Genomic DNA, 72,089 nt, shown 5'->3' with positions numbered 1-72,089 from the left:
GAAAGAAGTCTTGAACTAAAAAGAAGTCAATGGAAATAAAAGTGACATTGATGTCTATTGTAAATAAGAATATTTCCAAAAATAAATAAATATCTTCAATTTCATTTGAAATGGGTTTTAGTAGGAAAATAATGATATAATATGTTAGGAGAAGATCAATTATTGATGACAGTACTATGGAAGGCAATTGGGAAATCGTGTGTAGAGGACCTCTTTTTGATAGGATTGATGAGGGATTTAAAAATTTAGTCATATCATTTTGGATTGATAAAACTCATTCTTTATCAAATATTTGAGATGTGATCAAGCATAGGATTGCATTTGGTCAATATGAAAATCACACAAAACATTGGTCAATATGTGTTTTTTTTAGTGAACATCCTAATGTAAAAATTGGGAAAAAATTGTTTGAAAGATTGAAGCCATAATTTGTGAGGTCAAACAAATTCTTTGAAATATGTTGTTGTTGTCATCATATTGAATTTGATCTCCACTATAAGTTATTTCAAAAGTTTATAGAAGACACATATGATTTTCACGTAGCTCCTCCTAGTAGGCGAAGTGAGTTTATATCATCTATGTGAAAAAAATAGATGATCCAATTGTTCAAATAAATTGGATCAAAGGATTATGTAAAAAATGTGATGAATTGACTCTATTTCCTTTTAAAATTGAATATATTGATGTACTAAAAATGGTGAATTGCAAAAGTTACAAGTATGTGAAGAATGAAATAAAGTTGGGGAGATAGATAGAGGTTGGAATATGTTGAAGAGGAGTTACCTATTGTAACATTTATGGATAGATTTAAGAATTTTATTTAACTTATATTCGTCACACATTTTTTGCAAAGTGGAAAGCACAATAATTTCAAACTTTAAGAGTTAATTTCCCACTTGGAGTGATTTTATCAGTCATTGATTTTGTAGGGAATTACTCCTCTATTCATAAAAAAGAAATTCAACTAGATTATTTGTTTTTAAAGTAGATCACTATTATGGCACATGTTTTCTATGGAGATGCACAATTAGATTTTGATGGTGTTGAGAGTACACTTGAAGAACGAGTCATTAAAAAGGAGTAGATCACTTTTGTATAAGTGATAATAAAGAGCATGACATTCACTATGTAGAACATTGCTTCAATATGTTTTTTTCCTATTTGAAAGAAAAAGACATGAATATTGATAAACGTTATGTTTGGTCTAAGGGTTATGTTGCACAGTTCGAATTATCTTAGACTATTTTATGCATTATGTAGATATCATCATAATGAGAATATAAAATACATATGGAATTTCTTCAAGAGTGGGCTTGGAAAAGGTGAACATGATGGTGTTGGAGCTTGCATCAAATGTACTCTATGAAGTATCAAATTAGTTATCAAGGACTCCATATAAATAATGAAGATTGCATTGTTGAATGGTTTAAGACACATTTTGCATCAAATGAGTTTGGGACATCATCAAGAACAAGTCGATAGGTACCATATAGATTCTTTTTGGAGATAACAGGTATTGATGTGTAAATTTATTTAAATTTTGTGAAATTAAATTTTAAAATTAAATTTTTAGATTTTATCTTTATTCGTTGAAGTTTAAATTTAATTTATCTATAATTTTGTAATGAAATTTTAGGTATTAATAGAAAATACATGCATGGTTGCAAGAGGATAGAAAAGACATGTTCCTTACATTTTATCATGAGTAGAGCTAATCACAATTGGAAATTGAAGAGAACAAAAAAGTGATATTTTTGTGATAGTTTCACTAAATAAGCCTTAAAGAATGCATCAACTAAACACACAGATATACATGTGTGTGATTTTTATTAACACTTGATATTACTGATACGTTTAATAAAGATGATAAATATTGTGATGGTATTCCATTGATTTCTGATGATTATAATCATATCTCTGGATTGCTAAAAGTGCTTAAGTATCATAAAAAATAATCTTAACTTGTTATTTAATTATCAATGAATTGTCTTATATAATGTGTATACACATGTATGTAAACTTGTTCTACAAGAGGTGTCTTTGTAGTGATTGATGAGCCTAGAAATCATGAAGGTTTTAGTTATTATTTATTGTGATCTACTACAGAGAGGACAAAGTTATATGAACCTGAAGAAAATGATTAAATGTTGTTCCCCATAGGTATTATAAATAAATGAATTTATATATATCTAGGTAACTTTATATCTACCAAATTTTAAGATATTTGAATTTGTGGTGTAGCAACTATTGTGATACAGGGAACATATTTGAAGCAAAACCAAATAGTCCAACATGGAATACACTTTGTTGATTATCAATCTAACAACAAATTTTTACAATACAACCATCTAGTTGTGCCATTGGGTTTTACGTACATCTAGTCAAATTTAAGCATTTACATTGCAAGTGAGGAGTAGACAATGAAGATCATAAGAAGATATTACATGTTATAATTGTACATCATAGTTGAACTGGGCCTTAAGATGGTCTAATTTAATTTAAATCAAATTTTAGGACCTTTAATTGTTGAAATTATGTTAATATTCATTGATTGAACAATTAGAAGGGATGTATGTTATATTAATCTAATAATATTGTCTTACATATTAGTTCTTCTTAAGATATATTTTATAAAAATTTGTATTAATTTAAAATTGAACTTGGCTTGATATATAAAATTTTAGGACCTTTAAATGTATACATTATAATAATATTAGTTACCATGGATGAAGGTTTTTAAGAATATTATATTTTCTTTAAAAAATTTAAAATAATGAATTGGCTTGCCTACTCTTCGGTATGGGGTGTGATGTACTACAAGGCTTTCTCACAAGGACTATTCCTTCTTATGACTTCCAAAGGTCAAATTCAAGACCTTGCTATTTTATTTTTTCTTCTTCCACTTTGGGTCCAGCTAAGATCTAACTCCTTCACCCTGGTACATCAACTTTACAAAGAAAAACGAGAACAAGTGCTATTATGAGACTTTACTACACATTCGGCTTACCAAGTCCACGTGAAATTTTGGAAATGAAAGAAATATTAAAGGCTTCCATCAGCATTAGAACATTGATATGTATGAGTTTGGATCAACCAACAATTCTAAAATGACTAAAAATTAATATCTCAAACAAATTTCAACTAGATGTTGTTATTAGCACATTAAAATCACAATCATACCAATGTCATTTCACACCTTATATAGGTGTTTCTAAACTTTTATGGTCATGCTCAAACCCCTAACTAACTCTTTGCCCTCATTTTCAACTTTGCAAGAAAAAGTTGCAAAAGTTGCAAAATTACAATTTTGCAACTCTTGTGATTTTGAGCAATTTTTGCTATAACTTAAAATTTTTAATTATATGAGTTCGCCAAACTTGGTAAGGGGTCATCTTAGGTTGATTTATATAGTCCAAGATGGTTTTTGACCCTTGGTTAACTTTTCTGCCACTTTGGTCAACCTAACCCTTATTAAGCAACTCATAGGTATAATAGCAACTTAGGAGAAAAAACCCACTTAGAAACTAAGTTAACCTTACCTAAGGACCTAATATGTCTTAATAAACCATTAGTGATGTGGCTAGAATAATTACAAGAAAAAATGACAAGAAAGAAGCATTAGGTACAAAGTAGACTACCTAGTGTTAGAATTATTTAGAATAACTGAGAGGGGGGAGTGAATCAGTCATTCAAGGTCCAATGATGTCCAATAAAACTTTTTCTAAAAATCCTTAATGGCACATAACTGAAATTATCATGAATTCAATTAAACATTAAACAACCATAAAAATTAAATATGCATCACGCCATAACAGTAAGGATTTGATAACCTAGAAACCCTCCAAGAATAAGAAGGTAAAACTAGAGTGGGGATGATACCTAGAAAATAACTGTGCAATTGATTTCAACCACTTCTGATGGTCTTCATTGTTAAAGGCTACAACACATTGTTAAATGTGACCTTGTTAAAGTATTTAAGAACATTCAACTTGGAATGTCACCCTATTAAAGGATTTACATAAAGTTGTTAGGCTCACCCAAGTCCATGGGATTTTCAGTCACCTTCTCAAAAGAATCTTTCATCCCTCTCTAAAGATCTCCTATCCTCCTCCTAAGGATCTCTTATCCTTCTCCTGGGGATCTTCTATTATTTTTCTGAGGCTTATCCACATAGCTGTTAAGCTAACCTAGCAATGTAGGGTTTTCAATATCTAATACAATGGTAAGAAAGTATTAGAAGGGTTTTGACCTGATACAGATTGCAACCCTAACTATGCAGATTTCATATCACTCTTCAATTCTTCTCTATGCTTGGCTTCTCTTCCTTGCAGTGTTGATAGCTTGTTCACCCTTCAAGATCTGTCTCCTTGAGTTCTTCCACTCATTATGCCAATACAATCTCTTGTCACTTGATCAACTCAGAGTCTTGATGCTCTGTTCTTACTCTTCTTGGCTTCTTCACATGATCAAACTTAGAACCAATTCCCTCTCTTGCATGTGCACTTGATCTCTGACCTATAACTCCTTATAAAGAAGTTTTTTTCTTCATTTCCCACTCAAATCTTAATTTTCTCTTGAGAAAACAGTATTGTTTTTCCCTCCAAATTGTTTCTTCTAGAAACTTCATGATAAATCCATTAGCATTTTCCTTGGATTGGTTTGCATGGATAACATAGAATTCTGTGACATCTACTCATCATTCATAACTTCCAACTACTTCACAAAATTTGATGTAACAACCTTATCGCTGTTGATCTGGCGAATCTTGTCTTTAACAAATAATGCAACAAATCAACATTATTGGTTTACTGATGCTCGACACCTTCTATGTTACTCGGCTTCTTAATGTTATTTACTGGCACTCGGCACTTGAAGCTTTTTGGCTTTGCTCGGCACTTGAAAACTTACTTGGCATCCATTATCTTTTTCTACTACTTGGCACTTGAAGGATTTTGGCTTTGCTCGACACTTGAAAACTTACTAAGCATCCATTATCTTTTTCTACTAGTCAACAACTGAAGGATTCTATGTTACTTGACATCTGAGTAATCACTCAGCTTATACTGAAGTGGAACTTGCTCCTCTTGAACTAAGAATCTATTCAGCTCTTAACTAGCTTGCTTGGTTCTTTCCAATGAACTTAGTTAATCCTTACATCTTTGATGTATCTCAGTGTGTCCATCCTCTTAGAGTATGTCATTAATACATCATTTTATCAATGGCTTAGCTGATCCTTATACTTCATTACATCATCATAACTTCAACCTTTCTCTAGGTACTCTAGTTACATCTTATTGATTGCCACCTCTTTGTCAATCAACCAATTAATAGTATTTGGATCATTAAAGCAATTGTCATTCCTGCAAGTAGCAAGTTTGACATCAATGAAAAAAAAATGATTGAAAACATTCTTTACCAGTTCCATTATCCTTCATTCATGATCTTTTCAATCATTTCCAACAATCTCCCTCTTTGGCATTGATGGAAAACCAAACTGATCAAATGATTAAGCTGATCAACTTAGTTACCACCAAAATTACATACGTTTCCTACTTGGTATATAACTGATACAAATTGAATCCTTTGTTCTGCTTCTCCTTCTGTACTACTGCATCCTTACCCTGTATTCCTGATCTTTCATCTATATCTCCATATATATTCCCTCTTAATTTGTATTGATCGATATATATCTCCCCCTTACGTGATATTGATCTAATCGGTTTCTCATATATCTTCCTCTTTGACATAAATGCCAAAGATGTAGCATCTTTAACATGCTAAATAGAGACTTTGCATCTTCATATTTTTCTCCCTCTATCACCGTGCTTGTGACTGATCTGGTATTTTTGCTCCTATTGTCATCCTCTGCATCATACTTCTTATATTTCAATGATCTACTCCTGTTGATGCAGGGTAGCTTCTATGTTGCTTTAGACTACTTGAGTTAGGGGCATTACGCGCAAATCGCCTCTAAGATATTCATATGCATCCTTGAGCAATGGTTTGGTGAAGATATCTGCAGTTTTTTCCTTTGTGTGAATGTACTCCATCTTCACTTGTTTGTCTTCCACCATATCTCTAACATAGTGATACTTGATTGCAATATGCTTGGTTTTTGCATGCATTACTGGATTCTTTAGCACTTGTATTATTACAATACAGTGTCACAGTTTTAGTTACCTCTTCTTTCATTCCTTTCAATAGATGTTTAAGCCACACAATTTTTATGCAATTGACTGCTATTGCAATGTATTCTACTTCTATAGAGGACTGAGATGTGCATGTTTGTTTGTTACTAGTCCAAGTAACTAGCCTTTTTCCTAAGAATAATGCTCCTCCACTTGTCCTTTTTCTGTCATCAATGTTTCCTCCCCAATCTACGTCTATGTATGCATTGAGCTCAAAATTTTCATTCTTTTTGTAATATAAGCCAAAATCATCAATTCCTTTGAGATACCTCATTATCCTCTTTACTGCCATGAGATGATTTTCTCTAGGATTGGCAGAGAATCTAGCCACTGTACCAACTGCTAGTGCTATGTCTGGTCTGCTATGTACAACATATTGTAGTTTTCCAATCATGGATCTTTACATTGTTTCATTGACTTTAGCTAATTCATCATTTTTAGATAGCTTATGTCCTATTGCCATTAGTGTGCTGACTGGTTTGGAGTCTTCCACTCTAAACTTCTTGAGTACCTCCTTGATGTATTTTGATTATGTCACAAATATACCATGTTTTAGTTGATGTACTTGCAATCCTACAAAGAGTTTGATTTTTCCAAACATAGACATTTCAAACTCATGTTTCATTTTGTCAGCAAAACTTTTGCACAGTACTTCCTTTCCTCCAAAAACTATATCATCCAAAAATATTTGAGATACAAGAATATCGTTACCTTCTTCTAATTTGATGTACATGTTGCTTTTATCATTAGTTCTTTCAAATCCTATTTGCACCAAATACTTGTGAAGTCTCTCATACCAAGCTCTAGGGGCTTGCTTCAATCCATATAGAGCCTTATGCAGTTTACATACCTTATTTTTGTTCTTTTCATCAACAAAACCTTTTGGTTGCTCTATGTAGACTTCCTCTTCAAGTATACCATTCAGAAATGTGGACTTTGCATCCATCTGATAGACTTTAAATCCTTTCAAGGCTACATATGCTAGTAAGGCCCTTACTCGTTCCATTCTAGCAACTGGAGCAAAATTTTCTCCATAATCTAGACCTTCTTCTTGTGCATATGCTTTGCAAACTAATCTTTCCTTGTTTCTTGTGATTTCACCATTCTTATCTAACTTTTTTCTGAACACCCACTTGGTTCCAATCACATTCTTGTCAGCTGGTCTTGAGACTAAGGGCCATGTCTTGTTCTTCTCAAATTGTTCTATTTCTTCTTTCATATCATTTTACCAATCATCATCTATTATGGCTTCACTTACTGCTTTTGGTTCCATTTTCCTGAGCATACATGTTTCATTTCTGAGTCTATTCCTTGTCATTGGTCTTGTCTCTTTATTTCCAATAATTTGACCTACAAGATGATTTCTTCATACATACTTTGACAATACTGGTTCTTTCCTTGTTTGCATATTGTCTCTTTTAGAATTTGAACCTTCATGCATATTTTCATCAGGTATTTGTTCATTTTCTTCATGTTGGTTGTTCTCAAAGTCTGACTGGACATTTTCTGTATTCTGTGGCTTGGCTTCTGAATGTGTCTATTGTTCAACATTTATTGTCTATGACTTGACAGATACTAGATTATGTTGCTGATTGTCATTCTAGGTTGCAACTTCACCATTATTAGGTATACATTCATAAAAGTATACAAAGGTCTTGTATTCCTCTGCTTTCTTGGTTTTTTCAATATTTTGAACTTCTGCAAGCTCATCAAAATTTACATTTGTGCTTTCTACTACTTTGTTAGTGTTAACATTCAAGCTCTTATAAGCTTTTCTTCTAGTAGAATAACCAAGAAATTTGCCTTCCTCACTCTTTGCATCAAACTTTCCATTTCTAGACTCTTTATATATATAGCATTTACCTCCAAATATTTTGAATTTTTTTACATTAGGAGAATGCCCATACCATAATTCAAAAGGTGTTGCATTTGTACCTTTCTTGACTTGAACTCTATTGAGTGTGTAGACTATAGTACTTACAGCTTCTCTCCAATACTTGAGTGCAACATTTTTCTCCATCATTAAGGTCCGAGCACAGTCAATAACTGATCTATTCCTTCTCTCTACTATACCATTCTTAGGTGGAGTCTTAGGTGCTGATGTCTGCCTTTTGATTCCTCTTTCATTGCCGCACTCTTCAAATTCTCTTGATTTGAATTCACCTCCTCTATCAGATTTGAGACATTTTAGGCTCTTTCCACTTTCTTTCACAACTCTAGCCACGTACCATTTGAACATTTGGAATGCATCTAATTTTTTTTTCAAGCACATGACTATCATCATCCTCGAATAGTCATCTACAAATAGCATTATGTATCTGTCACCTTTGTAGCTTTGTACTTCTATAGGACCACACAAGTCAGTATGAACTAGCTTTAATACTTCATTAGAAGTATAAGTCTTACTTTTGAAAGTTGACTTGGTCATCTTCCCTAGTTGGCATTGTTTGCACATGATGTTATCAGGTTTCTTCAACTCTGGTAGTCCTCTGACTTTCTTCATTTTGCTGATGCTTATCAGATTGTCAAAATTTACATGACATAGCCTCTCGTGCCATAACCATACATCATAAATTTGAACAATAAGACAAGAAGAATCTTCCATGTCAAGGTAAAACAAATTACTCCTAGTCTGATCACCTTTTCCTATTAGACTTCCTTGAGATTCATAAATCTTAGCAATTCCTTTTTCAAATTCAACCTTACATCCTATGTTGCCTAACTATGAGACACTTAAAAAGTTATAATTTAGTCCTTAAACATAGTATGCATTATCACATGATATCTTTTTAGTAAGCTTGATACTACCTTTCCCTTTGATCTCACATGGTGCATTGTTACCAAATCTAACACTATTTCCTTCATATTGAATAGAGGAAATGAACTTACTTTTGTCTCCAGCGATGTGATGAGAGCATCTGTTGTCTATGATCCATCTATCATTCTTGTTCATGTAGGTTACAAGGGCAGTTGCTTCTTCTTCATCTGATTCATCCCTCATAGCCACATAGACTACTTCATCATCATTTTTGTCAAAGTCTTCTTCAACAATGTAGCATCTTTTGGCTTTACCATTGTAGTCCTTGTTTTCCTCTTTCTTGTTCTTGAAGTTGCCTCCATCCTTGTAATTTTTCTTTTGTGTGCATCTAGCTACAATGTCACCAACTTCATTACAATTGAAGCAAATGATTGGTAGCTTACCTTTGAATTTGCCTCTTACTCTGTGAAATCTTCTTTCTAGTAATGCCTCCAATTGGTTTACATCATATTCATCAGTGTTGTTGTCATTAGATACATACTTTTCTTTTCCATTCTTTTTCCTTGTTTGCACCTCATCATTGTCTTTTATTGTCATCTTAGCTTTGAATGTAGATTCAAAGTTTTTTAGCTTGTAGTTGTCAAAGTTGGATAACTCAAAGGTAGCGAGTCTTCCAATTATTCCTTCAAATGTCACTTTCTTGCCTGGTACACACCTTAGCTCTTGGATGGTTGATACTCTTATAGCATAGATGGGAAGCAAAGTTCTCAAGTACTTTCTACATACTATTTCTTCTGCTAACTATCCTCCTAGGCTTCTTATGGCACTGACTACTTCCTTCATCCTTGCACTGTATTCAGCAACATTCTCTCCTTCTTCCATTTTCATATCATCAAATTTTCCTCTTAGGCTTTCTCTTTTGGCTCTCTTGAAATTGTCATATCCTCCATAGATTCATGATCATGTATTCCACATCTAATGTGAAGTATCACATCCTTTGATGTCATCATACTCGACATAGCTTAGTGCTGAAGCAATATCTAACATTTCTTGATTGTGCTCCTTCTTCTTGCTCATATCATCTATAGTGAGGGGTCCTGTAGGGTCTACATGATCAACTATAATTGAAGTTAGTGCATAGTCACCTATTGATCTGAGGTGTAGCTTCATCATACTTTGCCATGCAACAAATTTGTCTTTGTTTAGCTTGAGAACTTCTCTCTTGGACATCTTGATCTTCCTGCTACTAGTACCTTGAAACAAATCAGTAGTGAGCTCTGATACTAATTCTTAGAATTATTTAGAATAAGTGAGAGGGGGGGGGGGTGTGAATCAGTTATTCAAGGTCTAATGATGTCCAATAAAACTTTTTCTACAAATCCTTAATGGCACATAACTAAAATTATCATGCATGCAATTAAACATTAAATAACCATGAAAAGTAAACATGCATCACACCATAACACTAAGGATTTGATAACCTAGAAACCATCCAAGAATAAGAAGGTAAAACTGAAGTTGGGATGATACCCACAAAATAACTGGGCAATTGATTTCAACAACTTCTGATGGTCTACCCTGTTAAAGGCTACAACACATTGTTAAACGTGACCTTATTAAAGGATTTAAGAACATTCAACTTGGAATGTCACCCTATTAAAGGATTTACATAAAGTTGTTAGGCTCACCCAAGTCCATGGGATTTTCAATCACCTTCTCAAAAGAATCTTTCATCCCTCTCTAAGGATCTCCTATCCTCCTCCTTCTCTTGGGGATCTTTTATTCTTTTCCTGAGGCTTATCCACCTAGCTGTTAAGCTAACCTAGCAATGTAGGGTTTTCAATATCTAATACAATGTAAGAAAGTATTAGAAGGGTTTTGACTTGATACAGATTGCAACCCTAATTGCATAGATTTCAGATCACTCTTCAATTCCTTTCTTTTTTTGGCTTCTCTTCCTTGAAGTGCTGACAGCTTGTTCACCCTTAAAGATCTATCTCCCTGAGTTCTTCCACTTGTTATGCCAATGCAATCTCTGGTCACTTGATCAACTTAGATTCTTGATGCTCTATTCTTACTTCTCTTGGCTTCTTCGCATGATCACACTTATGACCAATTCCCTCTCTTGCATGTGCACTTGATCTTTGACCTGTAACTCCTTATAAAGAAGTTTTGTTCTTCATTTCCTACTCAAATCTTAATTTTCTCTTGAGAAAATGGTATTTTTTTTCCCTCCAAATTATTTCTTCAAGAAATTTCATGATAAATCCATTAGAATTCACCTTGGATTGGTTTTCATGGATTACATAGATTTTGTGACATCTACTCATCATTCATGACTTCCAACTACTTCACAAAATTTGATGTAACAACCTTATCACTGCTGATCTGGCGAATCTTGTCTTTAACAAATAATGTAGCAACTCGACATTATTTGTTTACTGATGCTCAATACCTTTTGTGTTACTCAACTTCTTAATGTTATTTACTGGGACTCGGCACCTAAAGCATTTTGGCTTTGCTCAGCACTTGGAAACTTACTCGACATCCAGTATCTTTTTCTACTACTTGGCACCTGAAGGATTTTTGCTTTGCTCAGCACTTGAAAACTTACTCGACATCTGAAGGATTCTATGTTACTCAACATCTAAGTAATCACTCGGCTTATGCTAAAGTTGAGCTTTCTCAACTTCAACTGAGAATCTGTTTGGCTCTTAACTAGCTTGTTCGGCTCTTTCTAATGAACTTAGTTAATCCTTACATCTTTGATGTATCTTAGTGTGTCCATCCTCTTAGAGTATTTCATTAATATATGATTTTACTGATGGCTTAGCCGATCCTTATACTTCATTACATCATCATAACTTCAACCTTTCTCTAGGTACTCTAGTTACATCTTATTGATTTCCACCTCCTTGTCAATTAACCAATTAATAGTATTTGGATCACTAAAGCAATTGTCATTCCTAGAAGTAGCAAGTTTGACATCAATGAAAAAACAATGATTGAAGACATTCTTTACCAATTCCATTATCCTTCATTCATGATCTTTTCAATCATTTCCAACACCTAGGTGCTCCTTCACTAGGGTAGCTACGAATGATGGAGGCTCTCTGCGGCTGGAACAAGGGTGTCAGTAGGGTTCACCTACCCATCCAAAGATAATGGTGCTGATGATTTGATGCCAAGAATAGTAATTTCAAATTCATGCTATGATGCACCTATGAACTAAGGCACACTGCGTGTTTTGATAGCAAGCGAGATCGTTGTGCCGAATCTAGATGGAATGTGATCTCTCAAAAATGAGATAGGTTATTTTAAGCTTTGGCATGAAAATCATGTAGTATTCAATATTTTATCAATAGGCCCCATGAGCTTTGAGTTATGACCCTTAGAATATTGACCTCGATACACACTTAGAGCACCTTGGAGACTCTTTAGTATGAGGTGGATGTAGATGATGGAGGCTCTCTATGACTAGAACAAGGGTGCCATTAGAGTTTACCTGCCCACTTAGAGATAATAACACTAATGATTTGATTCCAAGATCAGTAGTGTCAAAGTACCATTGTGATGCACCTATGAGTTGAGGCAAACTATGAGTTTTAGCATCCAGCGAGATCGCTATGTCAAATCTAAATGGAATGTGATCTGTTAAAAATGAGATAAGTTATTTTAGGTCTCAGCATGACCATCATGTAGCATTGATCATTTTATTGATAGCCCTCATGAACTCTGAGGTACAACCCTCAGAAGATTGACCTTGACATGCACTTAGAGCACCTTGGAGACTCTTTAGTAGGTGGTGACTGCAGAAGATGGAGGCTCTCTGCAACCAAGACAATAGCTTGACTAGGTTTCACTCACCCATCTATAGCTAATGGCACTAATGATTCAATGCCAAGATCAGAAGTTTCAAAGTTATTTTATGATGCACCTATGAACTGAGGCACATTGTGAGTTTTGGAATCGAGCAAGATTGTTATGTCGAATCCAAACTGAATGTGATCTCTCAAAAATGAGATAGGTTATTTTATGCCTCAAGATGGTTGTTCTATATCATTGTAAATTTCATTGATAGCCCCTACATGCTCCAAGTTAAGGCCCTTAGAAGATTGACCTCAATACACACTTAGAGCACCTTGGAGACTCTTTGGTATGGGGTGTTCGTGGATGATGGAAGCTCTCTATAGCCAAAAAAATGGTGTCACTAGAGTTCACCCACCCATCTAAAGCTAATGGCACTGACGATTCAATTCCAAGATTAGAGGTTTCAAAGTTACAATGTGATGCACCTATGAACTAAGGCACACTATGAGATCTAGCATCGAGCAAGATCATTGTGTTGAATCCAAATAGAATGTGATCTCTCAAAAATAAGATAGATTATTTTAGGCCTTGGCATGACCATCTTGTAGCATTCAATTTTTCATCAATATCTCCCACGAGCTTTGAGTTATGACCCTTGGAATATCAACCTCGACATGCACTTAGAGAACCTTGGAGACTCTTTAGTATAGGGTGGCCGCAAATGATGGATGATTTACATGGCTAGAAAAAGTGTGTCACTAGGGTTCACCTACCCATTTAGAGCTAATGAAGCTAAGGATTTGATGCCAAGATCAGTGGTTTTGAAAGTTATGTTGTGATGCACCTATGAACTGAGGCACACTACAAGTTTTGGCATCAAACAAGATTGTTGTGCTAAATCTAAATGGAATGTGATCTCTCAAAAATGAGCTAGTTTATTTTAGGGCTCAATATGACCATCATGTAGAATTTAACATTTCATCAATAGCCCCTATGAGCTCTGAGTTATGACCCTCAAAATATTGACCTCAACAGGCACTTAGAGCACCTTGGAGACTCTTCAGTATAGCGTGGCCGTGAATGGTGGACTTTAATGTCCCGCCAAGGGATCCAAAGAATTAACCTAAAGTTTCTCTAAGTTTGGTAGCATTTTTTTTTTTAAACATGAAAGTTAAACCATTCACAACATACATATAGTAATGGAAGAAATAACAAGCATTCCATTGAAATTAATGTAATAATCATAATGCATGCATGAAATGTAGAGTCTAAATAATCACATCATAAATCAACTAAATCCATAGCACAAAATCTGATAGTCTCAAAATAATGCTACTAACCATCAACATATAACTAGTCTAATAGAGTTCAGCCATGATAGCAAAAATGTGACCTAGGGGTAGGCACTACATCCACCCCCCCTAGAATTAGGCTTACTCCTGGAAGCCTACATGAATGATAATACTAAAGAACTCACTGTGTAGGTCCCATTGAACCCTTTCTCCCTGTAGGGGAATATGATTCCACTAGTGACACTACAACACACTTAGAGCAATATGATTCTGGTTTAATAATAAACTGAAAACCATATTGATCCAACATTCATTCTTCTAACAACTACTAAAATAGATCCTCTAATACATTCTAAATAAGAGCAACATAATGCTCACAAAGATAATCAAAGGCATACTACTTTAAAATATAGATAAAAGATACATGTTTTGAAAACAGAATAAGTTTCAATTTTCAGTTTTACTGATGTTTAGGTTTTTAGTATAATTTCAGGTTTGAAACCTAAGTGTTGAAGTATGAAAAATTTGTAAATAATAGTTGAAGTTTTGTTTCAAAATACCCAAAGCTCCCAATGTAGAAACTCAGGCTCTAATACCAAATGTAATGCCTCACCAAGGGATCCAAAGAATTAACCTAAAGTTTCTCTACTAAGTTTGGTAGCATTTTTATTTATTTTTAAACATGAAAGTTAAACCATTCACAACATACATATAGTAATAGAAGCAATAACAAGCATTCCACTAAAAGTAATGTAATAATCATCATGCATACATGAAATGTCGAGTCTAAGTAATCACATCATATATCAACTGAACCCATAGCACAAAATCAGATAGTCTCAAAACAATGCTACTAACCATCAACATATAATTAGTTTAACAGAGTTCAGCCATGATAAAAAAAATGTGACCTAGGGCTAGGCACTACATGGAGGCTTTGGATGGCAAGAATAAGGGTGTCACTAGGATTCACCCACCCATCTAGAGCTAATGGCACTGATGATTTGATGCCAAGATTAGTAGTTTCAAAGTTACATTATAATGCACCTATCAACTGAGGTACGCTGCTAGTTTTGGCATCGAGTGAGATCGTTGTACTGAATCCAAACAGAATGTGATCTCTTGAAATGAGATAGTTTATTTTTAAGTTTCAACATGACCATCTGATAGAATTTAATGTTTCATTGATAACCCCCATTAGCTTTGAGTTAAGACCCTCAAAAAATTGACCTTGACACACACTTAGAGCACCTTTGAGACTCTTTGGTACAAGGTGGCCGTGAATGATGGGTGCTCTGCATAGTCCAAACAAGGGTGTCACTAGTATTTACCTACCCATCTAGAGATAATAGAACTGATGATTTGATGCCAAGATCAATGGTTTCAGAGTTATACTATGATGTACCTATGAACTAAGGCACATTGTGAGTTTTGGCATCGAGTGAGATTGTTGTGCCTAATCCAAATGGAATGTGATCTCTTAAAAATGAGATACATTATTTTAGGGCTCGACATGAGCATCTTGTAGCATTCAACATTTCATAAATATCTTGCACAAGCTCCAAGTTAAGACCCTCAAAAGACCAACCTTGACACACCCATAGAGTACCTTGGAGACTCTTTAGTACGGGGTTGCAGTGGATGATGGAGGCTCTCTGTGACTGGAACAAGGGTGTCACTAGGGTTAGTATCAAGAAAAAACATTTTTTTTTATCTCTCTCAAGTTTTTGGCATTGGGTGCAATGCAAGTTTGGTGTTAGTATGTATTAAAATCATCATTTTTTAGGTCCCTCCACATAAATTGCATTAAGTAAAATCATCTTTTTTTCTTACATTAAATCAACAAGTTTATATTTACAATATATCAAGTGTTTCATCATTATTAAATCAATACACAACTACCAAAAATTGTAGTGTCAAAAATAGAATAGAATTTTCATCGTTCTGCTCCTTATTTAGTTTTTATCTTCATGCATGGCTATTCTTCATGATATACCTACATTCCAATATAATAAAAAAGATTAGTAAATTATTTTATTAAACAAGATAATCATCGGTTCATCAAATAATTATGAATAAAATAACATAAGAATTAAATATACCTAGTCAAGTATTCTAGTAGGATCCTTTCTCTGTCTTAGGGTTTCCAACATGGCTTCATGATTAGCATTAGTAATAGTAAAAAGTTCTTTTAATTTTGGTCTTCCTTGTTGCTTCAACAAATTTACATTTTTTACTATAATAAGATGTGAATCTATGAGAATTTTTTTGTGCTTTTGATAGTCTTCGAATGCAGGAATTCCATTCCTTCTAAGCATGTATGTTTGTAGCCATGTTCCAGCTGTTGAGATAATGGGTGTTGCACGCATTGCATAATATTGTTATTTTATTATTTTATTTTATTATGTAATGTTGCATCTAGATGGACATGCAACATGTAAATATTCCCATGAAACATTCTTGATGAGTTGTATTGTAACATTGTGATAATATTTTATGTAATTATTTAATATTGGAGAAAAGAATTAAATGCCCAATATTAAATGGGGGGTCAGTGGGTTAGGTAGCACATGGTTTTAGCACATGGTTTATGTAATATGCTTAAAATTTTTGTGGGACTTGCTACTATATAAGTAGCCACAAGGGTAGTTGTTGTAGAGTAAGAGTGAGAAAGACAGGTTAGCCAAGGGAGCATTTGTGAAGGTTGAAAGCATGGCATGGGATGTGTGGATTCATGCTTGTTCACATAGTTTTCTCGGTTGTGGCTATGGCCATGAAGGCTTCCATGGTTGTATTACAATGGTATTTTTTGCTGAATAATACATGGTGATGGATGCTTTTGGAGGCTAGATTTTTCCCTCAATGAGGGTTTTCTAGGGTATATCATGTGTCACAATGTTGTGGGTATGTTGTCTATTCTCTTGCATGTGGATTTTAATTCCCTATTTATTTCAAATCTATTGTGGGTTATGTGGAAATGATTATATTCTTTGTTGCCAAGTTTCCTTACAAGTGGTATCAGAGCTATGGTTTTATTGTTTGTAACCCTAGATTGAATCCATGGGAATGGATGAGAGGATAAAAGAAAAGGACAAGATATATGAATGATTTATTGCAGATCTAAGAGTTTTGGGTTTGCTATTATGATGCAATGTTAAAAGATTTGAGAATGTGAAATTGTTGGACAAAAGGATTTTTGGATGTTTAAATTGAAGGAGAGTTTTGGGGTGTAGCATGTAGAAATGATATCCTGGGGAAAAATAGACCTCACCATTGGATCCAGATTGACATTTCCATAAATTATGATATATAATATGCCCTAGTTTGGCCATGTTCAGAGGAAATGAAAGAGTTTTTCAGTTTCAGCCCGTGATGGCCATCAAATTTAATCCGGTCAAAATTTTTGTCACAAAAAAATAAAATAAATAAAATAAAATATCGCAGTGAAAATGGTAAAAAGATTGTCTTAGTAAAACGGCCATAACTTTCTCTCAAGATATCAGATTTCGTAGTTCTTATAGGCGTTGGAAAGCTAATTCAGAGCACTACAACATGATCTAGGTTTGGTTCTATGTTTTTGAAATTTTGGTAGGTTTTAAGAGCCCTAAACTTATATGTTATTTATTTTGTGCACAAATTAGGGCATAACCTGGGCATACAGAGTCAAATTTTGGACTTCAAGTAGTCAACGGAAATCTCTTAGAGAGCTCTACACATTGGTTTAGATCTGGTGCAAGTTTGGCATGATTTATTTGTTGATATATTTATCTGAATAGTTTATGGTATATTTTGACTATGGTAACATTGCGAGTTTATGGCATTGGAGATTTAAGTATTAATGTCATTGTATATTCAAGTTTGGTCTCATGATGATATGGTTATCAATGCTTGATTTGGATATGTATGATGACTTTTTGGATCTACAAGTTGTATAGTGATCCCAATCACATTAAAAATAACTAGGACAAAATCAAGCTAGTTGTCATATCCAAATGGTCCATGTACTAGAATCAAAGCTCTAAAATGAATGCTTTTTTGATGAGTCTCTCACTGTAGTATAATATGATCTATCACCTATGGAGCCTTGCTCAACCAACCAAAAGAACCTATCTACTATTGAATCAAGAGTCCCCGCATGATAATGTTGAACTACACAAATCAACAATGCTATGCGCATCAAGAAGCTATGATCCTAAAATCTTCAATTGCTCCTTAACTAGAGCTCTCTTCACACATGTCCTTGCTCCATCATGTTCCCCTTTCCCATGGCCAAACTCAAAAAACTCTAAATATGAGGCACCCCCCTCTCTATGTGCATCCTAGACACAACCAATAAAATATGCAAGAATTCTTGAATTGACCTATACAATTATCTTACCAAATGATGTATTTATCTATAGCAATTGCATGGTCCTGTAAGAAATAAAAATAATTCTCAAAACAATGTTGTACAAACTCATGAGAGTGAGATCTATCATCACCCATATAAAAATGGTACTCTCTAATAATCTTCTAGTTATCTTCCACACTATCAAGGGAATGTCTATACATTATATGGACAAAAATAGCAACATGAATGGAGTTGTAATAATGAGATTATGTCTTATTTTGAGGCTGCAATATGAAGTTTTCAGCAAAGTAAACAACTAACATAATAGTGCCAATGGGAAAAGTCTTCGTACACATTCTAAATTGTTGATCCAACCACTGAGACCTATGACTATACATTGCATACTTGTAGAAAGGATCATCTTTAAATCTGAAATAAAACTAGCGAAACTAATTTTTTTGCAACCAATTCACATCTAGATCCCTCAACCCCACTCTTCAATGTGTATTGCACCATTTCATATACCATTTTTTTTACTACTTTCTTCCCAAGATCTTGTTTGCACCACTCATGAAAACATGTGGCAAACTTGGATAAGCCACCACATTCTAAACACTTCTCATTTAAGCAAGCATTTCTATAAGAGAAACAAACATCAACTCAATGACATAAAAATTGATTTAGCAAGTCTCTTGATGATTTTGGTAGAGCACTAGCACCAAAGTTCTCCAACATTTCTTTACTATCAAAGTAGAATGGATAGCATAACAAATGATTATAGAAAACTCGAAATGACATTTGCAACATGTATTCCAAATTTTAGGTGGCACACAATAAAATGGCTTCAAATATTCAAAAGCCCTTTGTAACATATGTAATCTTTGATGACTCTCTCTAAATTGTTTGAACAACATAGTTTGACTTACCTCCAAATAATGTTTAAGATGTGGTGTCAAGTCTCTGATGCCAATTATCAATCTTAACATGTCTTTAGCATTGGGTGATACTCTTGAGCTAGAGCACCAAAATTGTGTAATTTCTTCCTTCCCATCATTGGATAGCTTCTTTTCAAAACGTGGAAGTCTCCCACCAAAAGCCCATGTTTCATTTTGAAGAGGATCATCAATTCTCTCTAATCAATACAAGTCTATCTCATATATGTACCCTTTCTCAAATGATGACTTACCAAAGAGGTTGTAATAACCCTTCAAGTAGTTCTCTTATCCTTCTCCCTACCATTTTTCCCAATGCTATTGAGAGCACGAAAATGATTCTTCACAATAATGGCATTTCTTTCCAATTTTTTATTGACATGAATCTTCAATTTGAAAAGCATAGGTCTCATATTTTGCATCTTTAATAAGTGTATTAAAAGTTAAAATTGTTCCATGACTGTCTTCTTGTTGAAAAACAACTTATATAGTCTTGAAGCCCATAACCAAATGGTTCTTTCTAAATTTGTCCCTTCCAAATTGGTAATAATCATTTCACCAATTTCAATTATCCATTTTTGTATTCTAGAACCTTCATGTCAATTATAATTAGGAGATATGTAATGTTTGTGTGCATTGCCATTTTCGACATGGTCAATCATAAAATTTACATTATGACCTAGTAGCATTTCATTCTCCAAATTTTCATTCTCTAAATTTTCAATCCTGGCATTATCATCATCAATTCATACATTTTCATTCCCCAACTACACATATTCATTATCCAACTCCATGATTTCACCTTTAATCAATACATCATCAACTTGACTCTTATTTAACATACTTTGTCTCTTCCTTCAATGATTTAGCTTGTCCCTTTCCCTATATGTTACAATGTCTTCATTCGATACCTTCATTTTGGGTTTAGCCTTACGATGACTACTTCTCCCCATTCAAAAAACAATATTGAACACCTAATCATACATTATAGAACCTTTTTCTATCGTATGGGCCGCAAAAATCTAGTTTTCTCGAAATCCATGAAAATGGCCAACAAAAAATGTGATTTGTAGTTCTGCAGTGACATGGAATATGATGGGAAAAGCATGCCAGTATTTTGGGTACCTGATCTCATATCAAGTATCTGATCTAAAATGGAATACCCAAGATGATATCAGGTACTCAAAATGGATGCCCAAATTTTGGAGGGCAGTCAAAATTTTGAAACTGTGGGCAATGTCAACAAATTTGATTATTATATATGATTACTATATTATATTTTTATGATTTTGCCTATTATAATTAAATATAGTATAGTAATATATATTATTATTGTTATTATTATTATTAACTATAAATATAATATATTAATATATATATATATATATGATTAGTATATTATATTACTATGATATTTACTATTATTATTAAATATAATATAGTAATATATGTTGTTATTGTTACTATTATTAATATGACCTCTAAATTTATATATATTAATATATATATATGATTATTATATTATATTATTATGATATTTACTATTATTATTAAATATAATATAGTAATATATGTTGTTATTGTTATTATTATTAATATGACCTCTAAATTTATAATATATATATATATATATATATACGTATTATCGCCACACTTTTTCACTATTTTAAAGGTGAAGCAATGGATAAGAGTTATGAAGATGATGACTCTTCCTATGGAGATTTTGAAGATCTTGAGATGGAAGAGAAATATGGAGATGAAGCTAATGATAGCCTGGAGGATAGTAAAAATTTGAAGTCTATAGAAGAACAATGAAGATTGAAAAAGCTTGCACTTCGTGCCAAATTTTATTGTCAATATCCTTTTGGCTATTTTTTTTTCCAGTCACGCAATGCCTACTTTTAAAGATATTTAGTTTCCATGGTTCATAACATTGTGAAAAGTGTTCTTGGATAGCACTGTGTATGAGATCCATTCTTAGGATATGATGCAAGATTAGAAGTCCAGAGTTTCCCTTGCATGGGTGACTGCATTGCAAGAGTTGGGAAAGTCTATTTCTAAAGAATTAATAGTAAATAGGTACACAACCACCCGGGCACAATAAATATGAGTGGGAAGAGCTAAATGATTGTCTACTTTAATGTTGGGAATTGGGATAGATAAATGGAATACTCGTATTAGTAGTAAATAAATTTAAACCAAAAAAGATTATGAATTTAGCTAGAACTTAATATTATGTGCAAGAGACAACACAATATTGTTCACTGGTTTCTCTTATTTAATACTTTTGGCACAAGAAGTCTATAAATTGTAAATAACAAATATAATTGTATGAATTGAAAATATTATTTATTGGTAAGTCTAATTTGGTATGTTTTGCAGCATCTCATTGTCACCTAACTCAAATGGATAGTCACGGCTTAACTCATATTTGCATCTTCTAACTAGATTTTCTTTAGCTTTGTGAATAAAGTGTCATATGGCAACCTCATTTGGTGCTGAATTTGATCATGTCACCGTGAAGATGTTAGAAGCCTATTCATCATGATATCATAACTTTAACCTGTTAGATAACTATTACTAACCTGGAAATCCGATTGTAAAACTCCTTGCTAAATTTATGTTGGTGGATGTGATCTCTGCAAGTGAGGACTTCAACTTTGTGTAGAATTGTTACTTCAATTTACTAGGGCATTGGATGAGTCTTGGAAGCACTTTACCTATATTTGCAACTCTTTCTTGTAGATTTAAGGCGACGTATTTGGATTGGATCTGGTTTAGGTCCTTGTTTATGCGTTTTGTACCCAAATTTGGGTCTTATTTCATGTGGCTAAGGCCTATATGTTTCATCTTCTAGGTTGAGGCCCACATGTTACCCTTTTGAGGTTAGATCTGTCTGTAACTTAGCCTAGTATATGTTCCCAAATTCACACCCTATATGCTAAAGCCCTAGCCACTTGGATCTAGGCCTAATTAGGCATGTATGTCAGCTATTGGGGCCTAATCAAGCCCATTCTACATTGAATTATGGCCTTTTCTAATTAGATCAGGTCTGTTCATTAGACCCAGAGGCTATTTAAATAATTTTTAGGCTCCAATCTCAAGTTTTGAGCTTCATGTTTCATCGTAGGCTTGATTATAGGCATCATTATATATAGTTTAAGCTTGATTTGGTCATATAAGGCCCACGTGTTTCATTACAAAGGGCTTGCTAATTGTTTGATATTATATGGGTCTTTAGTACACATGGGTCTTTAGGATATTATATGGGTCTTTAGCATACATGGCCTTAGCTTTGGTGATTAAATTGGATTCTTATTTAACCTAGCCACATTAAAATTTTTTTTGTTATACAATATAGAAGAGGGCTATTTCGTCAAAAAGAAGTTGTAGCCAATTTAATACACATTTTGTAACTTTTAACCCCACTAGTTTCCATTCCAATGATTGTTGTATATATTGTAATCTACCAAAAGTCTTGCAGGCATAAAATTAATTGGCACTGATGTTGTTTAGGGAACAAACCATGGATAGGCTCTTCAAGTTCCATGAGACACATCCTTCCATTGTGTTGCTTATGTAGAAGCCAAGGTCTTGTTTGATTATATCCTCCTTGTTGAACTCCCTAGGTATCGTTAGATTATACAATAGTTTGATAGGATCAACATTGGTCAACAGTAGTCATATTATTGATTGATACTGTAGTATTATTAATTAAATATATTTGAGTAATATTATTGAGTAATATTATTTTTTATTAGTAGTAGTACTATTGATTAATATTAATTTCTTGATTAATTTTATAATATTATTAATTTAAATTTATTGATCTCATTAATATTATTGACTAATATTATATATATATATATATATATATATATATATATGAAATTAATACTTATATGATGAACACATACAATAGTTATACTATATTGTCTATTCATGGTTCATGGACCAAGGGGCAAATATATGTTGTCAAAATTAGACAAATAATCTTCGCAACATCATCCCTCTCACTACTAGATTAGGCTCACTTTATACTTTGCATGAGGAATTTGAAAAGAGTCAAACTTCAATATGATGGTTTGGCAAAATTTGAAATACAAAAATCTAATAGCTATATGCATGTATATATACATATGTGTATGTGTGTGAATCGTCTTGGATTTCACCTCTTACCTCCTCTATATTATATGGGAATTCTTCTACTAAATAATGCATCACAATTTTGCAAGTTAATGCTCTCTTTTCTATATACCATGACAGAAGTTGTGATTAATATCATTAAGGCTCTATGAGAAAATATGAAAAACAATCCCATGCAAATATATAACAACTTTTCTCATATTTTCTCAGAGAGTCTTAATTGACAGTAAAACATTTGTGGCAGTAAATAAAAAAGGGAAAATCAACTTGAACCACTCTTATACACCATTTAGTAGTAGAGTTTACGTATCATAATATAGGGGGGGTTTGAATTGGAGGACAAGATGTTATGGGCTCAAAAGGAGTTTAGTCACTCTAGAGCAATAGATCTTAAATACCAAATCTAATTCTTATATAGATATTAGATGTCTAAATGTTAATTCATCAGAAGAAAGTGTAAGAGGAAATTTAATATCATGGATTTGGGTGCTATTATTGAAAAATAGGATTGAGGTAAAATAGATGCAAACTTAAAGCCAGTTGGAGAATAGCTTGTTTATTTTATCAAGGGATCAGTAGCCCTAGAATAATTTAGTGGGAAAACTTCATTAGTGGCATATTACATTGAAAACTCAAGCTAATGCTTGTGAACATTAGACCTCTAAGCTCTAATTTTATAAGAGAGTGATACAAGAAATTTCTTAACACTGTGATACAAGAAATTTCTTAACATTGATTTGAGTGTTATTTATTAATAAATATGATTGAAGTGAGAAACATGGGGGACATAAAAATGATATAAAAAGAGATCCAAACACAGCTTTGGTTTAAAGTCAATTTGGTGAATAGCTTTTTATTTGATCATAGCTATAGAAGAATTAGGTGGGAAAATCCTAGGCACATTATAGTAGATGCAGTAGTTTGTATATGAACCCTTTGGAAATCAGAGGAGCGTTTCCAGATTAAAAAATTGAAGTGGTCTGGAGGGATTTGCACAGTTTGTGACAAGACAGAGTGGATAGGATGCTATCTAACTTTGGATTAAGAAAATTATAAAATGAGTTGCATTTTATGGATGTTAAGACAATAAATAATCTTATAACTTGTGAAGTGTGAAGATTATTCAAAACCCATATTAATATTACAATAAAGCTAGATAAATTTTAAAATTTGAATCGTCATAATCCAACATCTGAAATCTGCTAGTATAGTTGAATATGGTAATGTGATATTTCTAAACAAAGAGAGAAAGCTCGAGAAATGGATCTCTAAGTTTCAAAAAATGAGAAATGATGTTTTGGATCACTTCCTATTCTTTTCTTGGTTTAAAATATCTATTCAAAATATTAGTTTCATAATAGGTGTTTTACTGTAATAATGAGAAATTTAAAATTGGATAGATTTCAATATAACAAAAAATGCTTTGAGATAAGCAAACACAATTTTTTTTGCATAAGATATATAATATTTTCTTAGTGGCTAAATGTCATTATTATGCATGATCTACATTTATGAAGAGATGGAGTGTTTCTAGACATGAACTTCGAGATTCACATATTTTTCTATAAGAATTTGATCATTAATTTCATTGGAAGGGAGATTTAAGGGTTTAGATTGTAGATAATGTTTCTGGTAACCATGTTCCCAAGTTTTTGTTTGCTGGTTAGAGGTGTGCATCCTGTGCTAGAATGTTTCCATTACATTTTTTTTGTTTGCTTGGTTGACCCCTTCCTTATGAACCTTAGGGTTCCACAATCAATGCCAGAACTTCAGGAAAAAGCTGTATTTTTTTTTGCAACACACACACACACACACACACAGCTTGATCCCTAATTGTTCAAACTTGAATTTGTGGTTGTTGAATGTTTCTAGGAATTTAACATGAGTGATGTGAATCTAAGAGGTAAAACTGGACTTGACCATTCTTCAAGAAGTCAACATGCACATTCAAATGCATCCTGTCTATGATGAATTAGAATATCTTGGTCATATGAGTGTTAATGGCTCTGTTGGTAACCCAAACATAAGACTATTTTCAATACATTTACTATTGATTCATATATAATCAATTAGGCCATTTTACTATAGAACCTTCTCCACATCCTCTTCTGGAATTGTTTGGACAGGTGATATGAATATCTTGCTCTAATACTATTTTAGGGCAATTGTTTATATATATCTTGTATCTAGATCCCAATTTTTTTGAAGTGTACTTTGTCTATGACCTATGTACATCGTGTTGCTCTAATTTTTTTGGCCCTTTTTTCAGCATCTCTCTTATTGTAATTTCGTTATTAGTCAACCAAAGCAAGCCATTATCCCAGATGTTTAGATTCAATTTGGCAACTAATTCGTGCTATATGTCAAATTTTCATGTAATGCCAAAGCCGCACCACAGGTTACCTTTCTGGTTGAGTTTTTTGATTAAGAGGTTTCTCAAGACTAATTAAAGGGCTCCATTGTAACAAATAAAGCTTGAGTTGAGTAAACTACACTAGCCCTTGTATTTGTATTTCTATGCTAGTTCCTTCCTTGCTAAGGGGAACTTCTTATTTATGCAGCATGAATGGCTTGTGATGAAGCACCAACAACACCAGGCATAGTTGGAGGAATAGCTATTCTTGGAAACATCTTCCACTGAGGAGACTATTGTCCCTGCTTCATATTTTGCCTTTGATAGGGCATAGATGTTGGAAACTTTCTGAAATTGGAGTTCGGTGGTGTTCGATCTCCTCCATAACTAGGCATTGCGATATGTGTTGAAGTTACCAATGGTAGTACATTTGGCCTAGACATGGATTTTATGTGGCTTGCAGCTTGCTTTGTATTTTTTTTCAACTGTTGAGTAGAGGAAAGCATGTTCTGTTCTGTTGTGCTAGAGAAATGAATCAATTTTCATCAAGTTTTCAATTAAAAGCTCCTTCCCAAATGGAAGGCATCAACTCCCTATGGAAGGAATCAAATCCCAATTTTTTTGAAGTGTACTTTGTCTATGACCTATGTACATCGTGTTGCTCTAATTTTTTTTGCCCCTTTTTTGGCATCTCTCTTATTGTAATTTAATTATTAGTCAACCAGAGCAAGCCGTTATCCCAGATGTTTAGATTCAATTTGGCAACTAATTCGTGTTGTATTTCAAATTTTCATGTAACACCAAAGCCCCACCATAGGTTACCTTTCTGGTTGAGTTTTTCAATTAAGAGGTTGCTCAAGACTAATTAAAGGGCTTCATTGTAACAAATGAAGCTTGAGTTGAGAAAACTGCACTAGCCCCTGTATTTGTATTGCTATGCTAGCTCCTTCCTTGGTGAGGGGAACTTCTTATTTCTGCAGCATGAATGGCTTGTGATGAAGCACCAATAGCACCAGGCATAGTTGGAGGAATAGATATTCTTGGAGACATCTTCCACTGAGGAGACTGTTGTCCTTGCTTCATATTTTGCCTTTGATAGGGCATAGATGCTGGAAACTTGCTGAAATTGGAGGTCGGCAGTGTTCGATCTCTTCCATAACTAGGCATTGCGATATGTGTTGAAGTTACCAATGGTAGTACATTTGGGCTAGACATAGATTTTATGTGGCTTGCAACTTGCTTTGTATTTTGGTTCAATTGTTGAGTAGAGGAAAGCTTGTTTTGCTCTGTTGTGCTAGAGAAATGAATCAATTTTCATCAAGTTTTTAATTAAAAGCTCCTTCCCAAATGGAAGGCATCAACTCCCTATGGAAGGAATCAAATCCTTATGGAAATTTCCTTTTAGGTGCCTACCAAAAATGGTATGATTCTTCATAATGATGGGGCTCCTGCACAAGTAGCATATTTATTTCTTTATGGGTTATATTAGATTTTTCCCAAAAATAACAAGTCCCACAACACAAGTTATTTATAAATAGTATTCTATATATAAAATACGTAATTGCAATTCAATTTAGAGAAAATTGTATCAAGGATTTATGATCATAATAAAAATGATATTGAAAATAGAACACCCTAAATTCACTTATATCCATTTCACTGCATACTTCTAATAGCTGACCATATTGGGAATTCGGTGGAAAAGCTTGATAGGATGCTGGGAGAGTTGAGACTGTCCTCCTCAACTAAACTCAAGGGCACATAATGAGTGTCCAAGTCATATGGCCCCTTGGATCATGAGAATGGTAGGATGTCTATCATCTTGTAGTTGTCGTATTTAATGACTTGGAGGGGTGACTTGGTGAGCTGACTCAATGAGCCAACAAGGCAAGCAGACTTGGTGAGCAAACTTAAAGAGTCAACTTCATGAGGCGACTTGGTGAGCATACTTGAACAGTTGACTTGGTGAGTCAACTTTGGGAATAGACCTAGCAAGCTGACATTATGAGCAGCCATAAAGAGGCGACTTGGTGGGGCAGATTGGCGAGCCTACATAGAGAGCCCCACTTGGTGAGACGAGATGGTGAGTCAACTTGGTGAGATGACTTGGAGAGCTAACTTGGTGAGAAAAATTAAGGAGTCAACTCAGCGAGGTGACTTGATGAGAAAACTCAGAGTCAACTTGGTGAGCATACTTGAGCAATCGACTTGTTGACATGACTTGGTGGGGTGACTTGGCGAGCCCACCTGGTCAGCATACTTGAAAAATTGACTTGGTGAGTCGAACAAGTGAGCTGACATGGTGAGTGGGCTTAGAGAAGCAACTCAGTGGGGCAACTTGGCAAGCACACATAATGGGCTAACTTGCCGAGGTAAGGTGGTAAAACCATTGGGTGAGTCGACTTGGTGAGCTGACTTAAAGAGTTGACTCATTGAGGAGACTGGGTGAGGGTGACTTGGTGAGCTGACTTAGGGGGTAGACTTAGTGAGCGAACATAAAGAGTCGACTTGGTGAGCATACTTGAATTGTTGGCTTGGTGAGCTGACTAGGGGAGTCGGCTTGGTGAGCTAACATGGAAAGTCGACTTGAAGTTGTGAGTTGGTGGGGCAAGTTTGGGTGACTTGGCGAGCTGACCTGGAGAGTTGGCCTAGGGGGAAAACTTGGTGATCGAAGTTAGAGAGTCGACTTGGTGAGCATACTTCAATTGTCAGCTTGGCAAGCTGACTTGGGGGGCTGACCTAATGATCTAACATGGTGAGTGGGCTTAAAGTGGCAACTGGGTGGGGCAAGTTGGCAAGCTGACGTAGCAAGGCCACTTAGAGATGCGACATGGTGAGTTGACTTGGTAAGCAAGATTGATGAGCAGACCTAAAGATTGACCTTGATGAGGCACTTTGGTGTGCTGACTTGATGAGCATACTTGAATAGTTGACTTCGAGGGGCAAGATGGCGAGCTAACTTAGCGAGTCTGCTTGGTGAGGCAAGATGGTGAGTCGACTTGTTGTGGTGACTTGGCGAGCTAACTTGGTGAGTAGACCTAAAGATTGACCTTGATGAGGTGCTTTGGTGGGGTGACTTGATGAGTGAACTTCAAGAGTCAACGTTGTGAGCATACTTGAACAATCAACTTGTTGCCATGACTTGGTGAGCTAACTGAAAGAGTCAACTCATTGAGGTGACTAGGTGGGAGTGACTTGGTGAGCTGACCTGGAGAGTTGACCTGGAGAGTTGACTTGGTTACTTGGTGGTACATGTGGGTGAGGCAACTTGGTGAGGTGACTTGGCAAGCTGACATGTCAAAGCTGCAAAATCAAATTTTATTATCAGAAAGTTTGTCATTTTGATGCATGCATTAGTTTGTAGTTAATAAATTCTTTCTTAAATTTATTCTTTTTAAAACCCCATTCTAACTATTTAAAGAAGAGAACTATGTGTATTTTGACCAACCATCCATCATATGGAACTCATAAAAAGTCTTATAACTTGCAACTGACATGTCTTTACTTCTACCACTACCATTATTAATTAGTACAAGCCAAATTATCATTCTCTAATGTTGCCTACTAGTTAGACCATTGCAATATAGTGCAACAATCATATAAAGATAATTTTGAGGAAAAAATTCCAGTTCAATACCAAAATTGTTCGCTCATATCCATATGTTCCTAACAGTCCCATAATGGTTGCCTTAAAGTCCCCAATTCTTGGCTTCTGTTATCTAAAGAAGCTTGCTCGTTATGGCTGGTTCATATTGCCCTAGGCCATGGCCAAGAAGATTTTTTGACTGGCATGAAATATAGCTTCTAGTACTATATCCTAGATCGAAATCTAGCCAAACTTTTGATGGATGCCTATGGCTTATCCCAAAGCTCTCATTCGGTAGTTATGAGATGATCAATCAAGAGGAAACATTTGAGAGCTTAGAGTGACACAATTTTTAGATGATCATATGAAATGAAATGGGTGTGCGAGTAGAAAGAAACTAGAAAGACATTGTGTACAGATGAAGGCATGAAATGGATTGTTTTTGGAGCACTCAATGTAGACACTCAACATTCAGTACATATCATCATTCGAGATGAAATGGGTGTATGGGATTATATGCATAGTGAATAATAAAGGGGGAAATTGAACCCTCCCTAAGGCTCATAGTTATTGAGGTCCACTTCAGCAATGGCCCTTCTTGGGAAATTTTTGTCTAAAAACTTTCTAATGAGATAATGTGTTATGAGCTCTTCATCGGTGGGATGGAACATGAATCTAGGAGGTAGTTGTGCATCACCCATATCATGAACCTCTTCGATCAAACTCTTTATGGTGTCACTCAGAAATAACTTGTTTTTGATGCTTAGCTAACATTAAGTTTCTCGGCATGAACTAAGTCTTCACTGAGATATTAGTCCCATTCATTTGATGCTTGACACATAGTATATTTTATTGGTTCTCAGCATAGTCTATTAAACCACCCAAAAAATAGTTTGTTCCAAAAAAATTCGCATGTTACACAGTAAAGAGACTGTTAAATTGATGTGGAAAAACAAAGTTTGTTATGTGTTCTTATCAATTGGCCTTTTCCTTCCTACTTTGTGTTAAAAAAACAAATAACCTCAAGTAAAAAATGGCTGTAGCCAATAAAAAAGTTAGATTTGAAACAATAGTAAATAAAACAATCAGAGAGGACCACCACTCGACTATTGGAAACAATCATCTTCTCTTCGTCATCTTCTCTTTAGTTCAGAATTGGAAACAATCAGTCAACTGAAATCAAAAAAGGAAATAAAACAATTAGCTCCATCGTTCACTCCAAAAGCAATCAATTAACTCCTTAAATTAAGGAAACTCTCTAGTTGAACTGAACTCTCCTCTAATTTGAACCATTCATTTTCTTCAATATCAACCGTCGATTGGTTTTGGATTCTATAAAAGAGATCTTCTACCTCTCATTTTGGGAGGATGTAATTGATGAGTATTGAAACGTTGTCAATTTGAGAGCTCAACATTGTGCTTTCGTAAAACTTTCTTTATTGCATTTTTCTTTGAATACTATGATTTCTAAGATTAATTTGCAACCATGTTAGATTAATCTCTCATCTTATTTCTAGATTAAATTCATTATAATTTGCATAGAAAATCTCAAAAACATAGTGTAATTGCATTTACATTCTAGCTTAGTCTTGCATTCATCTAGATTAGATCCTTCATTCTAGTTGGTCTAGTTATTGAACTCTTGATTTTGAGAGTGCATAGTAAGAGCCCATATGGACATAAGGTAACAAATTGCCTTGTGCAAAAATTTAGGATGTACAATCTCTTGTTCATTCTTGGATGTACATGTGACAAATAATGATCATGTTGAAGTGTGTCGTTAAATCAAAGGCCCATATTTAGCACTCACAATTTGTTCCTATCTAGTTGAACATCAACGTACATGATAACAAATGTAGGTTGGTTATCATTAATAAATTTAGATGTCAAATCTATCTAGTCAATAATATTTTTAAGGGCCTAAGGCTTCCTCTAGTTTTATTATGTGTTCAATGCTCAAGGTCCATAAAATTTACTCAACTAACAATAGGCCTTAGCATTTTCATGTTCAATAGGTTATTTGACATGAACCAAACTTATAGCTTAGTATAAGATAGATATGCAAGATGGAATTAATAGCCACATTATTATAGATTTTGATAAAGATTAACCTAGATTTTTTTTGTGCGACTTTGTCAATAGCTATAATATTCCTAAATAAGTTAGAAACTCCTTTGAAAACACTAAATTTATAACATTCTTAGGGAATCCCAAAAATATGGATCTAGGTAAGAGCTACAAAAGCAAGTTTGATAGGAGGGTCAAATCTTTGTTTCATTTATACATGTAAACAATATTTCAAAATTATTAGTATTGGTTCAAGGACCTCCAATAAGAACCTTTATAAGGTCTTCATCATTAACAAAGCTACAAAGAAACAACTCATTAGCAATAATTATGGTACTACACTTTATAATTTATTTTTGGACCCAATCAATATTAGGCATGAAGGACAAAAGCTTACCTACTAAGGAGTGTGTTAACTAAAAAATGGCTACATTCATCATATCATCTGGCATATCCCACCTAAAGACCATTCACATCACATGAAGTTTTAAACTCTACCAATAAAATCTCATGATCCATTTGAGCATATATGTCACCTAATAGTTTGTCTACAAAGATAGAAAACCATTCCTTTGATAAAATGGATCCCATATTATACGAGAAAAATAAAGGAAATAACAAAAAATTTCTAAAAACCAACTATTTGTGGAAATATTTGACAAGAAACCTGCAAGATCCCTCCACTCGTTATTTTAATTGACAACCTACACTAAAAAAATAGGAGACACATACAATAACACAAAAAAACCTTAAACCTTAGTAGGGGGATACATTAATTGTTACCCAAAATACAAATATGTTGAATTTGATTGAAGTTAGGTTTTTGCATAATTTCAATCTAAGGTCATGAGGGATAGATTGGGACTTTAAAATGGAAATCTTAAGAACACTGGATATCTTTCTTATCAATCAATTAGTTAATATGATAGTTTCTCATAAATTTTCTCTTACATATATATTTAAATTTTCCTAGATCATATTTGAAAGGTTGGAGGGTCTATACAATACGGATAGAAATGCAGATAGAGGTGGTTGTGTTCATGGAAATTTTTACTTTGTATCCAGATGATCTTGATTTTGGTTAAGTGTGGAAGGCTTGCACAGAACTTGTTACACTTGACAAGACAAAGTGGTTGGATTTCATGATACAAGATAGTATGTTGTTTAAAGGAAGCCAGTTGTGCATTCCTAGAAGTTCAATGAGAGAGAATCTTATCAAGAAGAAGCATAGTGGAGGATTGGCTAGACATTTTAGCAAAGATACAACCATAGCTTTGGTTGTTGAGAATTATTATTGGCTACAGTTGTAGCAAGATGTGAAGAAGTTTGTATAGAGTTGCAAAGTATATCAAATTATGAAAGGAGTGAAGTAGAATACAAGGTTGTATCAACCATTACCTATACCAGAGAAGTCATGGGAGGAAGTCAGCATGGATTTTGTTCTTTGATTACCAAGGATGCAATATGGGCATGATTCTATTCTTGTGGTGGTTGATAGGTTTTCAAAGATGGAAAATTTTATTCCTTGCAAGAAGACTAGTGATGTTGTTCATGTGACAAAGTTTTTTTTCAGAGAAGTGGTAAGATTGCATGGTTTTCCAAAGAGTATAGTTTTAGATCAATATAACAATTTTGTTGGGTATTTCTAGCATACATTGTGGAAGAAGTTGAAGAAAATTTTGAAATTTAGTTCATCACATCATCCACAAACTTATGGACTGAGAGAAGTTGTGAATCACAGTTTGGGAAACTTACTGAGATTTTTGGTTGGAGACAAGCCAAAAGAATGGTATCTGATTTTACCACATGCATAATTTGCGTATAATAATTTTATGAATAGGACTAGATTGTATAAGTGAGTGGTCCCAGAAATCCTTTTGAATTGAGGTAGTTGGATAAAGGAGAGATAAGTAGTGTTGAAGAAAAAGAATTTGTTGAACATTTGAAGAACATCAATGAGGAGGTGAAGAAACACCTCATAAAGATGAATACATAGTATAAATGTAATGTAGATGTGAAAAGGAGGTATCAGGAATTTCATATTGGAAATGAAGTCATGGTTCATTTGAGAAAAAGAGTTTTTTCTTGTAGGTACATATAATAAGTTGAAGGTGAAGAAGTTTGGACCGTGCAAGATAATGAAATGGTATAATTTTGGAAATGCTTCTAAAGTGAAGTTGCCTGCTGAATTTAATATTTCACTAGTATTTAATATTTTAGATTTGACAAAGTATTATGAATGAGGTGATGGAGATGAATTTTCAAAATCACAGTGGAGTATTCTAGTAGCTAGTTCGACTACAAAGGAGATTGAGGGGATACTAAATAGTCGTGTTGGAAAAAGTAAAAGAAACAAAACTTATGAGGAATACCTGGTCAAATGGAAAGGGATGCTAGTAAAGGATTCATCATGGCTAATAAGGGAGGAGTTTTACCATCTTGGTTTTCCTCTAAACACCTAAGATGTGACAAAGTCACTTCTCAAATTACCCTGGGTGTCTGATGCAGGAGCATCCTAGGTCTAAGAGCAATCTCGCATCACCCAAAAAAAAATTATTTTCAGTTTTTTCTATTTTAATAAGGACTAGTACACAAGGTTGTTACTATTTATGGAAACTTTCTATTTATACGAATTTTGGCATATGAGCTCAGAATGTTCTTATTTTCTATGTGAAGGTTCATTTTAGAGTTATAAGCCTACCATAAATATCTCATTGCTTTAGCTTAAGTATCAGAGAAGTTATTATGGATTTTCAGTGAAAATATTTACACAAAAGTCTTGAGGCTCACAGTTGGAGGCCCTAGAATTCTTGAATGAGGTCGGATAACTTGAGTGAAGGATGCTTCTGCAGTTCCAAGGCTCTAGATCAAGAGCCGACATTTCTAAAAAGTGGTTATAATAGCCAATTGGAGAAATGGTTCGTGAGTTATAGCCTTTCAAAGTTACGCTACCCAAATTTTCTAAAATAATTTTCAAAGATGTATTTGGCCGACTCTATATGTATTGTTAGAGTATGTTAGAACTAGGTATTAAGTTTCAATGTCTAGAAGCTTCCTGGGTGGCATAAACTTGCCTATTTAAGAAAGGCCCAAACATTGTCTAGAATTGCTCTTGGTGATATTACATAGCTTGTCCTGCAAATTATTATAATGCAGGGCCCATGTGGGTTAGCATATTGTACTTGTGAATTCTATAATTCTTTATTTGTGGTGCAAATAAGAAGTCCATATTGGGTTCTCGTAATTGTTGTTTTTTCTTTGTTTTATGTTATGGTTTATGGTATTAAGGGGAGCACCCTTCATGAATACAAATGATTACTGTATTTTTCTAGAATAACAATAGAATTAAACTATACTTCTCCTTCCTCTTTCTCTATTATTTCAAATAGAGTTCTACTCCTTCTATTCCCAATTCTAGATCACGAACTTCACATCCAATAATCCCTTCGATATCTTAATCACATTTACCAAACACTCTTCTCTTGTTCACATACTTCGCACTTCTTCCTTATACAATTCACACTTTACAACAAGGAAAATACTTTCCTTTATATCATTTTCTCAAAAAAATTCCTTGACTTAGCCTTGAGGTGTTACCAATTAATTACAATAGGTCTACATTAAGATAATTCATTTTTTTATAATCCCACAATACTATCGCCTCATTGTCTATACAACTTCTCACACATGTGACCCCGAGACTTGTGCACTCAGTGACATCAATATTAGACTATCCTCTGTAACTATATAACTTCACATATCCCAATTCTATCTCTACTAGGAGATACAATCCAGTCATCAGAAACTACTTCTTAGGTACTATGTCTCTATACTTCTCTCTGTAAATCACATATATCTTCTGCATAGATTCAAGTTACTCGACACATACTTAATCTCATCATCAAAATAGAGTTTAGAACATGCCCTTAACTGCGCATCACTTGAACATAAAACCTCTATATATACAACCTCGATCTCTATCTACTATGCCAGTTTTCACGTAAACCATACTATGTTGTCATCAATGACAAAAACAATCATGAAGGCAACATGCCAATCATTCTACATGCTCACCAGTTCTTAGGATATTCCTTGAAGGGAATGCCATCAACATTCATGCTAACAATAGTTAGCATGACTGTGTGCTACATTCATGAATATATTTTTCATTGATGTAAACATACTATAACAAATAGAAGAGTAGCAAAAAGAATTTGAGGTCTTAAGGATTGAATATTGAAGATCATATCAAACACAATTGGGGACATGTTTTGTAGTACATACCCTTATGATGTGGCTAAGAGTGCATGCAGAAAGTCAAAGACTAGATGGATTTATTTGTGATCTATAAAATATAGTTTATAGACAGAGTTTTTGAAAAGTGATTTCTAATGTTTGGATTATATTTGTGAATAGCGATACAATATGGTTAAGTATAGTTAGACAAAGGAAGATGATGATGTCAGTGAGTGTATGGAGTTCAAGATTGCACATGCAAAAATTTACGAAGACTATGAGCCGACGATATTCTATAATTGTGATAAGCTATATTGTAGCATGTTATTTTAATGAAGTGGTATTGTAATTATAATTGCAAAATCCTCAAGGCCAAATCAATGAATTAATTTTAGGACTTGGTATAAAGGAATGTTATTTTCCTTGTGATGAAGTATGAATATGAAAGTGATTATTAATGTGATAAGTGAAGAAGATAGGAAAATGTGAGTAAGAAATCAAATGAATTATTATGATGCAAGTTTTTATAACTGGTATTGAGATATAAGAAGTATTTTTGTGTGGAAGAGGCATAGTAAGAGGGAAAAACAAAATTATTTTAGTTACTAAGAACAATCATATTTTTATTATTATAAAAGGAATAATACAGAGGCCATTTGGACAATGTGTTTGGTGGTCTATCCCCTGAAGTTGTTGGACAGTGGGTTCATCCACCTTCTACAACTACTACTAGGGTTGGCACAAATCCAAATATGGTTGGAATCTACTCATAGTAATTCAAAGTCTCCTAATAGGGACTGATATGTACTAAATGTATTTTGTTGGTTCCTAAGAGACTCTATTATCTTACAAGGAAGTTATATATTAGTACATCATTTTATAGGTACCCTCCCCACCAGGGTTTTCCCTCTGATCAAGGGTTTCCCTAGTTAACATATTTCATTTTATTATGTATGTGTATCTTCTTATGGTTGTTATTTATATTAATCACATGTTTAAGATTTAATAAGGTTGATAAAAATTATATTGATTTGATAGCTTATTCACCTCCTACCCCCACCCCACCCCTCTATCAGTTGTCTTGGTAGAATTTTATTTCTAACAGAGTTCACATCAATGACAACATAAAAATTGTTCTATTTGTGGTTTCTAACACAAAAGTATTTGTTCTAAGGTGTATAGTAATTTATGGACAACATCCCCTTCAATACGTCTACATGAATTATGAAAATAAAAGAATAGAAGTTTTTATTGTAATGAAAAGAAGGATCTAACATCCTCTTTTAATAAATTGGTCTCTTGTATTATTGAGGTAGCTAACAATAATCTTAGAAACTACTATAATGATGAAGGTTCCTTTTTAGATTGGGATGCAAATATGTATAAAAATTGTTTTAAACTAATTAATCCATCAATGATATATAAAAAATCCAACAAGATCGCTACGATAGAATGTAAATGGTAACCTCCTCTTGCAGGGTGGTCAAAGTTAAATTTTGACAAAGCTTGTAGTGGTAATCTAAAACCAGTGGCATTAGGATGTATTAATGGTTCATGTCTAACAAAACATGCTAAACCTTAAGGAGAAATTTCAAATAATTTAGCCAAATTAGAGACCCTAATAGAAGAGGAAACTCAAAGTAGAGAGATATGTATTAACAAATTAGTTACCAAAATAGCTTTGCAATAAAAGTAAACATTTTGAATTTAGTTGATATCATGGAGGTTTGATGTTAACAAGTGACACATCTTTGGTTATTCATTTTTTTTCCTTAGATACTATTTGATTGTAAAATTAAAGTTAATAGGAGATAAGCTTCATCTTTGTTTATGCAGCATACTTCTTTTAGTTCTAACAACTTAATTATAGCCAAGTTTGATTTTTAAGATATACTCACAAGGAATTATCAAGAACAAAGTTATAAATCCAAAAATAAAAAATGTGTGTTCAAACTTGTTAAATTATTTAGAAATATTTACATAAGGGCTATAACAAGAATACACATCCATGTCTCATCTTTGGTGTCGAATTGAGATGGATTTTTAAACTCTAAACACAATCTGGGACCTCATGGATATATATATATATATGCTTTAAGAAGCCCCCCATTAGGAAAATATATAAAATATTGGAGAATCTTTCATTATTTTGAAAATAAATATTATTTTTATTAGAAAATCTCTCAAATTTTTAAATTTTAAATATTATTTATATAGGCAATTATTTTGTAACAATAACTTATTTGTGGAAAATATTTTTGAATCTCAATAATAATAGGAAGTTCATTAATCACAATGGAATATTACCAATTAAAATTGAATATATTCTACCTCATTAAATATTATGAGAATCATTACATTATATTTTAAATCAATAGAAAAACTAAATATTGGTAATATATCCCTAAAGTCACTAATAATTGTGATAATTATTGGATAATTAATTTTAATCTCTCCAATAATATATAATATTTAGTTGAATCAAATCTAATTATATATCAAATATTTTGGCGAAACTTTGAGTTTAATTTTTTTAATAAAGTAAATTATTGAGCAATTTTAAATGTTTTAGATCTAAAGATAATAAAAATGTGGCGATTTGAGTTGCATTAAATCTTAAATTATTAGCCAAATTACATGAAGAAAATCTAAAATTTGTCAATTGACAAATATTAACCACTGATATTATGTATACATACATATATATATGTATGTATGTGTATGTGTGTGTAGATGTACACACACATGTATATATATAGCTAAATCATAGCCAAGTTCATAAATATATATACACACACATACATATATATATATATATATATATATATATATATATATATATATATATATATATATATATATATATATATATATATATATATATATATATATATATATATATATATATATATATATATATATATATATATATATAGTTTATGCCGATTTTATAATTGTCTGTCACAATTATTTTTTCATTTCGACTGAAAGATATAAAAGGAAGCATTTTACACATATGGGATTGAAGGAAAGCTGATTTTAGACAAACAATTGAAAGAAAACAAATTGCGAAAAAAGAAAGGCAATTAAGAATCCTTAAGAAACTCAGGACCACTCCTGCACAAGAGTTTACATCAAAAGCCAATGTCAAATATTTGATGCTCACTAATCGTGCTCAAAATATACTTTTATATATATTTAATTTTTTTAAAACGCACACCTTAAAGTTAAAATAATATAAAATATAGAATTATAACAATATGAGTATTGGAAAGTATACATTTTCATTCAATGTTCTACTTCATTAGGAACCGGGTCGAAATTTCAACCAATAAGGGTCAAAAAATGATCCCAAATGTACTAGTGACAAAAAACTATGACAAAACTATGTTACTCGACATCTAAAGTCCCAAATGCTTGCCACATACAGTGACTTCAATGTTGTAACTCAGCATCTAAATGACTCAGCATGTAGTGCTTACTCATCTCCTAAATCAATTGGCACATACTGTCTTCTTGTCACATGAGTGGCTCAGCGTATGAGTGACTCAAAATGCTCTAACTTATATGTTGTGCTCGACATATGTTACTTGTTCGGAATGAACTAAGTAAATGGCATAAGTGCACAGATGCTCACTTGTGCAAGCCACATTGAGATTAACAATCTCCCCCTTGCCATGAGTGTCAAAAAAACTTGATCATACATTAATACTCTTATTCTTATGAGCATAACATAAACTCTTATTCGACTTCTATCAAAATTTCAAAATTTTGCAACATGACTTATACCTCAAAATCTTATAACTCCCCCTCAGTTGTTTGATCTACTATATATTGTATTCTATATCAAAATCTTTCTCCTGCTAAGTAGATTTGCCTCAAGTGATACTCTTTCTCTATATTATGCTTTCTTCCTCTTACTCCCCCATTCTTTCTCTCCCTTACATCTTACTCCCCCTTTTTGACTTTCATGTCAATGGGTTATACACTAATAGTGTGCTTGTCCAAAATGGATTTATGGACCTCAAGAATAATCTTAAGAGCTACATCCCAATTATCACAAGCTACTTCCAAAGACTTAATTTCGATGGCTAGCTTGGCAACAAGGTGTACTAATCCATCAAATGTAGAAAGATTGGGGTCTTCCTTGATAAGTGTTTCTACATAGCCTAGCTCCTTGTGTAAAATCTCAATGTGAGGAGCTAATGTAGACTAGATGCTGATTAGTTTAGCCCTTATTTTGGCTTCAACTTCTTGTACTGTTGCTAACTAACTTTAGGCTTGTAATAGGGTTCTAAAATGTTCCTCACTTTGAGCTAGAGGCATGGGAAATTTGGCTCCAGATGACTACATTAAACTTTCAGAGCTTAGGAGGTGATTCCTTATCTATTGTGTGAAGAGTGTAGGATTACATAGTTTGGTGTACAGAGAGAAAATTTTCTCTAGTACCTTCTTAACACTTTCTATGTTAGTTTCTAATGCAACTTGTGTTACTGCTATATCCATACGTATCTTCTCATTCACTTCTTTTTGAAACTTCTTCTAAGACCATTCTATTAATTTGACATTAGTAACTAGGTTTGTATCACTTACTCTTTCCACTATGTTGGTTAGTTATTCAATGATTGGTTTTGTTTCATCTAGAGTAGGTAGACTAAATTCATCTAGGAAAATGACTTTGATCTGAAGTAAAGCTTGCTTCTACCTATGCTCCCTTCCAAGAAGTTCTTGATGTTTCTTTCTGGCTAGGGCCTCTTGAAGTATACGCATCTGCTCAATTTTTATTGCTACATAATAAAACTTATGCAATACAATTTCTTCATCTAGGCTAACATCTCCACAAATTATTACCTCTTCTACCTGTGATGAGCTAGGACTCGACACTAAGAATTGCAATGGTGTTGCATCTATGCTTGGCCTTGGAAGAGATTTATTGGAAGGAGTTCATGATTATGGTAATGTTACCAGTACTTGAATTGCTTCTACCTCCTTTGGCTTAAGTGTCACATTTGTCTATTCAAGCTTGTCCTTTTTTGCCTCTTTGATTTCAATTGCACCTTTAACTATGCCAAAGGTACTGGTACATCTATCTAGCCCATTTGACATGGTATCTCATCATTAACCAGTGTTTCCACCTTATCTTCTCTAACTATCTCAACCTTGTCTTTTTTAGGATATTGAACATTTTTTGAGACTGGAATGCTTTTCCATGGGTGTACTGATAGTCTATCTTGTTGTCTCCTTCCTTTGATATACAACTAAGTGTGGTGAAGCTTGTACACTCGTGACTTCAGGAATGATTGTAGGTGTGTCTTGTGTTTTCACTTCCTCCTCTACAGTCATAGATTCTAACTTCTAAATTTCATGAGTTCACTTACCAATATATGGTTGCCACATAATTTGGCCTATAGTGTAGAATGGAAAAATATTATTTTCAAATCTTTCTTAGTTAGGATATTGATATTCTAATTAATAGAATCAGAAACATTCATTACTATGATAGTTTCATTATTTACACTTATTACCTATGGAGGGATGGTAGTCAACTTTTGTGTATCTTGTACACTCTTATCTAGTTGCTACTCTTCCTCGGCTATTACATGATCGTCAATATTCATATCAGTGATTTCTTCATTTTTATCCTCTTCATCATCTTTGGTTGTGGCTAGTCCATATGTAATGTTCCACATTTTTCTGGTCTTCTTTACAATATCCTCTATGTTGTTCTGTAGTATGCTAAATTCCCTAGATACTTAGGAACAAATCTCACAAAATATATCTTTATGGCTTTAGATATTTTTTCCTTGCTAAGTTTTGGCATAACATGAGTGAGCATTGTTTCCATAATATATTTCTCTAGGTCTATACAATAATGTCATTTCTTCTTAACTCTATCATATAGACTCTTAGGTATGGAGTTGGCAATTTTTGTAGGAGCCTTCTTAAAAGTAAACATATTGTCATATATTTCCTCATTTTCTTGGTTTTTCTCCATCTTTCCAAAGTTATCAAATTCAATTCAAAGAAACCTAAAAATCACCATTGTTTCTATTGTTCTAACATAAATTATCTAGGTCTAAGGAGGGACTATGACTCACCACTTGGAATTTCTTGGTCTCATCAAATTTGGTCTTCTCCTCATCAAATTCAACCTAAAAAACATACTCTCTTCTTAATCTTTTATGTGCTCCACCTTTATGCTCTTTAGGCTTGGCTAGCTCTTTATCTATTTGTCTTCCATGCAACTTGCCAAATGTAGGAAACTTATTCTGCACACAAAAGAAAATACATACCAAAATAGATCCAAATTTACATTGAGCAATCTTTCTTTTCCTTATTTCTCCTTGGTTTTCAATCAATTGCTACAACTAAAACTTAGCAAGATCATAAGTATAATATTTCTTCACAATTTTATAGCCCATGTCCATTGTAATGCAAGGTACACTATTTAATCTGCTTGATTGATAAAAATTCTATGATATTACGCTCACTGCAAAAGATTTCACGGTATTTGTGATTGTATCAATGGTCATATCCTTTTTGTTCCATATGGCTCCTATGTTCTTTTCAATAACTTCCTTTGACTCACTTCTCATAATCTTTGGCCGATCTAGGGTTATATACCATGTTACCCTATTCTTTGTAATTTTAACCAGCCCATTCTCTAACCATACTAAGTTCTCATGAATTCTACTTAAGATTGTCTTAATCCACTCAGTTTTGAAGATATTTGGAAAATCTAGGGCATGAGTTAAACATTTCTTCTCAACAATGTTTTATTCTTCCTTGAATACTCCATTTTCACATAATCTTCCATACTCTTCTGTAATTTCCATGTCACCTATACTTCCAATCTTGTAATTATAACAATTCTTGACATCTTGTATCATTAAGACTTGCAGTGGTATCATAGACAATAATCATAAGGATCTTGCTTATACACTATATCTAGAATAGCCTTTGTTCAATCTCATTACTAATTAACTAAACATTTAAGACCTATTTTCCCACTACACCTTTCCCTTTCAAAGAACTAGCTGCCATCACATAAATCTAGGGTTTGCAAAATTTGAAATTGTGTAACTCAGCACATGGTAACTACCTTACAAATCCTAATGAAATGGTGTTGAATAGTCATTCAAATATCCTATAAATGCTCAGATAAAGTTCTTCATATTCCCTTTCACTTTTCATCTTCTTTCTAGATTTCAAATGATGTGAAATGAGTAGAAATCAATCAGAAATCCCATAGAATACTTTAATTAATTCTAAGTTCTTACATAGCAGTGAGCTCAGCATCAACTAATTTTCAGCTCACTCGGCATCCACATGTCTTCCCATTTACTTAGCAACCATTACAATCTTGGCCTCAACTAATTGATTTTCTTAGCTCGACATTAACAAACATTTCATTTGGCAACCATAAGAATATTTTCATGCTTGGTAGTAACATGAAAATGCTAACAATATTTTTTTAAAATTCCTTGATTTCTAATAACACTTTGCATATTTAATCATGCATATGTAATCTTTTCAAAATTAGATCCCTGGAACTAATGTATCATATAGCTTTTAAATATTAATCCTACATAACTCTTGATTACTTAGTTTGAGAGGTGTGATCACCTAACCCATTGGGTGAAGTGATTCCATCTACACTTGATGTGTTGCAATCCTCCTTTTTCTTCCATGTCTTTCTCATCTCATCTCTAACATTTTAAATATCTCCCTTTCCTTTTCCTTTGTTTAACTCACAACTTGGTTCCTTTGACCTTTTTAGATAATATCGACTGATGTGGCTAGTCTTCAAATAGCTAAAACATCTGGTTTGATTCAACCACCTCTTGTAGTCACTCTTGAAGTGCGTTCTAATATAATTCTTAGGAACATGTCCATACTCTTGATAGTAGTGACAAATTTACCTTGTATTATAATCCTAGTTATGAAATTTTTCATTGTTCTTTACCTTTGTTTGCTTTTTTGATGACCAGATGGGTTTGAATCTGCACTCAAAAGCGCTATGACCATACTTCTGATAGTTATAACAATATCATTCAAATCTTTAATTGTACATGCCCTTGGTTATACATTCTTGTGCATGATGAGCTTGTTTGTTGTATTTATGGTAGTGGCCAATGCTCTTTTGCTTAAAACATTTTGATTTACATTCTTTATCCTGAACACATCGGCATTATGTGCTTTCTTACCATAATTATGACAAGTAGGTTATGAGTTCTTATCCTTTTTACTTCCTTCTTTAACACTTTTGGATGACTCTCCTTCTTTAGTAGTTGTGTATCCCAATCTAGATGTATCATTGTTAGATCTAGGAGATCTCATCAATTGTCCAAAGTACTTGATAGCTTCATTTGGTTTATTGAAACTTTTAGAAAATTCCTTTTTCCTTTTCATATCATTGATCAACTATTCGTTCTGCAACTGTAGTGTTGTGATATCAATTTCTTTACTATTTATTTCATGATTGGCAAGCATGACTTGATTCATTATTTTCATTCATCATTTGACTCAAAGTTTCTAATTGCATATTAGGAATCCTACTTACCTCTAATAATTTTTATTCTAGTCTCCTGGTCAAAACTCTTTTATCATCTTCAATCATGAATTTGTCTACCATAGCTTTCTTTTTCTATTCGGTTACCTCACATACTAATATGGCTTGTGATTCTTGTTCTATCTTAAGATTTATGATCCCTTTAGCTAGGGTTCTATTATTTTCCCTTTACCTTGTTGGGTACATATCATACATAGGGATTCCATCCAACTTAAGGTTCATCCTTATCGCCAAAATATCATTATTCAATCCTTAAGTTGTCCTAGAAATAGTTTATGCAGTAGTTTGTTCCAATTCAAACAACTATGTTAAATTATATTACATGATATTTGAAGTCGTAGATGCTTCGCACATACTGTGACTTCAATTTGGTAACTCAAAATTTGAATAACTTGGCATGGACTACTTACTTAGCTCCTAAATCACTCAACAAATACTATCTACTTGGCACATGAGTGAGTTGGCATGCTCTAACTTATATGTGGTGCTTGGCATATGTTACTTGTTCAACATGAACTAAGTAAATGACTTAAGTTTATAGACACTCACTTGTCAAAAGCAATCTAAATCAATAAAAGAGCTATTACTAAAATAGAGGAGAGGAAGCTAGAGAGGAAGAAGAGATTAAGAAGAAAATATACTACTCTAACCAAGTCAAATGAGGAGAGGATATAATTAGATTACATAAGTCAATTTCAAGTGGTAAGCCACAATCGCTCAGATATAGATAACTTTGGTGATAATATCAAGAAAAATGCAATTTTTTCTAGTTTTGTACATATTGTATTTGATAAGTTACAAAAAAATGATCAAAATAAGGTGGAAGAATCAATTTATGAAATGATGGCTATATTTAAGACCACAAGTATAGAAATTTCCAACTTACTACCAAAGAGTCTACATGATGGAATTGACCAGAAGTGGCAATATAGTTTGATAATAGAAAGATAGATAAGGGATGCTACATTAGCCAAAGTACTGCCAACCTTTTATATGGAAGTGATGAAAAAATCCATGAATAAATTCATTTCACCCAAATATACATCCTTTCATATTTTTCAAAATAAAATTGAAGATGTTGTCAAACAAAGCACCCAAATATGGAAAGTAATCTATGGGTTGAAAATTGAGAAGCCAAGTGATGAAGTTCCTGAGGAAGTTAGAGATGCAAAAGATGATAATTGGAGATCCAAGTCATACATGTTGAGTGGTTTAGTTAATGAGTAGAATAATGGATTCCAAGTCATTCATTAGCTGAGTGACAACATTGAGGATATAGTGAATGTTGAGCATTAGAGCTTTCAAGTGTTGAGTAAGTAGTTTTGGACATAGTTGTTTGCAATGGCACAAACTTTTATGAAAACTATATTCTGGCTAACTTAAGGATTTTTTTATGATTCTAAAATATATATATGAAGGTATATTGAGAATCCCTACACTATGCAAGTAACCAATCAAAAAAATGAATGTATTAAGAAAAAAAATGGATAAATGATAATCATGGATTCCTACCTAACACTAGTCCACTTAAGTCTTCTTAAGGAGGGAATTCCTTAGAAATTTTGCATGTGTGTATGGAAGGAGAAGTGTGAATGATAAGTGTAGAGAGAGAATTCATGTTGACTATGGAGGTTATATCAATGATGTGAATTGTAGAATCAAATAGAGAGAATAGAATGGAGAAGGACAAATGAGACATATCTAATCAAGAAGATCAAGGATATACTTTGAAAAAGGAGAGCTGATATCTAGTAGAAGAGTACTAACTAAAGGATCATGGTTTTGGTTCATTTGAACAAGTTGTATAGAGAAAATCTCTTAACAAAGTATTCTTAATAGGCTTTTACAAATCCTTTAACAGGGTGCTTACATTATTGTGAGTTACAGTCCTCTAACAAGCCACACTTTTAGTAGGGTGCTGAAATCCTTTAACTAGGTAAGATTAAATAGTCTTTGTAAGCCTTTAATAGAAAAAATCTTTCATAAGATAGATCATATTTTATGATAAAAAAATGTAACCTTAATTGGGTACACTTTACAATTGCATTAGTGAAGATGTGTGGGTGTCATCCCCACCCCAATTTTACCTTCTCACTAGAGGGTCTCTAGGTAACCACATATCTTGTGTCATGTGTTATGTTTACTTTATTCTTTACATGTTTTGATGTACTTAGCTCTTTTAGTTTACATGTTATATGATGAGATGGATGTATGGTGAATCCTTTAATAGTTAAAGTTTTGAAATGCTGATTCACCACCCCCCTTCTCAGTATTTAGTTTCACATTGTTATTTCAAACACTTTTTGATAGAAAGTTCATGACAAGTTGAAAATTATACGTAAAGTTGACATAACCCTAATTTGTTGATTTTTCATTTCCACTTAAGGGCATAGTTTATCTTACTATCATCCTGCACATAATGATATATGTATCTATCTATCTATCTATCTATGTGTGTGTGTGTGTGTGTGTGTGTGTGTGCATGTGTGTGTGTATGTATATATATGCATAGATATATATATATATATATATACATACATACATATATACATATACTTATATATACATACATACATACATACATACATACATACGTATAGACATATAAAGCTTTGAGGAAATAACATATGATAGTTAAGTCAACAGTTTTGCAGAATTCTAAAAAATTTGAAATTTTGTATTGTGATCGAATAATGTATACATATTATCTGAGTTATTTTTATAGTTTAGTTATATATGCATGACATAGTGTTTTTCCCACTCATGTCAAAGGGGGAATTTTTTTTTATCTCATTTTGGTTTTGACAAATGAGTGACAACACACTTAATTCATCACTTCACAAAACTTAGTGCATTTGAAGTGAGTAGTGTATATTGAGCATAAGTTGCACAATAATGTATGTCAGACAATATACATAATGTCAAGCACTAGTATGTGCCAAGAAGATTGTATGTGCTAAGTCATTCAAGTGTCAAGCAAGTCATACATGTTGAGTGATTTAGGTGATGAGTAAAAAAATGGATGTTGAGTCATTCATTAGCCAAGTGACAACATTGAGGATATAGTAAATGTTGCCAATCAGAGCTTTCAAGTGTCAATTAAGTAGTTTTGGACATAGTTGTTTGTAATGGCACAAACTTCTACATAAACTATTTTTGGCTAACTTAAGGATTTTTTTACAATTCTAAAAGACATATGGAGGTATATTGAGAATCCATATGCAGTGCATGTAACCAATCCACTAGAGGGATCGTATTTATACACTATATCTAGAATAGCCTTGAAAATAGGTTGTTTAATCTCATTACTAATTAACTAAACATTTAAGACATGTTTTCCCTCTACCATTTTTCTTTCAACAAACTAGATACCATCACTCAAATATAGGGTTTGCAAAATTTGGAATTGTGTAACTCAGCACATGGTAACTACCTTACAAATCCTAACAAAATGGTGTCAAATAGTCATTCAAATATTTTGAAAATGCTCAAATAAATTTTTCCAAATTGCCTTTCACTGTTCATCTTCTTTCAAGATTTGAAATGATGTTAAATGAATATAAATCAATCAAATAGCCCTTAGAATACTATAATTAATGCTATGTTCTTACACAATTGTGAGCTCAGCATCAACTAATTTTTGGCTCACTCGACATCCACATGTCTTTCCATTCACTCGGCAACCATTACAAGCTCGTCCTCAACTAATTAATTTTATTAGCTCAGCATTAACTAAAATTTCATTGGGCAACCATAAGAATATTTTTAGGCTTGGTAGTAACATGAAAATGCTAACAATACTTTGAAAATTTTCCTTGATTTCTAATAACACTTTACATCTTTAATCATGTATATGTAATCTTTTTACAATTAGATCCCTTGAATTGATGTATGGTATATCTTTTAAATACCAGTCCTACATACCTCTTGATTACTTAGTTTGATGAGATGTCATCGCCTAATCCATGGGGCAAGGTGATTCAACCCGTGCTTCATGTGTTGCCATCCTCCTTTTTCTTCCATGTCTTCCTCATCTCATCTCTTACATTTTCAATATCTGCCTTGCCTTTTCCTTGCTTAACTCACAACTTCGTCCCTTTGACCTTGTTAGACAATATCGACTGATGTGACTAGTCTTCAAATAGCTAAAACATGTGGTTTGACTCAACCATCTTTTGTAGTCACTTCTAAAGTGTGTTCTAATATAGTTCTTAGGAACATGTCCATACTGTTGACAGTAGTGACAAATGTACCTTGTATTATAATCCTAGTTATGAAATTTTTCATTGTTCTTTCCCTTTATTTTCTTGTTTGATGACAACATGGGTTTGGATCTACACTCAAAAGCTCTATGACCTTACTTCTGATAGTTATAATAATATGCTTAGATTCTTTGACTATGCATGGTCTTGGTTCTACATTCATGTAGCTAATGACCTTGTTCGTTGCAGTTATGGTAGTGGCCTATGCCCTTCTGCTTAACATTATGATTTATAGTCTCGCTCCTACACACATTGGCAATATGTCCTTTCTTAACATAATTATGACAAGTAGGTTATGAGTTCTTACCTTTGTTACTTCTTTCTTCAACACTTTTGGATGACTCTCCTTCCTTAGTACTTCTATATCCTAGTCTAGATGTATCATTTTTAGATCTAGGACATCTCAAAATTTTTCAAAGTACTTGATAGCTTCATTTGGTTTTTTGAAAGTTTTTGCAAACTCCTTTTCACTTTTCAAATCATTAACTAACTATTCATAATGCGACTTTAGTGTTGTGATCTCAATGTCTTTACTATTTATTTCATGATTAGCAATCATGACTTAATTCATTGTTTTCATTCATCATTTGAATTAAAATTTCTAATTGCATATTAGATATCCTAGTTACCTATAATAAATTTTCTTCTAATCTACTGGTCAAAAATATTTTGTCATCTTCAATCATGCCTTTATCTTCCATAGATTTCTTTTTCTATTCGGTTACCTCACATACTAATATGGCTTGTGATTCTTGTTCTATCTTAAGATTTTTGTTCTCCTCAGCTAGGATTCTATTATTTTCCCTTTACCTAGTTGGCTACATCTAATATATAGGGATTTCATCCAACTTGAGATTCATCCTTACCACCAAAATATTATTATTCAGTCTTTAAGTAGTGTGCAAAATAGTTAAAATAGTACTTTGTTCCAATACAAACAACTATGACAAAATTGTGTTACTTGACATTTGAAGTCTCAGGCGCTCGACAAATGTTGTGAATTCAATTTTGTAACTCAAAATCAGAATGACTTGCCATGCATTTCTTATTCAGCTCCTAAATCACTTAGCACATACTTTTTGCTCAGCACATGAGTGACTTAGCATATGAGTGACTTGGCATGCTCTAGCTTATATGTGGTGCTTGGCATATGTTACTTGTTCAACATGAACTAAGTAAATGACTTAAGTTTATAAGTTAGTCTTAAGACCCAAAACACATGTTTTGGAGATGATTTTTAACCAATTTTCTGAAATCATAGAGGTTAAAAAATTGAGAGGCTAATGAACCTCTAGAAAAGTTAGTTATTTAACCAAGGAAACTATCACTTACCAAGTCTTGAAATGAGATTATTTTAAAATATCCAAGAATTATGTCGTTTATCCCAAGATTGGAATTATGAAATAAGGTGCAGAAATATATTGAAACATAAGAAATGGATGACATATATTCCTAAGAATATTTAGGAAGTAGTTACAGTTATTTCCATTCAAGTGAAAGGCAATAGGAAAATGGGTATAAGTGTGCCCTAGATTTAATAATAGGACAAAGAAAAATTAGATAGTATGACATAACATTGGGTGTTGAAGTCAATGAACTCTCATGACATCATTGATATAGACTTATTTTCATTTTGAATTGGGAGGAATTACTTTGACCGTAATTGACAAAATTACAAATCTTGAAGATCACTCGCTAAGTATTTGGTAGAGTTTTTCATGTGAATGTGAATGTTATCTTAAGAGATAAAGTAAGTGGTTGGAATTTTCAAAGATTCAAATCTTTCTTGATTGACTGGAAATTATTTGGTAAAATTTTAAATACAAGAGAGTTGTAATTGATCAAGTAGATGGAAATAAATGATATGTGGATGCATGTTTAGGAGCTATTACGAAAAGTGACCCAAACCAACTCCTTAGTACCCAACCAAATAGAATTAAATCATCCAAGATAATTATTATACTGACAAATAAAAATTAACAACATATGAAAGTCCTAAAATATTTTTTAAAAATTAATTAAATCATGGAAAGACTGACACATCCATATCAAGAGTTAACTAATTATAAAAATTTAGACCTCGAATGAGCCAAGAACTACATGGATAAAGGACAGTTGGGTTAAAATTCTTTCTTGACTCATTAGTTAATTAGGAATACATTGTGTCAAAGAAAAAAGAATGTGACCCCTGAAACATTTGCAACATAAAAGATAAAATCCTATGTAAAACATAATCACATCACAAAAATAGATTAGCACAATCATAGATAAGGGTATTAAATAGATAAAGGGATCATGATCTGCATTCATCAAGAAAAAATTTGTAAATGACATCCACCATAAACCTTAACCATTTAAACACTACATATTTTAAAGGAGTATAATTATATATTTTTGAATATATCAATTTGACATGAATAATAAGAAAAATATATCTTTACCAAAAAGCACAAGGAGTCAAAGTTAATGTAGTGGAAGTTAAAAATCATTCCTTCTAGAACTCACCTCTTTAGAAAATGCCAAATGATAAGAAGAAATTAAACACAATCATCCATTTATACAATCCCATTAGATAGAATGAATATAAACATTCACTATATCATTTTAATCAAATGAAATTGAGGTAGATGGCTCTCAATCACCTTAATAGAGAAAAATGTAAAAGAAATCATATATCTATTAAGTATTAGGTATTGAGAGAGAAAGTTGTTGAAAAGGAGAGCAGTAGAGTATGTTAATACAAAGGAGTAGATAGAAGATAAATCTACAAAGCCTTTACAAAAGGATATATTTGAGTGTTGAAGACGCATTCTTAGGGTTTTTCCCTACCCTACTTTTGAGTAGTTGATGCAGAAAGTTGCATTAGTCTAGTGGTAGAGAGGACTATTGCTAATCTGGATTGGACGGTCAATGCTTCCTCTATGGGTGAGTATCTATGTTTGCACTAAGTCGTGAAGGACTCTTCATAATTGGTGTTTCAATACTATGTTAAGAAACTTGATTTGATTAATGATATTGAGCAACAAATTGACATAACAATGCTTTTTTCATTGATTTAAATGGGAAAGAGAAGTGCATAGAAATCACCCTAAGTATGTGGGGTAGTATTATGTGAGGAAAGTTTTTATGTGTTGAGGATCTTAATATATATAATGGTGGAGAGATATTTCAATGGGGAAGATGCATTGGATATCCAAGATTTGATTGATGAAGAGGATTTGAAAATTTGATTAATGAAGAGGATTTAAAATATAAAAGCAATAGTGAAAGAGTTGCATTTGATATTCATGGAACTTGGATGTTTTTCGTCTATGTTTCCATCAATGCTAAAGGCAGAAATTGTTAGCATCAATTATAAAGATATTCCTATGGGGGAGTATTTTACCATTGTAGGATAATTAAAAAGATTATTCAAATGGTCATTTATTGTATTCATGATTTTTTTTATTGGTCTCAACATAGTATTAATACTGTGAAGATTGGTAGAGTAACAAACAAATATCATCATAGCACAGATATTATTCAACCCTTACATCTATCTAAGAAAAGGTCAATGTATAAGAAGATAAGAGAAATAATGAGTAAATTTGATAACATTGAAACACTTGAAACAACTTAGTTGCTTTCACTTTTCCATACACAAAAGAAGTTACAAGAGCCATTGAAATTTTTAGGTTTAGATACAACATCAAAGAAGAGAATATTTTCTAACATGCAAACTGATGTGATTGAAATTGTTAAACAAGGTTTGAGAAACATAAGAAAGAAGTCTTGAACTAAAGAGAAGTCAATGGCAAGAAAACTGATGTTGATGTCTATTGTAAATAAGAATATGACCAAAAATAAATAAATATCTTCGATTTCATTTCAAATGGATTTTAGTACAAAAATAATGAGATAATATGTTAAGAGAAGATCAATTATGGATGAAAGTACTATGGAAGGAAATTGGGAAATCGTGTGTAGAGGACCTCATTCTGATAGGATTGATGAGGAATTTCAAAATTTAGTTATATCATTTTGGATTGATAATACTCATCCTTTATCAAATAGTAAAAATGTTATCAAGTATAGGATTGCATTTGGTCAATATGAAAATCACACAAAACATTTGTTGGACACAACACAATAGGAGATATATGTGTTCTTTTTTAGTGAACATACTAATGTAAAAATTGGGCAAAAATTGTTTGAAAGATTGGAGCCATACTTTGTGAGGTCAAATAAATTCTTTGAAATATGTTTTTTTCATCATCATATTGAGCTTGATCTCCACTATAAGTTATTCCAAAGTTTGTAGAAGACACATACAGTTTTCACATAGCTCCTGCTAGTAGGCGAAGTGAGGTTATATCATCTATGTGAAAAAAATAGATGATCCAGTTGGTCAAATAAATTAGATCAAAGGATTATCTAAAACATGTGGTGAATTGACTCTATTTCCTTTTAAAATTGAATATATTGATGTAATAAAATGGTGAATTACAAAAGTTACAAGTATGTGAAGAATGAAACAAAGTTGGGGATATAGATAGAGGTTGGAATATGTTGAAGAGGAGTTACCTATTGTAACATTTATGTATAGATTTAAGAATTTGATTTAACTTATATTCAGTACACATTTTTTGCAAAGTGGAAAGCACAACATTTCAAACTTTGAGAGTTAATTTCCCTCTTGGAATGATTATATCAGTCATTGATTTTGCAGAGAATTATTCCTTTGTTCATCAAAAGGAAATTCACCCAGATATGTTTTTTTTCTTATTTGAAAGAAAAACACATAAATATTGATAAACATTATGTTTGGTATGATGGATGTGTTGCATAGTTCAAATCATCTTAGACCATTTTATGCATTATGTAGATATCATCATAATGAGAATATAAAACACATACGGAATTTCTTCAAGAGTGAACATGACATTATTGAATGGTGTAAGACACATTTTGCATCAAATGAGTTTGGGACATCATCAAGAACAAGTCGATAGGTACCATATAGATTCTTTTGGGAGATAACAGGTATGGATGTGTAAATTTATTTAAATTTTATGCAATTAACTTTTAAAATTTTATTTTTATATTTTATCTTGATTCATTGAAGTTTAAATTTAATTTTTCTATAATTTTGTAATGAACTTTTAGGTGTTAATAGAAAAAACATTCATGGTTGCAAGACGATAGAAAAAAAATGTTCCTTACATTTTATCATGAGTAGAGCTAATCACAATTAGACATTGAACGTAACAAAATAGTCATGTTTTTGTGATAGTTGCATTGATGAAGTCAATAAAGAATGTATCAATTAAACGAACAAATATAGAGGTGCTTGATTTTTAGTAACACTTGAAGTTACTGATACATTTGATAAAGATGATGAAGATTGTGATGATATTCCATTGATTTTTGATGATTATAATCATATCTTTGGATTGGTAAAAGTGGTTAAGTATCATAAAAAAATAATCGCAACTTTTTATTTAATTAACAATTAATTGTCTTATATAATATGTACACACATCTATGTATACTTGTTCTACAAGAGGTGTCTTTGCAGTGATTGATGAGCCTAGAAATCATGAGGGTTTTATTTACTATTTATTGTGATGTACTGTAGAGATGACAAAGTTATATGACCCTAAAGAAAATGATGAAATGTTGTTCTCCATAGGTATTATACATACATGAATTCATATATATCCACGTAACTTTATATCTATCAAAATTTAAGATATTTAAATTTGTGGTGCAGAAACTATTGTGATATAGAGAACATATTTGAAGCAAGACCAAGTAGTCCAACATGGAATAAAATTTGTTGATTATCAATTTAACAACAAGGTTTTACAATACAACCATCTAGTTGTGCCACTGGGTTTTATCTACATCTAGTTAAATTTAAGAGTTTACATCGCAAGTGGAGACCAGATAGTGAAGATCATAAGAAGATATTACATGTTATAATTGTACATCATAGTTGAACTAGGCTTTGAGATTGTCTAATTTAATTTAAATCAAATTTTAGGACCTTTAAATGTTGAAATTTTGTTAATATTCATTGATTTAACAAGTAGAAGGGATGAATGTTATATTAATTTAATAATGTTGTCTTATCTATTAGTTCTTCTTAAGGTATATTTTATAAAAAATTGTATTAATTTAAAGTTGAACTTGGCTTGATATATCAAGTTTTATGACCTTTAAATGTATACATTTTAATAATATTAATTACCATGGATGAAGGTTTTTAATAATATTATATTTTGTAAAAGTTTTTTTAAAATAATGTATTGGCTTAGCTACTCTTCGAGACGAGGTGTGATGTACTACAAGGCTTGCTGACACTGACTATTCCTTCTTAGGGCTTCCAAAGGTCGAATTCAAGACCTTGCTATTTTATTTTTGCTTCTTCCACTTTGGGTCCAAGTAAGATCCAACTCCTTCACCCTGGTACATCAACTTTACAAAGAAAAATGAGAACAAGTGCTATTATGAGACTTTACTACACATTTGGCTTACCAAGTCCACATGAAATTTTGAAAATTCAAGAAATATTAAAGGCTTCCATCAGCATCATTAGATTGATATGTATGAGTTGCATTAACCAACAACTCTACAATAACTAAAAATTAATATCTCAAACAAATTTCACCTAGATGTTGTTATTAGCACATTAAAATTACAATCATACAAAGGTCATTTCACACCTTATATAAGTGTTTCCAACCTTCTATAGTAATTCTCAAACCCCTAAAGAACTATTTTCCCTCATTCTAAACTTTGCAAGAAAAAGTTGCAATAGTTGCAGAATTGCAATTTTGCAACTTTTGCGATTTTGAGCAATTTTTGCTATAACTTAAAATTCTTAATTATATGAGTTCACAAAACATGGTAAGGGATCCTATTAAGTTTATTTAGACATTCCAAGATGGGTTTTTCCCTTGGTTAACTTTTCTACCACTTTGGTCAACCTAACCCTTATTGAGCAACTTATAGGCATAACAACAACTTAGGAGTAAAAACCCACTTAGCAACTAAGTTAACCTTACCTAAGTACCTAATAGGTCTTATTAAACCATTATTGATGTGGCTAGAATAAATACAAGCCATAATGACAAGAAAGAAGCATTAAGTACAAACTAGACTACCTAGGTGTTCCTACACTAGGCTGGCTACAAACGATGGAGGCTCTCAATAAATGAAACAAGGGAGTCACTAGGGTTCACCTACCCATCCAAAGCTAATGGTGCTGATGATTCCAAGATCAGAAATTTTAAATTCATGATGTAATGCACCTATGAACTGAGGCACATTGTGAGTTTTGGCATCAAGCGAGATCGTTGTGTCAAATCTAGATGGAATACGATCTCTCAAAAATCAGATAGGTTATTTAAGGCCTTGGCATGACCATCATTTAGCATTCAATTTTTCATCAATAGCCCCCATAGAAGATTGACCTTGATACGCACTTAAAGAACCTTGGAGACTCTTCAATACGAGGTGGTTGCAGACGATGGAGGCTCACTGTGGCTAGAACAAGGGTGCCATTAGGGTTTACCCACCCACTAAGAGCTAATAGCACTAATGATTTGATTCCAAGATCAGCAGTGTCAAAGTTACATTGTGATGCACCTATGAACTGAGGCACACTTCGAGTTTTGGCATCGAGTGAGATCATTATGCTGAATCCAAATGGAATGTGATATCTTTAAAATGAGATAGGTTATTTTAGGTCTCAACATGGCCATCATGTAGCATTCAAAATTTTATTGATAGCCCTCATGAAGTCAGAGGTAAAACCCTCGAAAGATCAACCTCGACACAAACTTAGAGAAACTTGGAGACTCTTTGATAGGGGTTGGCTGCAGAAGATGGAGGCTCTCCACATCAAAGAAAATGGTTTCACTAGGATTCACTCACTCATTTGGAGCTAATGGCACTAACAATTCAATGCCAACATCAGTAATTTCAATGTTACATTGTGATGCACCTATGAACTAATGCACACTATGAGTTTTGGCATCAAGAAAGATTGCTATGCCAAATCGAAATAGAATGTGATCTCTCAAATATAAGAAAGGTTATTTTAAGCATAGACATGGCTCTCCTATAGCATTCCACATTTCATCATTAGTACATGCTCTGAGTTAAGACCCTTAGAAGACCAACCTTGATACACACTTAGAGCACCTTGGAGACTCTTTGGTATGGTGTGGTTATGGATGATGGAGACTCTCCATAGCTAGAAAAAGGGTGTCACTAGGGTTCACCCAACCATTTAGAGCTAATGGCACTAATGATTCAATGCTAAGATTAGTGGTTTCAAAGTTATGTTGTGATGCACCTTTGAACTAAGGCACACTGTGAGTTTTGATATTGAGTGAGATCATTGTGCTTAATCCAAATAGAATGTGACCTCTCAAAAATAAGATAAGTTATTTAAGGCCTTTGGATGACCTTATTATAGCATTAAACATTTCATCAATATCCCCCACAAACTTTGAGTTACGACCCTCAGAACATTGACCTCAACATGTACTTAGAGAACCTTGGAGACTCTTTAGTATAGGGTGGTTGCAAATAATGGATGATTTACATGGCTAGAAAAAGGGTTTCAATAGGGTTCACCTATCAATTCAGAGCTAATGGAGCTGAGGATTTGATGCCAAGATTAGTGTTTTGAAAGTTATGTTATGATGCACATATGAACTGAGGTACATTGTGAGTTTCTGCATCGAGCAAGATTGTTGTACTAAATCTAAATGAATGTGATCTCTCACAAATTAGATAGTTTATTTTAGCACTCAGCATGATCTTCATGTATCATTTAACATTTCATCGATAGCCTCCATGAGCTGCGAGTTACGACCCTCAAAAGATCGACTTTGATAGGCACCTAGTAGATTCTTCGGTACGGGGTGGCCATGAATGATGGAGGCTCTCCATGGTGAGAATGAGGGTGTCACTAGGGTTCACCCACCCATTTAGAGCTAATGGCACTAAAAATTTGATGCCAAGATTAGTGGTTTCAAATTTACACTATAATGCACCTGTGAATTATGGTACACTACTAGTTTTGTCATCAAGCAAGATCATTGTGTTGAATCCAAATAGAATGTGATCTCCTAAAAATGAGATAGTTTATTTTAAGCCTAAACATGACCATCATATATAATTTAATGTTTCATTAATAGCCCCCATTAGCTCTGAGTTAACACCCTCAAAAGATTGACCTTAACACGCACTTAGAGCACCTTAGACACTCTTTGGTACAAGGTGGCTGCGAATGATGGATGCTCTCCATATTCAGAACAAGGGTGTCACTAGGGTTTACCTATGCATCCAAAGCTAATGGAGCTATTAACTCAATTCCAAGATTAGTGGTTTCAAAGTTACGTTTTGGTGCACCTATGAACTAAGGCATAGTGCTAGTTTTGGCATCAAGCGAGATTGTTGTGCCTAATCCAAATGGAATGTGATTTCTTGAAAATGACACACACTTAGAGTACCTTGGAGACTCTTCAGTACGGGGTTGCTGTGGAAAATGGAGGCTCTCTGTGGCTAGAAAAAGGCTGTCACTAGGGTTATTATTAAGAAAAAATATTTTTTTTATCCCTCTCAATTGTTTGGCATTGGGTACAGTGCAAGTTTGGTGTTAGCATGTATTAAAATCATCATTTTTTTAGGTCCCTCCACACAAATTGCATTAAGTAAACTCATCTTTGTTTCTTGCATTAAATCAACAAGTTCACATTTACAATATCACAAGTGTTTCATCATTATTACATCAATACACAACTACCAAAAATTGTAATGTCAAAAAGCGCAGTGTCAAAAATCATAGTGTCAAAAATAGAATAGATTTTTCTTCATTCTGCTCCTTATTTAGTTTTTATCTTCATGCATCGATACTCTAAAATGTCCCTTCCTCTGATTTTATATGATATTTCAAGCCTCTAATCAGATCTTTAAGATCAAACAACCAATCTTTCAAAGATCCACCAATTTCTCAATAAACCTCAAATCGGGTATGCCGGAAATAGTGCCAAAAACTTCATAGCTTCACATATTATTAGTAAATCTGAAAGTGGAAATTTTATATAGAAATTTCAGCAGCATAAAAGCCTAGAAAATGAAATTTTCAGATCTGTATAACATTTACACAACAGCTCCCAAACGGAGGATAAAAACAATGCTCATCGAGCTCCCGAAAACAACATAGAATAGCTCGAAAACACCACAAAAACACTAATAATCTATCACAGAAGTATAATCACAAAAAAATACATATATTCAGCTCTGTTTTAACATCTAAAATTCTAAAATACATCAGCAATCCAAACTGATATGAAATACTCAACCGAAAACACCAAACTCTTACAAAAAACACACCCAAAAATCACAAATCTGCACTATTCAGCACAAAGGCAAACTCTGCATGAGCATGCACATGGAATGGTTTCAAACTCCCATCCTTAGCCTTCTTGGAAACTTGCAAACTCCCATTCTTGGGTCTCCTTCTCCACACGTTTGGAAGCCTCTGAAGAATAACAAAGAAATGAGCAAAAATCAAGTTTTGGAATCAGCCCAAAATACCTCCAAACCCCTTAAAAGAGGGCATAACCCTAAGTCACATCTAAGAGGGGTTAATAAAACATATTTTAATAATAATTTTCATTTATTAGTCCATTAGCTTCCAAATATTATCCCCTTTTTCTGAAACTTCACCTTTTTGGGCCTGCCTGCCTTAGAAAATATTATTATTTTTTAATTATTTGAAAAGGGGACATGACAAGTCCTCCCCTTCCAAATATTTCTTGTCCTCAAGAAATGGCTAAACAATAAACCAATCAATCCACCTAGATCCCAAATGTAGTCATGAACTATACTATTTTCAATTAACACAGGCTCCTCCAATATTCTCTTCAATATAACCAAGAGGAATCCATAATCAAACTGACAATTACTGCTCAACCAAACTCCAAAGTCACAACTTCCATAGTCAGAAACCCACGAGACACAAACTCTTAGAACATCAAAACCCAAGTAAAGTGGAAAAATCAAACTACCAACACAGTAAATACCATCAACGCATCCCACTGGCCTATATGGAACAATGGTGAATGCTCCCAAATGAAACTGTACCAAGTATGGAGAATCCACATACTATACAACTCCTACAGTCAACACAACTTTATAGATCACCTGCCATTGTCTCATAACCATAACTCCCATGCACCCTTGATGGTGAAAAGCCATCACAAGATAAACAGCAAGAAATGGAACCCAAACCAAGTTTGTCTGCCATCAACTCCTCAGCAGAAGGATCAAATGCTAACTGATGTACATACCCTGCAATATAATGTTGATAAAAAAAACCAACCTCAGTCAATAGCTCACCATGAACAAGTGATACAACCCACTATGACTGATAACCAGCTAAGTCAGGAGATGTCATAGCCAAAGGAGTAGAATCAATAACAACACCCGCTAAAGCATCACTCCAAAACTCTTGCTCTAAGTCATGTATTATCAAGCTGTCAACTGCAAGACCTATCGCCATGTCGTGCCTATCACAATTCTCATCCTGAGGCACCAAACTATCCCATAACTGATGATAAGGACTAGGAACCAAAGTACATCTCTGTATCATCATCTCATCAACATGGTCATCAAAGGTGAATTGATGAGCATACCTCACAATGTAATGTCGAGAGAATGCACCAATCTCAGTCAATGGCTCAGACTACAATCTAGATGTAACTAACTACAATTGATCACTAACCAAATTGGAATTGACTACTACCTCTGAAGACATCGCCAAGGGAGTAGTATTACTAGCAGGAACCGTGCCAACTGTTGGCTCACCAACATCACACATGGTCTTTGATACATTATCTCTAGTCTTTTTGCCATTAGTAATAGAGGTCACCACCATGTCAGGCATACCACACCAATCTATTGCAGAACCCAAATCAACTAAACCTGAATCTAGTGGGGACAAACTTGATATGCCAATGTTATTATCAAGGATGGATGCATCCCCATCTCCACTATCTTTGACAATATCAACCATGGACATCCTCGGATCACTAGACACCATAGCTTGTGACTGTATAGAATCTAGTAAAGATTGTAGTTGCTCTAACTCCATGGTCACCTTAGCCAAATGAAACTGTGACTCCTTGAAAGCCAACTGTGTACTCTCAAGAATCTCACAAGTCACCTCAAGCTACTAAGTAAGCTCACTCACCTCATCTTCCTTGGCCAACAATGAATCGTATGCTGTACTACCCCACTCCATAAGATAATCTCTATCGGCTACCAACTGCATATAATTCTGTCTCAAAATCTGGATAGCCTCCCATAAAGAGTGGAACTCTATCAAGGAAAGATAACTGCCTCCCCACTCATCACTAGTATGAGAACCCCATCCATAAACTACTAACAACTGATGAGCAACATCAAAATGCTGGCAAGCGATAGCAATGTCTCGCTCACTAACTCTCAACTGATTAGACACATGATGGCACTGGCTAGACTATCTCCTACAAACCTCCTCTGATGCACTATCTAAAGGAGTATCCTCAAAGTTACTAGTCTCTAGAGTATTACCATCCATATCCTGTGAATCAACTCCAAAGCTCATATCAACATATGGAGTATCAAAAACTGTAGCACTAATGTCTAACTCCTCTGTACCAAAAGAAACTGCCAAGGAAACTAAGTCTTCAAAACTACCCACTACATCCTCCTAGATGTCATCAATGCCAATATGATCCTAGGACTCATCTATACACACTGCCAAATATGAAAAATCATCAACACATTCCAGCAAGTATGGTTGACTCGATATATGAACAAAGTCCAACACCGGTGTATAAAAACTAATACCAGCATCAGACAAGCTGGTTGCACAAGAAAAGACAACACCATGCAATCTGCTAATCAAATCCATGATAGCACCCAAACAAACACTGCTACCAAAAAGTGTTAAAGATCTCCAGTCAATTGAATCCCAAATGCCAATATAACAATCTTGAGTCCATATCTGTAAACTAAAATAAGCTGGTTACTCAAGAAAAATCCTCACCTAAGTAATATGACCAATACCAACTAACTCAACATACCTATCATGATGAGATAATGAAGTCACAATACTATCTTTGTTCACTTTCAGCTGGCTGGAAAAATCATGTGAAGTACTACCAGCCTCAACCACATGTGTCAAAGCATCTAACTATGCCTGGTACTCTTTCTCAGTAAAGTCATGAATGCTCAATGTCTGCTCATCTCTACCAGGTATCTCACCATCATGCACAACAACATCCTCATAATCATCATCTAAACCCACTACACTGTAGTCACTACCTATTGTAACTACACCATCATGAATACCTATGACATCACCATTTGATGACTTGTATACAATTGTCTCAATTTGAGTATCAAGTTGACCATTACTATCAATCTGCGTAATATCCTTTCTCACTACCTCCTGTGGCGGAGTAGAATCTGAGACCTCAGCCTGGCTATAAGCGAGTTTCTCAAACTCCTCATGCAAGTTCTTGGTAATTGTGTCATTTGCCTTGTGAGAAAATTTGCCAAATAGAAATCTAGTCAACTTATCCACCTTAGCTGGGTCAGACAACATGTCATTCATTATACGGTGGTGCTCAACCAACTCTTCAGACATGTCATGGCTTATTTTCCTAAGTTTATTTTGAATGTCTAAATAACCATCCTTTCTACTGTTCTGACTTTTGTATTCAATTGTCCAAGATCGTGTCCTCTGAGACTCTGTACTATACCTGTCCATTATGGATAAAGTAGAGTGTAACCCCAATAGGTTATAACTTCTTCAAACACCAAGAACTAACATGCAATTGATTAGAAGTAGCATGCAACCATAGATTTTGACATGCAGCTAATTAGAAGCAACATGCAACCACCAAATTCACCAAGAACTAACATGCAAATGATTAGAAGTAGCGTGCAACCATAAATTTTGACATGCAAGATTTGGGTAGTTGTCAAAATTGACATGCAAACTTCTACAAACCCTCAGGCTGGCAAGATCATAGCTCTGATACCACTGAAATGTCCCTTCCTCTGATTTTATATGATATTTCAAGCCTCTAATCAGATCTTTAAGATCAAACAACCAATATTTCAAAGATCCACCAATTTCTCAATAAACCTCAAATCGGGTATGCCGAAAATAGTGCCAAAAACTTCACAGCTTCACATATTATTAGTAAATCTAAAAGTGGAAATTTTTATAGAAATTTCAGCAGCATAACAGCTTACAAAATGACATTTTCAGATCTGTATAATATTTACACAACAGATCCCAAATGGAGGATAAAAACAAAGCTCATCGAGCTCCCGAAAAAAACATAGAATAGCCCAGAAACACAACAAAAATACTAATAATCTATCACAGAAGTATAATCATGACCAAATAAAATATTCAGCTCTGTTTGAACATCTAAAAATCTGAAATATAGCAGCAATCCAAACTGATATGAAATACTCAACCGAAAACACGAAACTCTTACAAAAAACACACCCGAAAAATCACAAATCTGCACTATTCAGCACAAAGGCAAACTCTGCATGAGCATGCACATGGAATGGCTTTAGAATCCTATCCTTAGCCTTCCTAGAAACCTGCAAACTCCTGTTCTTGGGTCTCCTTCTCAATAGGTTTGGCAGCCTCTGAAGAATAACAAAGAAATGAGCAAAAATCAAGTTTTGGAATCAGCCCAAAATGCCTCCAAACCCCTTAAAAGAGGGCATAACCCTAACTCACGTCAAAGAGGGATTAATAAAATATATTTTAATAATAAGTTTCATTTATTAGTCCATTAGCTTCCAAAGATTATCCCCTTTTTCTGAAACTTGACCTTTTTGGGCTTGCCTGCCATAGAAAATAATATTATTTTTTAATTATTTGAAAAAGGGACATGACATACTCTTTATGATATACATACATTCCAATATAATAAAAAATATTATTAACTTATTTTATTAAATAGGATAATCATCAGTTCACCAAATCATTATCAGCAAAATAACATAAGTAAATATACCTAGTCAAGTGTTCTAAGAGGGTCTTCTCTCTGTCCTAGGGTCACCAATACGGCTTCATGATCAGCATCAGTAACAACTAAAAGTTCTTTTAATTTTGGCCTTCCTTGATGCTTCAACAACTTTAAATTTTTTTCTATAATAAGATATGAATATATGAGAATTGTTTTGTGCTTCTAATAGTCTTTGAATGTAGGAATTCCATTCCTTCTGAGCATATATGTCTATAGCCATGTTCTAGCAACAACCAGTAAACTAGTAGGATATGTGAATCCATCATCATCTGTGATTTGTTGTTCAAGCTTTTATTTACCTCTTACACTATGTGCTAACCAATAATTTTATTTATCATCATTCCCCTCTAGTGCAACCAATGCAAAGACATGTCCTGGCTAAAGAAGATCTGATAGCGAGTATGATACACAATGGAGTAAGATAATGTGGAGCCCATGTGTCCACCCACTCACTCAACTCATAGCAATCTCAGTCACACTGAAAATAACTAGGAAGAAAGCAACCTAGTTGTCATATCCAAATGGTCCATGCACTAGAATCAGAGCTTTGAAAAGAATGCATTTTTGATGAGTCTCTCACTTTAGCACAATACGATCTATCACCTATGGGCCCTTGCTAAAAAAACCAAAAGAGCCTATCTACTATTGAATATGGAGTCCCCCCCCCCATGATATTGTTGAATTACACCAATTAACAATGTTAAGAGCATCAAGAAGCTATGATCCTAAAATATTTAATTGCTCCTTACCGAGAGCTCTCTTCACACATGTCCCTGGTTCATCATGTTCCACTTTCCCATGGCCAAAATTTTTAAAAAACTCCAGATATGAAGCACCCCCCTCTCTATGTGAATCCTACACAACCACTAAAATATGCAAGAATTCTATAATTGACCTATACAATTATTTGACCAAATGATATGTTTATCCATAGTAATTGCATGGTCCTATAAGCAATCAAAATAATTCTCAAAACAATGTTGCACAAACTCGTGAGAGTGAGATCTATCATCACCCATATAAAAATGGTACTCTCCAATAATCTTCCAATTATCTTCTGCACTATCAAAGGCATATCTATATGTTATGTGGAAAAAAATAGCAATCTAAATGGAGTTGTAATACTAAGATTATGTCTCATTTTGAGGTTGCAATGTGTAGTTCTTAGCGAAGTCAACAACTGATATAAAGTGCCAATGGAAAAAGTGTTCGTATGCATTCTAAATTGTTGATCCAACCACTAAGACCTATGACTATGTCTTGCATACTTGTAGAAAATATTTTTCTTAAAATCTAAAATAAAACTAGCCACACTAATTTCTTTTGCAACCAATTCACATCTAGATCTCTCACCCCCACTCTTAAACCTGTATTTCACCATTTCATATACCATTTTTTTTTACTATTTTCTTCCCAAGATTTTGTTCACACCCCTCATGGAAACCTATATTAAACTTGGATAAGCCACCACATTCTAAACACTTCTCATTTAAGCAAGCATTTGTATAAGAGAAACAAACATCAACTCTACGACATAAAAATTAATCTAGGAAGTCTCTTGATGATCTTACAATTCCCTAACATTTCTTTACTATGCAAATTAGAATGGATGGAGTTTAATAGTTCTGGTGCATAGAAAAATCAACATGATATTTGCAAAAAAAATTATTGCAAATTTTAAGTGGCCCATAATAAAATCGCTTCAAATATTCAAAAGCCCTTTTTAATATATGTAATCTTGGATGACTCTCTCTAAATTATTTGAACAACATAGTTTGACTTACCTCCAAATAATGTTTAGGATGTGGTGTGTGGTCTCTAATTCCAGTTATCAATTTTAACATGTCTTTAGCTTTGGGTGATAATCTTGAGCTAGAGCACCAAAATTGTGTAATTTCTTCCTTCACATCATCAGATAGCTTCTTTTCAAAATGTGGAAGTCTCCCACCAAAAGTTCATGTTTCATTTTGAAGAGGATTATAAATTCTCTCTTATCAATACAAGTCTGTCTCATATATCTACCCTTTCTCAAATGATGACTTACCAAAGAGGTTGTAATAACCCTTCAAGCAGTTCTCTTATCCTTCTCCCTGCCATTTTTTCCAATACTATTGAGAGCACTAAAAAGATTCTTTACAATAATCACATTTCTTTCCAGTTTTTAATTGAAATGAATCTTCAATTTGGAAAGCATAGGTCTCATATTTTGCATCTTTAATAAGTGTATAAAAAGTTGGCATTGTTCCACCAGTATCTTTGATGCAGGAGCATCCAGAGGTATAAGGGCAATCTTGTGTCACCCAAAAAAATGTACTTAGACTTAGTTTCTATTTCATGTGTTTTCATTTTTGGACACCCATTTGGGTCAAATAAAGGTTCCAACTCTCACAGTTCAACTATCAGTGTGCTAGAAAATATTGAAAAAATAGGAGCATGCAATTTGGCCATCATTTTTATGACCTAGAAGTTGTGAATTGGCCAGATGAATGCAATTTTTATTTAGAGCATTCCAGAAAAAGAATTAGGTCAAAAGGCCCCATGGTTTGAAAGTTATTGCAGTTTTTTGAGTTTTGGAGACCTCCTAAGAATGCTTCAAAGTCAGGTTAGGTGCATTAAAAGACTATGAAAAGGGCCAAAAAATGGGGGACGAGCAAAGCTGGTCCATAGGGCTATAAAGCGCTTTGAGAGCTTTTCAAAAATGTAAATGGTTCCTCAATCAGAGCTAGGGTTCAAAAGTTGTGCCTCCCCGAAGTTCGGTTACCATTTCTGGATTCTTCTAGATTTGCACCGATTTCTAATGCAACTTCTGGAACCTTCTATTTGGTCGATGGATGCCTACTAGCACTTTCTAGAATGTACTCCTAGTCCTTAACCCTTCAAGGTCTATTTAAGGAGATTTCTGGCATTGTAAAAGGCAGTTCGGAGTGGAGTTTGAGAGGAGGTGCTGAAAGGAGAAATTATCTCCAGATTTATGCTATTGTAAGCCCTTAGGGCATGTATTGAAGTTTATTCTCTCTGTACTATTTGTACTAGCTTATTTTCTTAGTTAATATAATTTCCCCCTTTTTTTTTGTGTCCATTCTATTCTTTGGTTGTGTCCCCATCAAGTGGTATCAGAGCAGGTTTTCCTAAGTGTGTAGATAGAGCGCTGACTGTGAGGCAGTTTGCACCAGGACTATGTGGTTGTGGGTTTGAGTTAAAGAAGATGCCTCCATGAAGAGAGCATGGCAGAAGGGTGAGAGCTATTAATCCTGAGGAGGTTAGAGCCCTCCAAAGGCAGGTACAAGCATTGCAGGAGGAGCTCCGTAGAGTAACAATTGTGGCCGCAGGTGATGAAAGTGAAGATGACAACAAAGAAGATGAAATTGGACCAGAAGGGGAACTTGACGGGGAAGTTCTGAATCATGCAGAGGAAAGGCTTTTTAGGACCATTACTAAGTTTGGGAAAAGACCCACAATTGAAGTGGGTGTAATTTCAAGAAATTTGAAACTAGATGAGTTGATCGATTGGATCAATGAACTAGAAGAATACTTTGAGTATGAGGATATCACGGGCCAAGCTAGGGTTAAGTTTTCAAAGGCCAAACTGAAAGGCCATGCCAAAATCTGGTGGCAAGAGGTTCAATTGGAAAGAAATAGAAGAGGAAAGGAGAAGATCACAAGATGGGATCGCATGGTGGACAAATTGAAGAAGCAGTTCATTCCTATGGACTACAAGCTTGATTTGTTTAAGAAGATGCATGGGTTAAAGCAAGCAGGAAGATCAGTCTAAGAATAAACAGAGGAGTTTTACCGACTCTTGATTAGAGCAGGGCATGCAGAAGCAAATAAGGAGAAGGTTGCTCATTATATCAGTGGGTTGCGACCTAGCATTCAAGAGGAATTAAGTCTGGTAAGAATGACTAGCATTGAAGAGGCATACTAGTTTGCCCTACGAGTTGAAGAGAAGTTGAATAAAAGGTTTGCAGGAAGACAAAGAGGGCGCAGTCAAGGAGGAAGTGGAAGCGGTAGGTCATATGGAGGCTATAATGAAACCCAAAAGAAAAATGAAGATGAGGGTACTAGCAGGAACCAAAGGAATGAGGGTTTCAACCACTCCCGTGACCAAGACTTTGGAAATTAGAGAGGAAGAGGTAGAGGATGTGGACAAGGAAGAGGAGGCTTCCATGGTACCTTTTTCCATTGTAATGAAGAAGGTCATCATACCTTTAAATGCCCTCAACGACAAGGAAGGATAGATAGGAGAGCTGAGGGCCAAGCTAGGGTTGCTCATGTCGATGAAGATGCACAACTATCACATTCAGATGATGCAGAAAGAGGAGAGACCTTGGTAAATGAAAGAGTCCTACTAAGTGGTGAGATTGAACCAGGACAACGGAGGAGTTTGTTCCATACCAGATGCAAGTGTGAGGATAAATTTTGTGACATGATCATTGACGGTGGTAGCACTGATAACTTGGTATCAGAAGAGATGGTCTCTAAGCTGAAGCTCAAGAGGGAGAAACATCCCCATCCCTATCAGATTGGTTGGGTAAAAGATGATCATAAGGTTCTGGTAAGTGAAAAATGTTTAGTGAAATTCAAAATTGGGAGTTACCATGATGCAGTTCTCTATGATGTTATTTCAATGGATGTTTGCCATCTATTGTTGGGTAGACCACGATAGTTTGATAGACATTCAGTACATGATGGACATGCAAACACATACTCTCTGACAAAGGATGGAGTTCACCACAAATTGAAGCCCTTGAAAAAGGAAGGTGAAAAGGTATGTAGCAGTGGTAGGATTTGTCTTGTTGATTGAAGGAAGTTTTTAGATGGCATGAAACATCAACATATGTGCTATGCTTTGATTCCTAGGAAAGATAAAGAAGGTAGTAGTGAAATACCACTTGAAGTTTCAGTTTTACTAGGAGAGTTTGGAGATATTATCTTTGATAATGTTCCAGATGGATTGCCACCAGTAAGGCAAATCAATCATCAGATAGATCTGATTCCAGGAGCTAGTTTACCTAACAAGGCTGCTCACAGGATGACTCCTACTGAAATAGAGGAATTAAATAGATAGGTTTAGGAGCTATTGAGGAAGGGCTTGATTCGAGAGATCCTGAGTCCATGTGTAGTACCTACAATACTCGCACCAAAGAAGGATGGAGAGTGGAGGATGTGTACAGATTCTTGAGCTATAAATAGGATAACCATCAAGTACCGATTTCCTTTGCCAAGGATGGATGATCTTATGGACTACTTGAGTGGAGCTCAGTACTTCACAAAGATAGATCTCAAGAGTGGCTATCATTAGATACAGATTCGAGAAGGAGATGAGTGGAAAATATCCTTCAAGACCAAGGAGGGTCTTTATGAGTGATTAGTCATGCCCTTTGGAATAACGAACGCCCCAAGCACCTTCATGCGGCTCATGAATGAGGTACTTAAGAAGTTCTTGGGAAAATTTTCTATTGTCTATTTGGATGATATTTTAATTTTCAACAAGATTTTGGAAGAACATTTACTGCATATTCGTAGTGTCCTTGAAAGGCTAAGGGAAGAGAAACTGTTAATTAATCTGAAGAAGTGTATCTTTGCAAAAAGGGAGTTAGTCTATTTGGGGTTTGTTATATCTTCTGAAGGTCTCAAAATGGATCTAGAGAAGGTAAAAGCCATCTTGGAATGGCCTACTCCAAGGTCTACTACTGAGATAAGATCATTTCATGGTCTAGTTAGTTTTTACAGGAAGTTTATTAAGAATTTCAGTGGCATATGTGCACCCCTAACTGATACAATAAGAGGGGATAGAAAAGAGTTCAAATGGACTGGAGTAGCTACGAGAAGTTTTGAATTGATGAAGAAGAAGGTAATAGAACAACCTGTGTTGGCACTTCCAGAATTTAGAAAGGTTTTCCAGGTGGATTGTGATGCCAGTGGCAGCGCTATTGGGGCTGTATTAAGCCAAGAAGGTAAGCCTATTGCATATTTTAGTGAAAAATTGAATGATGCAAAGAAGAAGTATTCTGTTTATGATCAAGAATTCTATGCAATAGTTCAGGCCTTAAAGAAATGGAGGCATTATTTACTGCCAAAGGAATTTGTTTTGTATACTAATCATCAGGCATTATAGTACCTAAATAGCCAAGGTAAATTGAATCAGAGGCATATGAAGTGGGTAGAGTTCTTGCAGAGTTATACATTTGTGTTGAAGCATAGAAGTGGAAAATCTAATAGGGTTGTAGATGCACTAAGTAGGAGACAGTTGTTTCTTACAGTAATGCAGGTTGAAGTAGTTGGGTTTGATGAACTCAAAAATTTGTACCCCGAGGATCCTGATTTTGCTGAAGCATGGAAAGCTTGTAAAGAACCTGTTGCTGTAGATAGAACCAAGTGGTTGGACTATTTGATTCAGGATGGCATGTTGTTCAAGGGTAGTCAATTGTGCATTCCAAGGAGTTCCATGAGGGAAAATCTGATTAAGGAGAAACATAGTGGAGGGATGTCAGGACATTTTGGTTGAGATAAGACCATTTCCATTCTTACAGAACATTATTTTTGGCCTCAAATTTCATAGGATGTGAAGAAGTTTGTACAGAGTTGCCAGGTTTGTCAAATTGCCAAGGGGTTTAGTCACAATACTGGCCTATATCAGCCATTGCCTGTTCCATCAAGGCCATGGGAGGACATAAGTATGGATTTTGTTCTTAGATTGCCAAGGACAAAAAGGGGTAACAACTCAGTATTCGTGGTGGTTGATAGGTTCTCCAAAATGGAACATTTCATTTCATGCCACAAAACTCATGATGTTGTCCATATTGCAACCTTGTTTTTTGGTAAGACTACATGGTCTTCCAAGGAGCATAGTTTCTGACGGACATACTAAATTTGTGGGGTATTTCTGGAGGACATTTTGGAAAAAGTTAAGAACTGACTTGAAATTCAGTTCCACGCATCACCCACAAATTGATGGCCAAACAGAAGTGATAAACAACAGTCTGGGCAATTTGCTGAGATGTTTAGTTGGGGATAAGCTGAAGGGATGGGATTTGATTCTACCACAGGTAGAGTTTTCTTATAATAACTCTATAAATAGGAGTACTGGAAAATCACCATTCCAAATTGTATATGGGAGTAGCCCAAGGACTGCACCAAAGCTGAGGAAGATAGAACAAGGGGAGAGGACAAGTGCTGAAGCCGAGGAATTTGCTAAACATATCAAGTGTCTACATGAGGAGGTTCAAGCACACATTACCAAGATGAATCAAGAGTATAAAGCTAGGGCTAATCAAAGGAGAAGACATAAGGAATTCCAAGTAGGAGATTTAGTCATGGTGCACTTACGAAAAGAAAGATTTCCAGCCGGTACTTACCATAAGCTAAAAATGAAGAAATTTGGCCCCTGCAAAATTTTGAAGAAACATGACTTAGGAAATGCATATGAAGTGGAGCTGCCAGATGGTATTCACATTTCTCCCATTTTCAACATTGCAGATTTAATAGAGTATCATGATGATGGTGCATATGAGGAGCTGGTGTTAGAACCATGTCCGATTCCTACTTCTAAGAAGGAGGAGATAGAAGACATTCTAGATCATCGTGTGGGTAGGAGTACCAGAAATAGGTAGTATGAAGAGTATTTGGTGAAGTGGAAAGGATGACCGATTGAGGACTCAACTTGGATTTCAGTAGCTGAGGTTTCCCATTTTGGATTTCCTCTACCATTCATAAAGTGACAAGGTCACTTTTCAATCTACCCTGGGTGTCTCTGATGCAGGAGCATCCAGAGGTATAAGGGCAATCCTGTGTCACCCAAATAAATGTACTTAGACTTAGTTTCTGTTTCATGTGTTTTCATTTTTGGACACCCATTTGGGTCAAATAAAGGTTCCAACTCTCACAGTTCAACTATCAGTGTGCTAGAAAATCCTAAAAAAATAGGAACATGTAATTTGGCCATCATTTTGGTGACCTAGAAGGTGTGAATTGGCCAAATGAATGTAATTGTGATTTAGAGCATTCCAGAAAAAGAACTAGGTTAAAAGGCCCCACGGTTTGAAAGTTATTGCAATTTTTCATGTTTTGGAGACCTCCTAAGAATGCTTCAAAGTCAGGTTAGGGGCATTAAATGACCTCAAAAAGGGCCAAAAAATGGGGGACGAGTGAAGTTGGTCCATAGGGCTATAAAGCACTTCGAGAGCTTTCTGAAAATGTAAATGGTTCGTCAATCGGAGCTACGATTCAAAAGTTATGGCTCCCAAAAGTTTGATTATCATTTCTGAATTCTTCTAGATTTGCACCGACTTCTAACGTAGCTTCTGGAACCTTCTATTTGGTCGGTGGATGCCTACTAGCACTTTCTAGAATGTACTCCTAGTCCTTAACCCTCTAGGGTCTATTTAAGGAGATTGTTGGCATTGTAAAAGGCGGTTCAGAGTGGAGTTTGAGAGGAGGTACTGAAAGGA

The sequence above is a fragment of the Cupressus sempervirens genome, chromosome 7 (assembly GCF_028749045.1).
Source record: "Cupressus sempervirens isolate cs-2001-9-10 chromosome 7, ASM2874904v1, whole genome shotgun sequence".
Lineage (NCBI taxonomy): Eukaryota > Viridiplantae > Streptophyta > Pinopsida > Cupressales > Cupressaceae > Cupressus > Cupressus sempervirens.
Note: the sequence above shows the minus strand (reverse complement) of the source record.